General features: G+C 43.0%; 1 protein-coding gene and 6 non-coding genes across 12 annotated transcripts in view; 3 read left to right on the top strand and 4 right to left on the bottom strand.

Annotated features, from left to right (window-relative positions):
• The window catches only part of Dark (Death-associated APAF1-related killer), an 8,879-nt gene extending 6,619 nt beyond the window's left edge, over positions 1 to 2,260 (bottom strand). For 2 of the 6 annotated variants that reach the window (XM_066735437.1, XM_066735432.1), the window contains exons 1-5: positions 1,934 to 2,260; positions 1,114 to 1,346; positions 864 to 1,044; positions 472 to 609; positions 13 to 327 (exon numbers count right to left, since the gene is read on the bottom strand). In XM_066735437.1, coding sequence (XP_066591534.1) covers positions 13 to 327; positions 472 to 609; positions 864 to 1,044; positions 1,114 to 1,301 — 822 coding nt within the window. In that variant the 5' untranslated portion in view covers positions 1,302 to 1,346; positions 1,934 to 2,260. Of the gene's footprint in view, positions 1 to 12; positions 328 to 471; positions 610 to 712; positions 759 to 863; positions 1,045 to 1,113; positions 1,347 to 1,696; positions 1,850 to 1,933 lie in introns of those variants that run through there. The other 4 variants (XM_066735434.1, XM_066735435.1, XM_066735436.1 and 1 more) reach the window with 4 other exon arrangements.
• A 530-nt stretch (positions 2,261 to 2,790) lies between these two features.
• TRNAG-UCC (transfer RNA glycine (anticodon UCC)) lies at positions 2,791 to 2,862 on the bottom strand. Its single transcript has one exon. It is a non-coding gene; the product is annotated as a tRNA-Gly (tRNA).
• A 14,964-nt stretch (positions 2,863 to 17,826) lies between these two features.
• On the top strand, positions 17,827 to 17,898 carry TRNAA-UGC (transfer RNA alanine (anticodon UGC)). Its single transcript has one exon. It is a non-coding gene; the product is annotated as a tRNA-Ala (tRNA).
• A 4,689-nt stretch (positions 17,899 to 22,587) lies between these two features.
• On the top strand, positions 22,588 to 22,667 carry TRNAL-UAG (transfer RNA leucine (anticodon UAG)). The gene has a single exon. It is a non-coding gene; the product is annotated as a tRNA-Leu (tRNA).
• A 385-nt stretch (positions 22,668 to 23,052) lies between these two features.
• On the bottom strand, positions 23,053 to 23,124 carry TRNAQ-CUG (transfer RNA glutamine (anticodon CUG)). The gene has a single exon. It is a non-coding gene; the product is annotated as a tRNA-Gln (tRNA).
• A 422-nt stretch (positions 23,125 to 23,546) lies between these two features.
• Positions 23,547 to 23,618, top strand: TRNAA-UGC (transfer RNA alanine (anticodon UGC)). The gene has a single exon. It is a non-coding gene; the product is annotated as a tRNA-Ala (tRNA).
• A 3,473-nt stretch (positions 23,619 to 27,091) lies between these two features.
• On the bottom strand, positions 27,092 to 27,175 carry TRNAL-UAA (transfer RNA leucine (anticodon UAA)). Its single transcript has one exon. It is a non-coding gene; the product is annotated as a tRNA-Leu (tRNA).
• Between the last annotated feature and the right edge of the window lie 44,914 nt (positions 27,176 to 72,089).

Here is a 72,089-nt window from a genome sequence, read left to right on the forward strand (position 1 = left end):
TATTCAAGTTACCTCTATCACTGTACGATTCCGATCTCCTAATATAGAGATATCTGTTGTAATTACAAGGGTTTTACATTTAAAATCAAATATGTCAATGATTTCTTTTCTACAAACATCATCTAAGATTAATAATGCATTGCAATTCTCAACTTTACTAAAATGATGTTTTAAAGATAGTACAAGGGAATCCTGTAAGGGTTCAACTTTCAATGTTTCTGGTACAATTTCTAGATTCCTTATATGATGATATAATGCATTTAATTGTATTATAATCTCTTGTTCAATTGATCTGTCGTATCCAAATTTTATCCAATATACTTTATTCTAAAATATATACAAAAATAATAATTAATAAATTTCCTGTAAAATCAGTACAACTAAGCATTTTTGCAGAATAATCTTTTACACAGATTAAAATTGCTTAAATATAATCAAATAAAAGAGCATACATTAAATTAATCAGTTTACCTGAAATAAATTCTTTACAAGCTTTGTGTCTTTAAGTGTACTTGCTGTCAAAGAAGATTTTCCAAATCCTTTCATGCCTCTCAAAACAACATATTCTTTTGGTTTGAGGTTACACAGAGCGTCCCTTAACTGTTTCATCTAAAATAAATTACTACATGCTATATCAAAATGTATACAAGCTACTTTAAAATTAAATTGATTATAGTTAATCCTTCACTACAAAAATTGTTTTAACACTCACACATCAATATTTCCAGGTACATATATAAAGAAACAATGATAAACATTTTATTATTATTAACATAGTAATATATGAAATTTAAGTGTTTTTAACTTCAGAATTAGTAATGATTAACAAATACTATTTATTATATTTTGTTCACAAAAGTTACCTTTTGATCTCTTGTAACCGTCAAGGGGGAGACAGGTGGAAGATTAGGACATCCTCCATAGTCACTTGTTTCATTAGTAGTTGTAGAATTTGCTTCTATCATCTTATCAATGTCATCGCTAATCCATCCATAATGATGTCTAAGCGACTGATGAAAGGCTTCGAATGCAGTGGGGCCACAACTGTACCAGACAATATATATTAACTTCATAACGTAATAAATATTTCTATCAGACTATTTCAAATAATACCTTGGAAGCAAATCTAATAAAATTTTGGCTCTTTCACTCTTAGAAGCACCCTTTTGTATTTCAGCTATATCTTGATCTTTTAAAATGTATTCAGATACTAAAGGATGAATTATTCCATTATATACATCTACATCACTGATTATACTTTTCTCCAACTTATGGAGTATTTCTTTATGAGATGAATCCATCTTTAATATTTGTTAGATTATTGCTGGAGTTGAGGACTTTTTATGCTGAAACAACAATTTCTTTCTTAACGAGATCCCTCATACCCCGACATATTATACAGATCGAAAATGCTGATTTCGTAACGTCACAAATTTCTCTTTCTAGTAAAAATATCAAATCTTTGAAAAAAAAAAAGTTCTTGAAGTAACTGCTTTTGTGTATTATAAAAACAATAAATATATTGAAAAAACGAATGTCTCTAAGACAAAGTATAATTCCTAACGAATCCACATTAAATTTGAAAAGAATAAAACCCCATGAGAAATAACGCTGTGTCGTTGCCCCGCGTTTCCTAAATATTTACTTTTATTTATTTGAATAAACATATATATATATACAAAATAACATGCCGTACCGCTGATCAACATTTTCAATCCATTATGTCGATATGAGTTATCCCGTTCAATGCCATATGAAACTAAATTTTCATTTGTAAGTTAATTAGAGAAGCGTTTTAAGTAATGAACAATTATCCATTATTCCACAAGAATAAGATAATTTCTATGTACTGAAATAAAGAAAAAAAGAGGAATAGAAACAATTATAAATTTTATTAGTGTAGAGTATAGATAATTAAATTTTCAAAACTTACAAATAACATCGTTAATATGTGGAATCCGATGATCGTCAGTATTTCGCGTACCAACGTTTTATTTTACACATTCTTTGTTCTCAAGAAACTACACAGTATTCACAGTTCTTTCGCCCTTGTCACAGTACTCACTCACTTGCCAATGAAAGCAACCAACTAACATATACATACACAATACAATGCACTGGAAGAGTAACGATTCATTGTAATTGACACTAATCACACTGATGCACTGACAGATCTTACATGTACATACTATACCACAAGTACATAGCATAGACAGAAAGTTTATAGTCGTTTAGTTTCCCTCCGCTCCGAGCAGTTCCTTCTAGCATCCATGTCAATCCTGTCCAAGTGTTGCCATGGCTGCGTGCGCCATAATTGGCTAGGTGTGCTGGTGTCTGGGGTACTAAAAGTCAGTGATACCAACTCATACAATTGGCTTGTCACTATATTCAACAATTCACTAGCCAATAGGAAACCTCCATTATTTGTTTCGGTTGTGGCTGCCTGTGATTGACACCAATTTATATCATACTTTTTCGAAGGTTTTCTATTTACAATAGAAAGAATATTACTCTTTCTAAATTGTTTCTCAATTGTTAAATTTTGTTTACATGAAGTAATTTTTGTGTTTTCGCGTAACATTTAACGTTCAATATATAGCGTTCAACATTGTTATTGTACATGTATATTAGGTTTTAGGATTATAACCTTACTTATGCCAAGTACTATTATACACATTAAATCAACAATCTTTATAATGAGGAGAAACATATATTTTAATAAAAAAAAAGGCCTGAGATTAATTAAAAATTTGCGTTCAAATTTGATATTTTTCATAAAAAAAAAAAATGTGCGATGGCCGGGAATCGAACCCGGATCAACTGCTTGGAAGGCAACTATGCTGACCATTACACCACCATCGCACTTGGTGTCCTAAGAATTCGCGACGAGATATAAGGTCGCATTTAAATAAATATGAATTTATTTGTTCATAAATATGCACATTACAAATCTAACTATTGTTATTATGAGGAGAAAGCTCATAAAATCTTTATTGTTAAAAAATTATTAGTATCTAGAAAATGTTTTATGAAAAATAGTAAACCGTATAAGTATGTAAATTATTGAGAAATTTGTGCCTTAATGCTTGTGATTACTAGGGGAAATAAATTTGACAGATACTTTAGCATATCAATAATTTGATAGGTACAGTTCTAAACACTTCAAATAGTGCGAGACTGGTATGCATTCAGGAATGGCAATAACGTTGATAGGATAGTAATATGATTATCACCTGTGCAAGAGGGCTGATAGTGGCGCTACATGTATAATTAGAGATGGGATTGAAGGGGCGTGTAGGGGCCACAAGTATAATGCCATGCAAATATACCTCAGCGCTTGGTCCACCAGGAATAGAGTGCATTAATCCGCTAATGCACATGGGTCCCGTAAAATTAGATTCGGCCAGATTTAGGTGGAAATGTGATATTTCAGTGTCGGCCGAATTCCGTACGACTATAATGCCAGACGAAGCTCGTTTCTGCGAATGCGAATCGCGTGAAACGTTGTTATTCTCGGTCTAGTTTAATTCCTGATATATTTGCTCGTCGATAAACATGAATCCTGCATTCTGCGACAGTATGAAATTTACCAATTTCTAGTAAAATAGCTATACTACGCGTTTATCACACTGATATACACGGCAGTGTACGAGTAATTCTTACTAAAAGTAAGATCACACCGACACATGACGAAAAAGAATTAAATTCAATTTACTGTTTCTTAAGTGTATAATTTTGTTAGATGGGCGCATACATAATTGCATATTCCTATAAGTATGTATAGGATAGCTGTTTTAGGATGAACTATATTAATAGGGAAGATAGGAAGTTGTAATAGAATAGATATACAGTGTAATGCTTAATTTTACATGCCAGTGCAGTTTGATTCATGCATGAAATTTGCACGTGGACTAATGTAAGTATTAACGTGCGGTATGTAGATTCTCGTTGTTTCCTTTGTAGCTCGCGGTCGAGGTTTCGGCCGTTGTGGCTACGCCTCGCATAAGCGAGAGATCTACATGGAAAAGCGATCGAATCGTGTCTGCTCATTCAGTTTGAACAGATATGCCCCGCGGGATACGCGAGAACGACGGGGAGCGTGTACACTAACGCGCATATAGCAACGTTTCGTCGTTATCCACAATTCACCAATTAAATCCATTTTTCATACCATTTACCATTCTATTTATTAAGCATTCTGTTACAATTTGGAAATGTCATTATTTTGATTTATGTAAAATCACAACAATCGAGTATTGAAATAAAAAAGTCACTACCAACGCTGTATAATACTGATACACCGAAGCCTATATAAAGTAAGAAAAATAAAACTGTCTAGATCACAGCCGAATCTTACAATCAAAAATTGCAATATTTGTACACGTATAGTGTTCTATATATAGCACGAATTGAGATGGACGGTAAAAGAACTTATATTATATCGTACGCGTATATGTGTTTACTTTAGCGTACACGCATGGGTCTGCCGACACGAATATGCTAATGATCTTGTGGTACGTTAGTTATGCTAATTATTCTATGATTCACCGGAGGAACATATGCCACCCCGAGTTCACATCGCGGACCACCTGCTGAGCTTTAATTGTTAATGAATTATTAATTTATTAAATAAGTGACATATTTCGCGCAACGATTATGCATTACTTCGAAACGGAAAAACTAAAAGGATCAGCACAAAACACTCTGTGCTAAAAGTTGATACGCGCGTACAATGACACATAATACATGCGATATCCGCCCGCACGATTTTCTATTCTTCCAGAATGCGTTTTCTGCTTCCGCGAGAGTGCTAATTAACAATTGGAAGGTCGTCGTAAGGTTGGCGCGCGTCGAGATCGTAAAACGGTACGTTGGCACTAACTAACTAGGCGTGAAGGCGAAATTAGGCGATGACGTCACCGCTGAAACATTCGCAAGGGTAGTGAAAAGTGCTGGAGAAACTATCCTCAACGCAGCTCCAGCCAGGTTTTAGGCGTTTGGAAAAAGAAGGCGCGCATCCCTGCTGGCTCGTAAAGTGGAGCTATGGCACCCTCGTCTCCCATCCCTCTTTTTCTCCCTGTCTCACCCCTCATTCTTTCTGGAGGAATTGAATCGACCAAAAAGCGGACGGAGGTCGTCAATGTTGATGATCCGTGGATCACGGACACGGACGACGTGTTTTGCAACACGACTTCGTCCTGCCTATCTCTCTTCGTCCATTCTCCCCCCTGTTTTGCCCTTTTCTATTCTATGTCTATAAAGTTCATTGCTATTTCTTTTTGCCGACCGTTTGATTGCATACAGTCCAAGGGGCGTGTACTTTTTAATTTCTTTCGACTCGTTTGTATAAATAATAGTGCAGTATATAGTGCATGTTGTACTGCATTAACATAAACGAATGTGTGTACTCGATCAGGGCGTGGCCCGATTTTTGTACAACAAGTTAAGGTTATGGCAGAGATTCCTACTTCCTGTCATCTTTCCTCTAACCGTTCTTCGCTAAAGCGTGAATTCTATAGCCACCAAGGGGAGAGACTTAATCATCTGGGAGCGTAATAGAAATCCTCTCTAGATATACAGATATCACCCGAAGGGAGCACAAAAGTACATAAACTATAACGGTGGCATTGTCCGGAAATTGAGAGAGCAAGTGGAGATGATTGGAAAAGCTAGACTTATAATAAATACGATACACTTAATAAATTTGCTTGGTTAAGTGTCCTAAGCCATATGGAGTTGAACAATTTCCCTCGTCTCTTGCACTTTACGTTAAAACAATCAAAGGCGTATTCTTCTTTAAACCTTTTTTATTGATTAAAAAATAATGGAAGAACAGACGTGTGAGAATCTTTTTCGTACAGGTAATCGATCAAAACCCGAAGGCAAAAGTTTTTAACTATTTAACACATTTCGAATAGTGTAATAATGAGATCATAAATATATACACTTTGAAGTCTTTCTTAGCGGAAAGCACCGTGTTAAAGAAGAGGAGGAAGGAAGAGGTAGGGAAAGTCAGTAAGTTACTTTCGCGTCAAAGCAAAGTGAATTCTCGAGGGCGGTATGAGCGCGGTATATTGATGGACGATGACTTGACTCTTACTCCATCTAAGGTACTTTATCATCCTGGAACGAACGCATTATGACTCGATTAATCTTCGATACTTATATTACGCTTTCATTAAATAAAATATTCGTTTAAGATGGCAGCTTATATTAGCAGTGCTTGATTACTCTGCTCGTATAACTTATTTTTAGTTTGTCTTATAGTTGTATATATTTGCGAGGGACGAAAAGAGTATCTTGAAGAAAAGCATTTATAAAGATGAAATTGTTGTGCGCGGTAATAATGACTCGACGAAAAGTGAATTTTATCAGAATATGTATAGATTTAAAAATAGGTATACCTTTTCGCAAATTATTATCCAGCATTGAATACAGATAGGACACACCCTATTGATATGCAAACGAAGTTTGTGCTTTTAGATCGTAAAGTTCTCGTAATATACGAAAACTTTGCAGTTCACATTCACCCCTTTTGTAAGCGTGTCATTCAAAAGTACCTTCAACGCTATAGCTGACGATCGTTCAATGCGAATTTTCGCTCATTGCGTAGAAGGTTGCACAAATTTAAATTATTAACGCGCTTCATAACTTTGAAACAAGCTATATGCACGTCGAAGGCCGAAGAAAATTTCAATTGCTACACGATTACTATTCTTAAAGCGGTGAATATATACAAGCGACTTCGAAGATGGAATTGACCAGCGATGAAACTGTTAAATTGGGTCTAGATCGTAAATCGAATTACTATTGTATAGCTGGAATATGAATTTCTTTCTCGTCGTTATGAAAGATGGTGTTGGCTTAGGGACAAATATGAGACACGTAAGAGTGAAAAAGAGAAAGGAAGTGCATTTGTGTGTGAGAGAGAAAGTAGAACAACAAAAAATATTCTTGTACATATCGACGAATTTATGAGGCGGTCGAACCCGTTGCTGCAATTCAGAGGGTTAACTTCCCCCGAAACGATGCTTTATGATATCGACGAAATGTTCTTCGTTTCAGTCCCCCATCCTTTATGCCCACTCTTCCTTTTTTTTCCTAACCCTCTGCTGCATGTGTCTTCTGCTTCTTTATCTTAGAGCCCTTGCGAGCTCTCTCTCTCTCTCCGCACTACCCTTTATTCTTACCTTCTCCTTCTATCGAGAAGTTTATCGTCGGTTAGCTTTGCTCCATTGTAGCACAGGATGTTTACGATATTGACTCTTTCTTTTATGTTAATCTCATGTCCGAATGTTATTCTTTCCTATTTTTTTGTTCCCTTTTTTCTTTCCAAAGACTAACACCAAGTTGTACTTTTGCACGTCGAATGATTGTTCTATCTCTAATATATATATGTACAGAGGTAATAACCGTGGATGCGCAGAGACGCGATGGTCGGAAACATCGATGAATTTACGAGGAAACGGACGTTCTGCAAACCGACGCGACGAGGCTCCCTCGTTTCGACATTCAACCTGGCGTTATGCCGTCACTATGCTAATTGACACAATTAGCATAGGAAGCATCGAGAACGAGCACCGCTGCCGATTCGCGCACAACGACGAAGGGTTGAAAATCTCATTTGTTTCGAAATCGACCACAATTAACTACCCAAATAATCTTCCCATCAGGAATAATGCAATTCTTCACTTTTATTTCTTCTATGCACCCTTTTGGATCGTGTCATTCTCAGTTGGCTACTTTAATATTCACACTTTTTTTTGACTATGTAAAGATTAATTTACTCCCAGATGTGACAAACGTTTTTTTTTTGCTTAAAATCAACTCTCTCGCCTTGTAGGAATTATTATACGTAATACTATTTACATTTTCCTCTCGCGAATCTTTATTGCACAGATAAAACGTAAACTCGCGCAAGTGACGTTTTAGTTTAGTTTATAAATAAAATCAAAACTAATTCACCTTACAGATTATGATTAATGTTATTAAGCGACAAGGTCCCCAGCGTCGATTCACGTAATTGACGGAGATAATTAGTATGGTAAGTGGAGCTATAGCACATCACTTTCAGGTCTCCTCTCTCCTTCCTTGAATTCCCTCCCTCATCACTCACCCTCCGTGCACGGAGAATACTCTTGCGCAAAATCAGACATTCGTATGTAAACTTTTGGTAACTCTACTCCCCTTTTCTGCCTTTCCCTCCTCCGCCACCCTCGGACCTTTCTCTGTATGTGTGTGTGTGCGTATCCAATGTTCACATTATATTCCTAGGTCTCTTGTTTCCGAGCTTCTCAATTGCACGCTTACTCTACCTATATATTTAACGTAAATATACGAATATAGTCGAGTTACAAACGTATAAAGATATATACAAGGCTTGTAATTGCAGGAGATTTTACGGGAGTGAGAAAATGAGGAGAGGCTGGCGCGATTTGCCTTGAATTTTCAGGTAAAGCGAGGTAGTTGAGGCTAGCAATGTTTTTCTCATATTTTGCCAAGGGTTACGAGAGGGTTAAATGTATGAGAAACGCGTGTATGCAGAGATTGCACATATACGGTTACATCGCGGTCATTGGGGAACGCTTGAAATGGTTTATGGCGTATATAGAAACCGCGCGTGGCGCCGGTAGCGGAATATTGATGGGAAAATAACTCTGCGCGATACTCGAGACGATGTAACGAACGACGAGGGGCGGCGTGATTCGTTACGGGTCGTTTCTGGTCCGCGGCTACGTTTAGTTAAGTCATTCGCAGAGATTATGAATCCGCTACGGATCATCCTATACCAACGTACCGTGCGTCCGAAACAAAGGAGCTCATGGACACACGGTACGTATATATATATATATATATGTATTCGGTATCTGCAGCAGTGTCCCACGTGTTACACAAGTTACATCGACCATTGATAATGGGAGCCCGTACCAAATAATCGCCTTGTCACGTATATATATATATATATATATATATATATATAGCTACAATTCCATTAATGCGTCACTGGGAATCAACATAATAACGAGTGAGCTACGCGTCCTTCGACTAAAGCAAAAATCCGTATCAGTGTTAATTGCAGTGATAATCGAGTATTTGCTGATTTCAACTAGCAATCGCGTGTAACTATTTTATTCTCCTCGTTGCGTCATTCTGTAAATTCGTGGACATTGAGGGGGATGAAAATATATTTATGGTTAAAGTTATTACAGAGTTTTTTTTTTTTTTTTAGGAAAATCGAATAAACTGGTAAAAAAAATAACATTGGGTGGCTAGCGAGGGAAAGGGTAGGGGGTGGGGGTGTTGGATGGAAGGAATAGGTGGTTCGGTTAAAAGCCAGCTAGGTCATGGAGATATGGGTGGATAGCTGGTAGCGTAGGTGCAGTGGAGAACACTCAAGGGCGAAGTAGCAGAGTAGAATAGCGTTCGCAGTAGCGTATTTCATTGCAAGAGGGATGCACTGGTATGCGGCTAGTGCTGCATGCGCGTTACATTGACTGATTGAGTGGCATTGAATTGAATGGAGGGTGGACGGTGCGGAACGGGATGGGATAAAGCCAGGATGGGACAAGATAGGACAGAGAGAATGGCCAAGCGTCCTTTGGTGCAGTGCGTCGGACAAGGAAAGCTGACAAATGTCTGTCCGACTGTCCGCTGCAGTAACGTTACTTCGTTGTAAAAGTTGTAGCAATAGCCAGGCGCTCGCGTGAATATTCGCACCCCACTGTGTACGTACCTACTCCATACCGTAGCTTCCTTTTTTTAATGCACATTCGCTACCTCGAAACGCAATCACACCTGAGTAACAGCTCGACGGCTTTGAAAAAGGGTCCGGTCGCATCGTACACGTTACACAAATTTTCCTCGAAAAGCAAAAAAGCCTCTCCTGATGCACGGGCGGAATTATACTGATATTGAGTCGGATAATGATGGATCCATCACGCTGGCAATGTTTATAGGTGTTGTGTGATTATCTCCTATATATGTATGTTATACAGCAGTGTGATAAGGGAAAAGATTGATACGCGTCGGGGATGATGGGAAAGGGGTTGGTACGGGGTGGTTCTGTTGGTTGGTAACAATCGTTTGGCGCGTGGTTATGGTCGAGAAGGAGGATGAGGAAAGGGGTGAGGGCGTTTGAGGGAAGCTGGAACTGGAAACCAGTGGCGAGTTTCAATCCATCTGTAAACTGTCCACTTTGATGGGGCGACAATCGCACTCTGGCCCGTGCGTTTCGTAATGTTGTAACGAAGCTTCGTCCCGTTGACGCTGTGACGCTGCTATTGTCTCGTTTATCCAAAAATTGTTGCGCCTAGATTCGGCTTGAATTCATCGGGACCATCGGTCGAATGTTCGAAATAAGGATAGCTCGACTCCGATGGTATATACCATTGCCACAATGAAACTGAACGTCCCGTTGTGTATTCGCCTTTTTCATTCCATTTCACGAAGAATGTATGCAAACCAGGAATATATGGGACATTTTAATTGGATCTAAGAAAAAATTTCTCATTGCAAAATTGATGAATAATACAACGAATATATTCCATACAATATATAGATATACGATGCAATAACAATTAATAAATGCATAAACGTATATATACGCCCTGAATATCGCGATGCATGTATAACTGAAAATAACGAGGAGAATTCGATAAGCTTTAGAAAGAGCGGTAAATAAAAGTAGTGCACGAATCACGTTAATGTGAAATGCAAATGTTTCTCCATGATTTCACGCTCTGTATTGGATGCATCGGTCGAGTGCACTTGATTAGAGGTATAATTAATACGAGCGGCTGGTCGCTTTGGATTAACGGAAATAAATATGAGTTTTCGCTTATTGGCGTGTACGCGCGAGCGTCGCACCAGCGCGACGAGTTCCGATAAACATATCGAGTTTCTAACGAAGAAAAAATGCCATTTGCGCGAGCTACCTCGTGTTGTTCCCGTCCAATTCGTATAGGATCCACGCTTAAACGAAGTTCCCGACCGTATATAACTAGGTTTTCTTGTTTCGCTCGCGTATATCTATATAGGTATTATATGTGTGTACAATCCCTGTATAGTAGTATAGATATATGTATGTGTTACAGTTGTGCTATATACATGGATGCGCGTGTCAGCGCAAGCGTACACTACTACCCAGTTCTGTGTTTGGTCCTGCGGGGAAGGGCCAGGGGAAGGTACAGGAGTTGAATGATAACTCGACGCAACCAAAGGGAGCCAGACATGGCCTGATTAATCGAAATGATCGATATCCATACGCGCGAATCGTACGAGTGTTGTATTATTACGCACACGATGCGTAGATTCGCCCGCCAAATCCATGCACGTTTGCTGTATAACTGTCCCGCTTAATCGAGTCGCGTTCTCTGTACAGACCAACACATACATAGATGCGTCATATATATATATGCTTTTATAATGGATGGCCAGCCAATAAAACTATATATAACGTAAATATACGATCCTGTGGTATTAGGACGAAATGAGCGATTAACGTCGTTATTAATATACATATATAATTGCTTTGTCGTTGTTTACATGTAACCTTGTTATTTGTATAGTTTACCATGCTCATGAAGCACGTTCATTCAATTTTGTTGCACATAGAATCTTTCCAATTATTACATAATTATATTTGGAAGGGGCTAGTCTAGGATGTAACAACATTTCAATAATCTATATACCTATAGTTTAGCAAACGCAATTGATATTCCAAAGTTTCAAACGTTTTTAATTTTTCTGAACAAATATAACGAAGAATAATAATGTTGGAAGAAAATATTAAATGGACAAAGTCTGATGGCTGGACGAGCAACAAGTGTCGAGTTCGTCTTATTTTCGCGTTATTCATAATGGTATAGGCTCGCGCGCTCGCTTCCAGCGGACTGACAAAATTTACCGAGCACTAAAACTTTTGGCGTATACATATTTGGCCAAGTGGCAGCATCCATCTTGCAAATGGCCCGGACGGTGGCGCGGTGCTTCGCTAGAAAATGTAAATTGTCCAATATTTATATGCTATGGTCGCCGAGAATGATTTGCATCCTGCGCGTTCAATTGCCTCTATACTTTCTTTCATTCTTCCTTGCTCCTTCTTTTCTGCAGCGTATCTTATACTTTCCAGCCAACCCTTATCTCGCTCTTCCTAGTTGAAAAACCCAATCGAAGCGAGGAAACGTTCCCTCGCTCGAGATTCTATTTTATTAGCTCTCTCTCTCTCTCTCTCTCTCTCTTTCTCTCTGGGAGACTCGAGATAGAATGCGTAAAATATATATATGTGTGCGAGTGTGTCGTGCCCCCAAGCAAGCTAGAGTTATTGAATTTGTAAAAGAAGGAAAGCATCGCACAAAGAGAATTATAATCTCAAGTTTCTCCGGATACGTACGTATATATGCATGGATCGAGGGTAAAAGGGAAAATAAAAAAATAACAAGAGTTTTCTCCTGGTGCAATGGTACAGCTGTACCTGCACTAGCAATGAAACGCGTCACACGTGCCCTTTGACCTTTTTCCACCCATTTATCGTAAATAGAGTCAAGGAAACACTTCGATTTTCAACAAGAATATTAGCTCTTTCTCTCTACTGCGAATAGACAAAACAACTGGAACCTTGAAAAAGATTGGAGAATCTCGAAGGTCTCGTACTTGCAATAATATCGGAAGGACACGAAATAATGGTATATTGGTATCTCAAGGTCGTTGTATGAGCAAATTTTGAAGCTATTTTATTTTCCACGGTATATAGCATTGGCGTCGTAATATCGCGGAGAAGCACGCTTTATGCATAATGCAACGGGTGATATATGCGAGATATCGCACATTATACGAGTGACATATGTAGCAGTCTGTCGCGACTCGTCTCGCGTCAGGAGTTCATTACATGGATCTAGATTCGACCTTGACTCGCATGACTTTTTTCGTTGGAACACAAGCCGACCTTTTTGTCGTTTCAAATATGAGAGAGTTTAGAGGCTGGAAATAAATTGCGTCGCGTGATTCGTCGCTCGTAATTTCCTACAAATCTCTATCGATGCATTTGTGCCAAGCAAAGCTGCGTAAGCGTACGTGATCGTGCATATGGATTATCTATCTACCTGCCGCATAATAATATATACAATATACTATACGGTATACGATGTACGTTCCTCGCAGAGAGGGATACTGCTCCAAATACTCGCGTCAGCTTCATGGTGAAGCATATATTTCCTCCCAATGCTGAAATGTCTATGGACCCGATTACTATGATAAGTAAAGTATACACGAGTCTATAAAATATGGAAATTTCAAGTGGAATTGTCCAATAGTCTGTTCTTGCGAGTATTTTCAATCAGACTTTACAATTAACGCGATAGGATACACATGTATCTATGTGATATATATTTTGTATATACTATATATAATTTTCCTTTGTCTATTTAACTGCACTACGCCCACGCATGCGAGCACTGCTGTGTTAGCACTATATATGCATAACGATTATATGCCTATTAGAGGAGTGCAGAACTATGTATATACGTATGTACATATGCATATACGTACACAGCATATGTATATAATGTGTGTACATACGTATAAGATTCGAGTGGGTGGGATGGATCCTGGGGGACGGTACCATTACTGGTATTGATGAGCAGCTGACCAGAGGAATTGGTTCAGCATGTGTGATCGATCTGGCTAATCTCCCTTTGCGTCAGGCCAGATGCTAATCTGCGATCGATAGGCAGTGCAGTAACGGCCTTGCGACCTGACATTGCGTTGATATAACGCTATGAGAAAACTTGCTTTGACTAATCACTGTCTACTCTCTCTCTCTCTCTCTCTCTCTCTCTCTCTCTCTCTTGCTCAGCTTTCCTAATTAGCACCAGATTACCAGGTCTCATTGAAAATCAAATATATATATATATATATATATATACACATATTATACATAGATCTAGATATTTCTAGAAAATACAGAATATTATAGGAGCACTGTACGTTGAAAATGTAAATTATCGATCGTATGGAAGGATATAGATTCTAATGATAGAGCGAAATGATAATAATTTGCGTATGCATCTTTCAAGTTGTTTACGGTGCAAGAGGAAGGAAGAAGGGAAGGAAGGAAAGAAGATTGGCTTTGGTTACGGTGGTGAATTTGTTGTCACCTGGAGCCTTGAAAGCATAATTATGTGCGGCGCGTGCTCGTTTCGCACGACGAAGGTTGTATATGGGATAGAAGGGAACCCTCGTTGCATTTTTGCGCGTGCCGTAACGGATAATGTACTTTGCTAAATTAAAGTACGATACTCACGCAACACACGACTATTCGGTCACCTATCTCAGCACGCGATTTACTCCTCTCGCATCTTTACCAACTAAAAGATTTTTAGACTTGTCGTTACTTTCGTTCATCAATTTATAATTATACACGTCTCTTAGCTTAATTATTCGATATACACGTTTAAAATGATAAAATTTATTCCAGTGCATATCCTTTTTATTCCTCGACTATTTATGTTTATATCAATGCATTTGGTCGACAAAGCTGCCAATTAATATTGCGATATATACTACTTAGCCTGGTATCATCGACTAATATGTGATCCATGATTGAACCCCAAATGAATACACCAAAGGGGAACCAATGAAAGGCGAGATTTGCTTTATTGCGCGCAGGTGTCGCTATTCATGAGTTACTGTAATACCGCTGTACCGCTTTACTGGACGTTGAATGAGGAAAAAAAAAATATAATCCCCGATTATATTCTTTAATCATCTTACAATAAACGTATATATAATTTGCATCGTGCATCATGGCGTTGCTTGAAGCGCATTGCAATTAAATGCAGCTTTGAGTCTTTCATCAAAGGGGATAGAGAATTAAAGTGAATTCGATCAAAAATCATGATAATAAAACTGAAAAATTGAAATTGATTGCGAAAAATTTATGCTCGGATTGAAATAGTTCGGAATCGGGTGATTTATGCTGGTTTATAACGAGTGTCTGGAGTTAGTACTGATGGTAAATTGAGCGCAAAACCACCGTTGATTGGTTTAAAATCAGATCACTGCGAGCAACTCTGTCCAGCGTTGCATGGCGTGGAGTGCTGTAGTGGTCAGTTGTGGATGCATCTATATATATATATATATATATATATATAGTATCGTGTGCATCGGGCAAGGGCTAGCTAGGTCGCTAGGATTTAGGAATGAGCAATGTGAGAAAGGGAGAAGGGCAAACAGAGAGAATTGCTATGAAGGAGGAGAAAGGGAAGGAAAATGATGAAAAGGAAGGGGGGAAGGGGGGAAGGGGGTGGACAACGGGTCAAATTGGTGACGGCAAAATAGGGGATAGACAGGGTGGGGGGAAATCGCATAGGCTCCAATACAAATGCATCAACGGCACCCTAAAATGAATTACACGACTATGGATAGGTTGCCTGGCAACCTTTCTCTCTCTCTCTCTCTCTCTCTCTCTCTCTCTCTCTCTCTCCCTCTCCCTCTGTCTCGTTTTTAGAATAATGCACTTCTTGCACGCTCCATGATTTTAGTTTTCATGACGTTCCCATAAAACAGTAAGATTCTTCGTGTTACTGGCATCAAATAAATTCCAACAGATAAATCTGTAGTCAAGAAATATTTTTACTCTTTATATAAAAACGTTTCGAATTGTTTTATTCATTTCTTTTGTCAACATTTGGAAACTTGTACGATTCTTAATGAATATGATGTGGGAATTATGTAGGAATCTCTCGAAAGAAGATTTATTCATTTAGTTTGAACTATATGCAATCACCGTCGAGTTCCCATAACACACGACCTGCCACCCTCAGTTTCACGGTTCTAACTGCGATTTGCTCTTTTGCGAGCGGGTGATCTTTAAATTCTCAACCCTAAAAAGTGTTTTACGCTCGACGTCACCCATTGATCGAATTTAAAACTGATGCGACGTGTGCCCGGTTCGGATGACATCGACTTGACAACCGGATGTACTGATTTTACAAGCAGCCACGCGGCGGAAACGAAATTCGCGAATGAAATTTAAAGCTTAAAAGATATATATATATATTGTACATGTCGAATAGAAGGGTAAACTTGTAGCAAAAGCACTCACAATCTACTGTCCCGGCTGTAACTTAAATAACATCATTCATCAACAATTATCCAATTCACTGAATGCTTTGGCTTAGAAAGCAATAAAACTAAATATCCCCTCGAATCACCACAAATTTAGACGAAACTACTTTCTTACTTCTATAACCATCTCAGATTATTATTAGTTTCTTATCAAGTTTTTTGCTTATCTTATCTATATATACATACCAAAGGCCAGTGCGTCAAGATTTGAGGTACAATTTCACCGATCGATATATAAATTTCTATACATCTGTATTATATGTATAATTAAGAATGAAATATTCCATTATTAAATAAATAAAGAAATAAAAAAATGTTTACAAATTTCAACAACTTGTTTCTCTTTATTGCTCGTCTCTTCCTATTCAACTCATTAAAAGAACAACGTCCTCGCTAGAAAGTATTTATTTAGGCCCGAGAAAAAAGTTATACAAAAGATTTCCAACGGGCCATGGGGATTTATATTCTGTAAACATTAATCTCCAAGTGGACGCTCTTATCTTGGGATTATTTCTTTCATTCGTCGTTGACTTTAAACGTCCTAATGATGAAATATGCAGGTAGGTCTTTAGAGGCCCCAAATCGGCAGCAGCGTAGCCCGTTTTCTGGTAATTACGTCTCTTAATTGCAGCTCTCGCGACTCCCTTCATCCTATCCCCTTCGCTTTCGTTTTCGCTCTCTCCCCGCCCCTCTCCTGCCTCTATTGGAAAATCCTCACTTATTCCTTCCTTCTATCCTTCCATTCCCCTTTTCCATTCCCCCCTGCTATTCTCCTTCCTTTTAGCGTATATTATAATCTCGCGGGAAAACACCGAAAGAATGTTTATGAGGCTATGTTTTACGCTCAAGATTGGGATACATAGGCATGAGTCGCTCCATTTAGCCTCTGAAATTAAAATTGCTAATTGGTAGGATGCACGGATGAAGAGAACGCGTAGAAACTCGCCATCCAGCGGCTTGGAAAATTAAGGATTAGCGCTTTCGGTGAGAGAATCTCTAGGGGCTCGTTTACGTTTGCGAAACAATCCTATAACTTATATGCCATTAGCGTAGTCTGATACAATACATTTATACAGTTATTATTACGTCAGCGCGTATCTTCTGTTTAACATTCGTCATTCATATATTCCCAGTGAATTGAATCGTGTATATTACAGAAACTATAAATTAAAGCATGTAACATTTGGTAATTAAAAATATTGATGTAGTAAGAAATTATTCGGTAGTTGTAATATTTAAATTGAATGACAAAGGAATTTCCTATAGCAGTATTTATCGTTGTAATCTCTATATTATTTTTTCTTACTTTCTTCTATATACGAAGTGTCTTTGTGCAATTAAATACTGCGTTAATGTTTCTGTTATTTATGCTATTTTTTTCAATATAGAGTAAATTAATCCACTCCTAGAATTATTATTATAACCTGTCAAGCATATAGCTTGCTATGTAATCTGTAAATCTGCTTATTATGTAACTAATTTTAAAGGTCATTTGTGCATGGAGGATCTAAGACTAGACAATAGTTAGCAATGTACTCTGGGTTGAGAATAGTAAGATGCATGCACGAATTATGTAATTTATTCCAATTATATGAACCACGTTACATGGACAATTGTTATTATAATATATATAGAAAAATAAAGCATATGTGGAAGGAGTGAGCTTATGAAGGTTTCATAAGCAACGCTTATCATCGTAGCGGGGATGTAGCTCAGTGGTAGAGCGTTCGCTTTGCATGTGAAAGGCCCCGGGTTCGATCCCCGGCATCTCCAAAATTTTTTTTCATTTTTTTTCTTGCTAAAATTTAATTATATTGAGCAATTAATAGTAAATGTGAAATATTTTGTATAAAATGCCTTGATTATTAATTATAAACGAAATAAAATATTTATAATTATTTAAAATGGTTTGGTCAGTAATCGAGAGTTATATGTATTTCTGTGAAAATACCCCGACTATGATTATTTTTTCTTATTACACGAAAACATGGGAAAAGAAATCCGTAAAGTTCATTGCCATCTTTTGTACCGGAGGGTCGCTTTGTCCACTACACACGATTCACTCGTTCATTTTTTAGAAACCTTTTAACCGCTGTCCACATCAGTGAAAGTTTTATCTCGTAGAAGCCAGAAAATTGCGAAATTCGTGATAACTTGGCGGTGGTGGTGGTCCGTTTGTTTAATGTTTGCAATTCTAAGAATTCCTCAAATATTTCTCACTGACGTGTAAAGGACGAGAGAGGAAGGTGAAAAAATGTTTCTTTGACCTTTAAAACCTACGCCTACTGTAAATATAACATACTATATTGAGAAAAAGTGAGGATCGATAAAGCGAGAGAATATAAATGTGCATAATTCAGCAATTTTTTCAAAGGTTATGAAATTACGCGAATGAGATAACGCGGTCGTTTGAAAAGAGGAAAATGGAAAAGCAGGAAGGAGGGTGGATGGGAGGTGGGGAGGTGGTACTGGTGGTAGAGGCATAGGTAGCGGTGATCGATGTCGATGAGGCATACGCAAAACGCAATTGAGGCCCCGAAGGGGTTGGTTGGTGGCTGCTCCTTGCTCGCTCGCGCGTGTCAGAATGAATGTCGGCGAGGGACGAATTGAAAAAAGTTGTTCGTAACTGCAGAATTATGTTGACTGCAGCGGAATAACGTGGTTTTACAGATCTCATTCGCACTTTAATCGATTTAGCGCAAAACTGCATTTGATTGCAACGCGGTGCACTTACTTTTTTTTTGCCAAGCGGCCTGCAATATATAGTATACACGTATTGTACACGCAAATGGTAGTCTCATGCACAGGAATATGCAGCAACCACTGCAGCTCAACGCACAAAATGCGCTTAGCGTTAATTTCTACAAGGGAGGATATTGCACTCTTGTTTCTCGCTGTGGAAAATGACGTTTCGTCCAAAGCGCAAAATGCAAAGGGATATTCCAATACTCATACGCATGATTGACCAATTTCTAGTGATATTCAGTCAACCTGCGCAAATTTATTCCCTTCCGTGCATCACTCGCGTTGCCCGTAAATTATAGTTAATGTTTTTATCGCCGAGAGAAAACGCGAGCGTTGCCTGCAAATGTAACGGCTTGAGTTGATTAATTCTGACGGAAGGTGCATGGGGATGTGGAGAACACGGGAGAACATGATATTTTCTCTCTGGGATCTTCGGATGAGTCGGGTAAACGATGAGATTAGGCTTTCTGACAGGCGGGAGACGGAAGAGTGGAAGAGCCTTGGTATATATATATATATATATATATTATAGTATATGTATGTATGTATACAATATAGGTAGAGAGAAGCAACGAAACAAGCTGGCGCAAATAGGTAGAGTGGAGGGGAGGGGAGGGCCAGTAATTTAATTGGAATTCCCTGTTTGAAATTGTGAAAAAATCGAGTCATACGATCGGGTGGGGTTTCGGGAAAGAGAAAAACTAGTGGCTAGGAGAGCTGGGGAAGTTGCGAAAGGATGGATGGAGATGGGAATGGGGTGGATGTTACGCGAAAATAGAATTATAGGAGGAAACAAGATTTGTCCGATGATGCAGGTGAATGCCAGCTCGATGTACAGGGAGAGTGGATCTTCCTGGTGTCGATCGTGGGGACTAGACAGGACAAATTTTTCGGCTTTAAATTTCGGCGCAAATTGCCTTTGCTAAATTACCCTCAATTACTGTTTCATACTCGTGGACAACCTTCGCATCTATATATAGCATACATATTGGCCGGGGGCCGAAACACCACTGCAAAATATTCTATCTACAGGCCGATGCACTCAAGCGACTGTGTATTATATATATCAAACTGAAATTGTCGCAGCACGCATGCACGAATCGATGGATAATTTTCTCCAACAACGAAATCTTCGAGCCCCGTTTTCTCATTGGAGAGAAATATTATAGAATTACAATTTATTATATATTAACGTTATATCGAAGCGTATTATTAATATGTAGAAAGAGCTTTTTAACATCATTTTACGCCTCGTTTTTAAATGAAAATTGATTAAGAGCATAAATGAGAGAAATGCGTGGTGCATAGTATAACCAATGCGATTGGGGGAGGATCGAGGGGGTGGGATTCGCAGTTAATATTCATAGAGCGAGGAAAGTATCGGGTTTTCGTTATCGCTGCATCAGGAAGAGCAGTGCGCGCGCAAAGAAAAATATTGCAACGGTAGCAAACATACGATGTAATTCGATTCGGGGAGACGCAAATATTTGCGCGGCTGTAACGGTGCCGCTGTGTATGTTTCGGAACTGGCCCCAGGGCGCGCAGGTTGCACCGGAACCGTCTATAGACTCAGCACCGCGGCGCATCCGGTAGTTTCGCCGCAGGTCAGTTACGTGAAAATATTCGCCGTGCCTGTAACGTGGCTTCGGGCTTAATCCGGATTCCGAGCGAGAAAACAAGATATTTAAGCCATGCTTCGGATCTCCGATAGCTGGCATTGCCCTAGGCTCAGAAGCCAAGTCTCCGCAAACTGCGTCCATGCGTCCACCTCTTACGATCACCCTTATATACATGGCGTATGCATATACACCGTGAAATGTAAATTTCTTCAATTTCCAAAACTTGCTCTCTCCCTCGCCTGTAACGCAGCATTATTTTCAGGAGGGTCATGGAATTCAATGAAGCAATGCTCTCAGCAAGAACGCAAATTAATGTCAAAGTTTGGATTTGCTTGCCGCGCTTCCCATGAATTATCATTAAGCGACACGATTATTGCGTCTGCTGACGATAATAGCGGCGATGGACCATTATACTATAGGGGCATATCCAAATCGCCCGCGGTCCTCTAATGATCGATGCCCGCGATATGCTCATTGAGTATTTCTCGTTAATGACCGTCACACTGTCTCTCTTCTCCGTGTCGAGCTTCATGAAAATATAACGCCGTTCCGCTGCGATATTCCAATGCAATTCACGCTGTAAACGCACGAGTCTGTATCGTATATGTATACAATACGTAGAACCATATTTCTTTGTCCGAATAGTAGAGAAATTTCGAGGGGATTTGTTTTTGTTTACACAAACAGCTCCGGCTGACTCGCGCGTAGGTGACCTTCCGTGTATACATATCAACAGAATAATTTAATAGAAGCGATGAGAGCACTGTAATATCGCAGTATAAGGTCTGCGTGGGTCTTAACCTCCATGGCAGCTCTTTCAATGCTCATGATTTGCCGAAAATAATAGATTTATCATCCCCAATTGGCTTCTTACTTAACTCAGTTCATATATAAGCCGGCTCACTTGCCGCTGCTGCCGGGCGACCGGCGTACGCCCCTTTGTCGACGTTGAGCGATTTAGGCGGAGGGATTTTCTCGGTAATATGCAAGGCGCGGGCACGCGGGACGTAATTCAGTCATTGCAAGTCATCTGGCTGATCCACGCAAGCCTGCTGCAAGGCTGGTTCGTGCGATGCAATCCATCATTCGTGACGACGACGACGACGACAACTACGAGTATTGAAGTTAAGTGGTGGCGTGATTTTGCTAAATGCAACTATACGCGAGAGCAACGCGTTTCGCGTATGAACGATCCGCTCGATACGCGGAAGATATTGATATTGGCGAGTCTGTTTTGAACCTGAATTGTATGTATACGGCGCGTGGCCTGCTACTCCACGCGCCGTGTAAACCCGGCCTTATACGCACGTATGAGAATAATATTCGAGTTGGTGCGGGCATTATGTATTCGCATGTGTGTGTGTGTGTGTGTGTGTATACCTGACGGCGTGGCTGACGAGAGATAGATCAATACCAATGACGACCAAGTCAAATTTATCTGATATTTTCCACTTTCACCGTATCGGTGTTGTAACGAGGGGTCTCCGCACTTTCAGCACCGATTTCGGCTTATCTCGCTGCCTTATCTTCAGCACGAATATTCACGCAAATTTATCGATCAGCCGTTCCTCTCTCTACACAGCCTCTGCCCGACCCGGCGCGCCGGCGTTCAGCCTTGCCGAGTGGTCTTCGAGCCAGTTCGAGCGTCAGTTTTACGCACGTCCTCGGGGGACGTGATAAGGAAAAAATAAGAAGACTCTCCCAGATCCGCGCGTTATGAGCATGAATTTTTATATTGAGATTTTATCAAAGTCCAGTGCTTATGTACGGGGAGGGAAAAATAAAATGAGAACTTGGCGATTGTAGTATTGTATAGGCTTGTAAAGAAGATCGTTTCCTTTTCACAACCCTGAATATCATTTCTTTTCTTCGTTTAAGTAATTTCCTCCTGGTGTAATTTAGAATGCTTCCAATTTAATGTTACACTTTCTTGATTAAAAGCGCATTTGCAGCTGTCAAAGTTGAACTCTGTCATTTCCAAGTGTTGCATATTTATGCGACTTATATTAAGTAAACATTTCTTGATAACAAAAAAATACGTAGAGTACGCGCGAGCGTTGTTTCTATTTATGCCTTACTAGCGCAAATGCTCACCGGAGGCAGCGTGGCCGAGCGGTCTAAGGCGCTGGTTTTAGGCACCAGTCCGAAAGGGCGTGGGTTCGAATCCCACCGCTGTCAAGTTTTTTTTTTCATTCATTATCCTTTATATATTTGATTAATTTATCATTATTTTTTATTTAATATAGTTTGAATTTGAAATAGTAAAAAGTTTTAAAATATTTTAAAAATAAAGGATCGAGAGGAATGATGGATTGCTGCTATTAAAATTGTTTTATACACTGATTGACATATTTATTACTTCAATTTGTAATGTTTAATATACTTTTATAAACTGCACGTTCTAATAATAACTACAGAATGCTTAATATTAGAATACATGAGGTATACGATACAAAATTAATTATTATTTCGACCATTTGAAGATAAGCAATTTTAATTATTCGCTTTGTAAATGACAGATGGTTAATTAAAAAGTTGATGTTACAAAGTTTTTCCAAAAGAAAGGTCCCACCGAGATTTGAACTCGGATCGCTGGATTCAGAGTCCAGAGTGCTAACCATTACACCATGGGACCATTTCGTACCAAATTGCCAAATCTTTAATAGAATTGCGAAATCGCGCAGTAACCTTGAAAATTCAAGTCGACTTTAATTTGTTGATTGATCAGCAAATCATTGAAATCTACTTATTTAATACTAAATCACCATAGGAAAGCATAAAAAATAATTTATTTGTATTAAGAAAAGTTATTGTTTTTTATTCGTTTAATACTTCCAATAAAAACTGCAATAGTTAAACAAAATAATAATAGCAATATTTAATCAAGTTGTGTATTGAAAATGTATAAAATGTAACATAGCTCAAAAACTTAAAGATTTAATTTTTCAATTATTTCAATAATAATCTAGTCGATATAAAAAAGAAACTGATAATCAATAACCAAAGCAAAACTTATGTTATGTAGACACCTTAATTAAGGAGAAACAATTGACGAACGGGGATGTAGCTCAGTGGTAGAGCGTTCGCTTTGCATGTGAAAGGCCCCGGGTTCGATCCCCGGCATCTCCAAATTTTTTTTTTCACCGAATAACTAATTTTTAATAATTTATCAATGAATTTTGCTTCAAGTTCGCTGTTTTTTTATTACATAAATATATAAATAAATTAATTTACACGAAATATACACGCACGATTGTTATAATACGTATATACATATAACAATCAGTAGCAAAGATTGTACAGTACTGCATGAGCAACAAGCTATTTATAGCAGCAAAATATACCCGTAGAGAAGGAAAAGGAACGTTAATGCACGACTATTCAGCATTCCAACTATATATACGATAGCAGTGGCCGTATGTAAAATAAAACAGGGGAGATGATAGGATGCAAATGAAGTCGAGCAAGGAGATTGAATGGTAATAGTCTTCGATTCGTCATATGCAAAAGTTTCGTATATGTATATCCCAGGGAGCACCCCTTGTCAACAGAAGAAAAAGATGGTATCATTTGAATTGCCACAGTCATCATGCGGATAGATATACGGCAAAGCTATCTTTCTCATTGAACGCATACTGAAAATAATCGACCGATACGGTATCCCGTACAGCAAAATAACACGTATATATCTACAGAATGTTTTTCTTTTTCTCATTATCTGCTATATAAGACCTTCCCCCTATCGGTTTTTTTCTTATAATAAACCAACACAACACATAATTCCCACGGCAATATGCCCCGATGGAATTGCATATGAATCTTTTAAAAAATTTATGACATTTGATTTTTGATGTTCATATACAGTTGAGGAAAATTATTTGTTGCAATCTTTTATTGCTTTCATTTGTTCTCTTCTGACAAGTATACATAATCTACGTATACATACAAGAGTATACGTATATATAATATAGGAGGGACCTGTACAACTATATCGTAGGAAAGTTTGGAAAATCTAATGGGACACCATTAAGATTGTGGCATTTCAAGTATTTCTGTAATCCAAGGGACAGAGCCCCTGTCACTCGACCGTTATAATATTCTGTTCAGGAAGCTCGCATCTATTTTGTCTCAAAGGAGCGCATAACTATGTGAAAACAACATAAAAAATCTCGTCGAATGGATATCGAGCCGTGACCTTCGAGGGTCAGCATCGAAGCGTATGACCATTTTGTCGCCCTTGTGAAAATTTTATTTACGGATATCCTTTAGTGTCCGAGTTTTTCGGAGAGCGAATTGCACGGATTTGCCTCTGACTGCGACTAGGATACATCCGGAGAATATAAATTGTACATTAAAGAGAGAGAGAGAGAGAGAAGAGAGCAAAGGAACGAAATAGAACAAATGGTGCAGAGCACTATACTTGAGATTCATCTCGCATTATGCACATGGTATATTATAGATACATAGTGCAATGGTAAATTGGAAAGCAGTTGTGTCAGTCTCGGAGCTAGCGCAATGGAAGGAAACGTGCGAAAGACGAGAGACAGGGTATATATAGGCAGTATACGAAGAGAGGAGAAATCAGCGTGTTGTCCGAAGCTACAAATTACGAGGAGTGAGAGACTATATAGTATAAGAGGTGAAGAAAGGGTAGGGGGAGGACGAGAAATCCATCAGATGGAAGAGATCACGCCTGCCAGTGTATCCTGCGAACAATAATACGGGCCGCAGACAGTTTTTGTATTTTCTCCTTTTTTTTCTCTCCTGACGCTCCTCTTCTTCTCCTTCGGTGTATTCTATTCTCGAAGAAGGGGGCGGCTTTAAATATTTAGGCGGCTAATTTTCAGCAGGATTTTTAAGTCGACGAAGGAAAGTGAGAATTGAAAAGGAACGCGGTGACGCGAAGGGTGGTACTGGGCAAAATGTCCTCCAGACTGAAATAATAATGAGAGGCGCCAGCGCCTTTAATCACGATATTAAACATTTACGATTGCCACGGCCTCCTGCTCCTAAGACCCGATGATCCTCTCTCTCTCTCTCTCTTCGTCTCTTCAGTTTTCATTTTTTCTCCTCACATTTTAGCGAGATCCGATCTCTTCCTCCTCCCTCCTCCCTCTTCTTACCTCACAAAGCAACTTTTCAGCTTACCAGCTTCAAAACTCATTTCGCTCGACACTGTTTATGTTTACGCAGGTGCCGATAAGACTGCGCGATAACCGAATAAGATCTACCACTTATGAAAATTGTCCCGCTACATTTTTTTACGCTCCTTTTTATTCTTTGCTTCTTCCGACAAATCGCGAAAAGATTACTCGAGACGGATGGTGGGTGGTGGTAGTAGAGTATAGCTACTCTTTATCTATATATATACATATATATACAAAAGTGTACGGGTGAGGGTGGACGTTTTGCGCTAAAATAGGATAGTGTGGAAGAAAAGACTCGGACATTGGTAAAAGAGACCATTTTTCTTGGTGGACGTTGCTATTACGAGATTATGTCCCATGCAGCTATATTGATGACAGAGGCAAAGCCACTGAATCGACCAGAGAGCTCAATCCACGGTTTGTTTTGCTTTCGTGCAATTTGTCATCCATTGTCCGACCACACACCCCCGAACCATTCTGCGAATCGTTATTTATGATTTCGAGGCTGTTTGATTAATTTCGTGGGCTCGTCATACCTCCAAAATCACCAGAAATTCCCTGACACTTTTCCGATCACACCGGCGTTCGCTATAATAAAAATTAAAAAACTCTATATAAAAATTCTTCCCCCCCCCCCCCTCCCCTCCAATTATTATATTATCGTTAATCGATCATTATACTCTCATATAATATACCAGACCAAATATTAGCTTGACGTTGAAGCTATTAGCATAATGCGAAAAGTAAATCTCGCTAGGTGTGTGCGTGCGCGCGCGCGCGCGCATTTGTATAGCGTGTAAAAATGCCCATATTTTTCATCTTCCCCTTTCGAGTATTTTTTTTTTCTTGCCACGATATTAGTCGAGAACAGGCACCCCAGGGTTTTGGAAAGTGAACGGACGAATGGGAAGTTGCGCATCTTTCCATTGTGCATCTTTCGCGCAAGGGTTGCGTGAAATACATTCATCCGATTCTTTATCTGTCGTCATTCATAGGGTCCTTCATTCTTGTCCAACGACGGAGAAAGTCGAGATCGGTGTTGTAACGTGAGAACAGCCAACAGATGCGATGTAAAACGAAATTACAAGTGTTCAAACATCGTAACAACGTGTTGGCCTTTTTGGCAAAATTGTTTTGACAAGCGCTTTAACGCCTCACCTTTCCATCCAGCCCTACCCAAACTAAATAAGCGCGACGAACCTAGCACAGCACTGCCATTTTCCCACTCGCTCTCCATTGTACCTCCGCGTAATCTCCTATTCTATATCCAAGAACGCGAACCAATCCTAAAATCAATAACGAGACTCGCTACACTTTTAATAATATTTACACTTTTGCCATATAAGAGCAGAAAATTACGACTCTCTCCTTTTCTCTCTCGTTACATGCGTTTCGCGAAGCTTCCTCTGTTTACAACAGAGGTGTTATCATTTATGCGGAAGAAAAAAAAAACTTTGCTAGGTGTGGGGTTCGAACCCACGCTCCCATACGGGAACCAGAGCTTAAATCTGGCGCCTTAGACCGCTCGGCCAACCTAGCCATCCGAGGATAGATCATCCGGCGGTGAATATTCCCAATATGGAATATATTTATACGAGCTTCGGTCTCGATGATACTCCGCTGCCACGATCCGTCGAAAGATCCGGACAATTAAGCGTCATTTTGCCGGAGCAACGTCTCTCGCGATTTCTATCGGTTTTCCAAGTAGCTCTGCTATTGCGGTGGAGTGTAATTTTTAAATAATAGAAGGAGAATCGTGTATGCATATTGAGATTTCTAATCTAAAAGATGTTATGACTCGATTGCTAGCAGAAAATTACAGCTATAATCAGCGTAACACTGCATGCATTTGTAATGTAACCGCTGGTTTGGTTGAGTAGCGGGTAATGCACGTGTATTTCACGAATGCCTATTGATGTTTCAATGTGTGTGCAGTAGACAGAGAATGCGATAAGACGGTGTAATGGATTCACAATGGTTAAGGCGTTGCAAAAACAAGCGAAGTAAAAAAAAAATGATTTCGACGTCTGAGCGATGGTTAGGCTTGTAAAAAAAAGATTGAGGGGGGGGGGAGAGGGGGAGCTTGATAACAGAAGTCATATTGGCTGGGTTTTTATGGCGTAGCTTTGAGAAGTATCGTTGATGTCGTTGTTGATGCCAAAATCGCGTGCAGCGAAATACACTAGTACCAGTCTGCACCTATCCCGGACTCGAAGGCACCCCTCGCCCCTTAGGCTTCTGTGTGTCATTAGCGTAATCATTCTCCGTCACTTAGACGTCACCCGAGCCTAGGACCACTCAACTTTTGAATCGTCCAAAGTACAAACCTACTTTGAAAAACATTTCAACGTCGAGTGGTGCTCGTGAAGACACGACACCGCAGCTCGTTCCTATATCCTTCGTTACGATGCTTTTTATTATTCAATTCCGGACCGAGGGACTCTTCTCTTATTCATCCTCAATCTCTCGCCATGATTAATTTTCATTCTTTATCTTTGCTTATCAGAATTTACACTACACGCGGGATCCCAGAATCGACGCGTTTCGCAAATTCAAAAGATGTTTAACGTTTAATTTATGCCTTTTGAAGTTCTCTGCGAGATAAGCCCGAGGCGAGTCTCCGGCTCTGTACGCAATACCATAATATATAAATATATATATATATATATATATGATACGAGCGGAGGCATGTAGTTGTACAGGCTCTCCGACCCGACTAGCTGCAGATGCACATTTGAAAATATGACGAGTTTCGCTTTCCAGAAAATAACGGCGGTACGTTACAAGGACACAATCCTTTGACTTTATGAAGGAGCATGGAAAAAAATTAGCTTTTTGAAATAATCCACGTGTGTTATTGGCTACTAAGGGTCGTTTCATGTTCGCCGCTCATTGTTTCCGTCGTGCCGCGTGGGACTGGCTTTATGTCAATACTTCAAAGTTGCTTAGATCCGCATGGAGGGTACACCGTATGCCACAAAAGTTGCGCAGCCTCCGCTCGCTCTTTATACCGTTAAACAAAGTAGTGTGGAAAAACAAACATTAACCTTTTATATTAATTTGCTCAAAATTTCTCGCTCGCCACGTCACTTTCTCCAACAGATTTTACTCCAGCAATTATTATTTTCTTCTCCCAACGCAATTCACAAAAATCTCTTTAATTATTCGACTCTTAACGATATTATATATATATATAGCTACTAGCTATTACCATTATTATTATCAGTCGAAGATTTTTGTCGAGTCTCCGTGCTTTACTCGTGCACATTAAGTCGAACGTTAGGGTGCATGCATACGTCGCACGACAGTGATACTTCTCAGCAGCGAGCTGAAGTACTAATCAAGGACTCGTGGTCTTTTAAGGTTATTAAAATCGTCAAAGCCACAGGCTCTACAAAGGGGTAATTATTCCACGACTGGTAGTTCCTGGCTCATTCTCCTGGGAGCAGATGTGCATAAAGCAGGACGAGCACGTCGAGTCTCGGAAAGAGTTAGCTGCAGCAGAAAAAGGCTGATTGTATTTTTCATTGAAGAAGAAGAGAGCCTTGTACCATTAATACTATACGCCTGTGTATGCTCAAAGCAAAGTACCGATGATACAGATATACGCACCTATATATGTATATGAAATATCAATCGATATACTGCACATACTTGAAAAATGTTCGGGTAGTTAATAAGTTACGAGGTAAACGACGTTATAAGACTGTTTGAACGATTGGGCCACTGGAAATAAAGATACGGAGACGTGCAAAAGTCTGGGGAGACAGAGAGCGAGGTGGTTCGGGGGGGGGGGGGGAGGCGATAACTGACCACGCGCGCACTTATATGCAATCGTAGTATACTTACATTAGACAAAGTACCTGCTCGCAATCGCTTTAAGAGCAGGAGCATGCCAACTATGAAAGGTGTTAAAAGGCATCGTGAGCGTTCTAGCCGCGATAAAGAGCTCGTATAACTCCCCCCTCCCCCACCCCTCCTTTTTCTCCTCTCCTGACCAAGTATTAAGGTGAAAGAAAAAGGTCGACTGATGGCGTCACGCGGCGACATCGTCACTTTTAAAAGAGACTCTCTGCGCAGTTATGCTGCGAGATATAATCCGTGGCCTCTCGATGCATTAAGTATTTCCATGCACTTACGCGCATATATATATATATATATACTTACACGAGAGACACGTGGTGAAACGTGGACGCACCCATACGAAACGAATCCTCCTCGCGTCTATATCCGCGAGTCGCGAAAAAAGCCAAGATGTTAAATGTACGAGATTTATGCTACTAGCGAAGGGTTTTAGCCGCTTGGTAAAAGTGCTTCTCTCTTTCCCGGAACTTCATTTGCTGATTATTATGCATATTTCATAGCGAGGGAGAGAGAAGCGGGCGAGACGAGAAACTTGCAAAGCCGATCCAATGAGATTTTCTCGAAGAATTTGAGAACCTCCAGAAAGCTGAGGAGATATAAGTTTGTTTTCATGATTGGTACCTTCGGCGTCTATATAAATGAATCGTTAATCTTAAACCGTATATACAAGCTGCACGGAACATTTGTATGTTTCTAAGCTTAACGAAATAATTGGTTGACTTTATCGTCCTAACAGCGTGCTACTGGCCATTATATTGTCCACTTAAACGATGTCTCGGTAGATTTATTTTACGGATATATATATATATATATATATATATACCAAGTTTTATTATTCTCTACAGAGTCCTCGATCTCCCTCTCTCTTTCTTTTCTCGAAAATTGATCGACTCGCGCGAAGACTGGGATCTATAGGATGAAATAAGAGGGATGAATATAAACGAAGCAATTGTTTTGCAATTTGGGTGATATTCCAATGTACCGGATTAGAAGCAGTACACAGTGTACATAAGGTAAGGTGGTAGGAGTCGACGAGTCTCGTCCAAAATAATCGTAAAATTTGATAATTAAATTTAATCGTGCCCTTTTAACGACCCCCCGAGCGCTCTGGACGCGGCCATTGTGCGTCGCTGGTCCCGTTTCTATTTTAATGGACGATTACTCGAAGCTTTAAAACATATGCTTTATATACCCCGAGTCGAAACGATGATGCGCCATTATTATCCTGACACGTCATTAACTCTGTCAGTACGTACAGCCGGTGTACATCGGGCACGAATGAATCTCGTAACTCGAAACGGTTGCCCTCTCGCGATAAAACGGCCTGCAGCAATAGTAGTAATTCTTGGAACCCTTTACATTCCACTGGCAATTCGTTGCAGAGTCGTTCGGAATCGACGACGGTTAAAAGGACGGGGGGGCTCCGTTTGGATTTGTCCATTTCGCCACGCTGCTGCTCATCGAATATCAAATTGCTCGTATCTTCCATGCTGCCTCTGACGCTACTGCTGCTGCTGCTGCCCGATAATAACTTTTTACATTTTAACAAGAACTCAAAAGTAATCTCACCCTCTCCCCCATCTCTCTGCCCCCTTCTTTCCATCTACACTTTCGACAATTATCAGTTGAGATTTTACGCCGAGATTTATATACGCGAAAGACATTATATATATATTTTTATAATATAGTAATCATCATCAGCAAAGAGCAGTGATAATCTCGATGATTTTTTGTTCCATTGGATGAAAGCTTCACTCGACAATGTTGCGTTTTAAACGAAAAGCATTTAGAGGTGGCTCTTCCTCCCGTGGAGGAGGGAGGAGGATACGACGATTCTTTTTGATACTCGTTCTCCGCAAAAGTGAGAGGGCATTCTTCGCTTTATCCAAATGAGAGAAAGAGAGAGAGAGAGAGAGAGAGAGAGAGAGAGAGAAAGAGCTATATACTTATAGGGGGTTGCTTACTGGGCTCTGGCTGATCTGGTATAGGCCAGAGGAAGAGGGAGTGAGTGGGTGGTGAAACTGTACGGTACCGCGGGCGCGGTAGAGCTTTGACGATGAAATACGAGCGAAGCGCGGATCATTTTGTAAGAGTCGAAGAGCGACACAATGGGCCAGAAAACAGGCTGCAGGAGAAGGAGCCTACATCAAAGTCCCGGAAGTTATGGACGGGGGCAAGCTGGTGCATCCGGCGTAGACTGATAATCATCTGTATGAAATACTTTGTAATCGTTAATTACGACCGAACCTCTTGGACTCTTTTGGGGGGAGGGACTACGCGCCGCCGAGTACGAAGGGGACTCTCTGTTTTTTGCTCGCCTATCGCAAACTCGGAGCAAAGCTCTAAGCTCCGCTGCAACGGAATCAATAGCCCTCCGAGCGTTTCACTGAATTGCATGAGAATAAAGCAGGAGAAAATATCATTCCTCTCCTCTCGATAATATCCACTTGGGAAACTCGAAATCTTGCGCTGTTTATGTGGGAAGTACATACTACATATATACGCTGTAAGCGGAATCGTCAAGGTGGCGGTATATATATATAAGAGAGAGGTTTCACGCACGAGCACAGAGTTAAACTGTATGCTATTAGGGAAACGTCTTTGGTGGAAAGGCGGCGCGGCGCGGCGCGGCCGATAATCTTTGACAATTGAGCGGAAGCAATGATCTTGCGAAATAGGAGCCCCGGGTGGTATAGACGTGTGCGGGATAGAGAGGACTGAATTTATCAGTAATATTCAAATGATTCGAGTTGTCCGCTCGAAAGAGCCGCGGCAAACTGCTTGGCAGGCTCAAATGAGGCGTCCAAAGATTAAGCGCGAATTCCTTTCATCCTACGCGCGCCTATACGTACCAAGCTCAACTTTTTTCCCCTTTTATCTCTCCTTTTTTCACCAGCAGCAGGGCCACGAAGCGCTCTCCGGCTAAATGAAGCGATCATGGAAACAAATCGCTGGAGAGAAAAATGCTTACGCTCTGCCAAATACAGCAATTGCTCGAGAGCACATAAAACGCTAGAATATCCCTTGCACCGGCGTCCTAATAATTTCAATGTGCACGACTATACGAGGATTGATATAGTTGCGCGAGTCTCGACCCAAAGAATATACCGGGCTTTTTTCATTTCAATATCGAGCTCCGAAAGATGAGGCTGAAAACTTTTCAATTCCAACTGGAACCTCGTTCGCAAATTTATTACAAAGTGTGACCAATCTATCTATCTATATATATATATATATATATATACGTTATCGAATATAAACTTATAGAGATACAATAAAGTTTTGTATAATTATATACACATAATTTGTGCGTAATGATATACCGATGTGCAGAGTGCAAGGTATATACGTATATACAGCTTATGTTTCTTCGAGAAAAATGAGAGGCAAGAAGAGCGAGGTCGTTAAGTGAAAAAAGTTTTCCTCGGCAGCTTTTTATCGACGCATCTTCCCTGAATTTCCTTACCGTTATTATGCTCGCGTTGTTGATAATTATTGCGAAATCGCTGTAGGTTATAATATTATGAAAACGACGGAGAGCTGGCTCTCGTTGGGCTCGCTGGCAAGTTTTCCGCGAGTAATCGCGATTGCTTCTAGGAATATTTCGTCTCGGGGCCAGGGCGTGTCGTTTCTCGTTTCTTTGCTCGCTATTGCCCATTAACTGGCGGCTGAACTCGGCAGCGATCGCGCCAACTGCCAACTGCCAGCCAGGCTGAACCGAGCGAGCTCTCAGGAAATCAAGTCGACTTATCGTTACGTATCCGCGAATTACCGTTCACGCTATACGTATCTCTCGTTGTATATACTCTAATATGTATATGTGACGTACCCCAACCAGTATTATATATATATGTATAGCATGGCTGGCTCTACGTTACATGGCACTAAACTAATAAGAACAAGATTATATACTTGGAGTTAAAGTAACGTGTCATACGCGTACGATATACGAAGGTGAAACTCGCGTGGAAGGCTGCAAGTTCAGTGGCCTTGAGATTCTTAGCAATATATATATGTATGTACCTATATACCTTCTTTGTCGTCCCACATTTCACCTTGCAGGCACGCTGCCATCCATGTACAGTGCATACACGTGTTTATACTCTTACTCTTCCGGTGTAAGAGGTTTGTTGATACAGCGTATCGACGTCCCTGAATGAAAAGAAAATGAAAGGAAGGAAAGTTCACCACTGCCATCATTCTCCTAATCGATTCTATACACGATACGTAATAGGAGAGTTTTAGTCTCATCTTACATTATATACGCTGCTCTTTAATAATAATAATTTCAACGAGTTCCTATTGAATTTTCCTCTCCCCTCCCTCTTTTTTATTCATCCACCACTCGCACTTGAGATCTCCTCGCAAATTACACCGCGCTGCGCACTCGAAAGATTAAGCCATTGTAGTCCTGAGTGGTTTACCGATCGTTCGATCGAAGCTTGTTTGCCCGATAGCTGTCCGCAATCCTATTAAGCGCGTATCGATTAATCGATGGTAGCGCGATCTCTCTCTGAAATTATAGGTGCCCTAAAAGCCATCTAACGTTACGCCGAAGATTGACGTCTTAGGTATCTCTCGAGGCAAATTACTCGTACCGTTATGCGCATATAGATAACATAATAGGAGCACGCGCACAGCTTGATATTCCTCTATGCGCAAGAGGGTAGAAAATTATCGAATTAACGATTGATTAATATAGAGAGCAGGGATCTCTCCATATGACAACGAAGAAACGAGGTCTGAATGGATCGAATCGGTTGTGCGCTTTGCGGCTATTTAGAGCGGGGTGAGAGGTGAGAGGTTAGAGGTGAGAGAGGTCAATGCATCTTGTCGTTGGTGCAATTAGACACTGCGCAGCTGGTGGTAAACGGAAGCGAGTCGAATTCGGATAGCGGAGACTCTAAACGCGCCTCTAGGTCTAACGTTAAGGTGCAGTATCTCGGATAACAGAGAGTTGCTCCTATATATATATATATATATATAGACGTATGTGTGTGTGCGAGAGTGCCCATTGCAGTGTCGCGTGGAGGAGCGATCCGCCTATCGGAGAAGCGTATCAGGGGAATACACGGGAGCGACGGACGATCCGCTAGCTCTCGGCTCGTCTGCGAATTAGGGCTAGCCTCGCTTTGGGTTATTACGTCATAACAGCACTGCCACCTGGACGCAATTACCCGGTTCAACGCTATGAAACCCGCCGTCCTATTTATTGCTCGTCTGCGATCGTACACCGTGCCGCCACTATTACCGTACGAGGAATTACGCGCGATTCCTTTCCACGGAACGATCCCATAGACTACCCTGCTGCTTCCGGAAAATCGCGAGTGGAGAGTGCGGATGGACCGACCCCGGCAACCTGTCTGCACTTTCGTTATATTTACCGTCCAAGCGTCTCCCTCTCCGCGACACCCCTTCCCCTTTCACGCTCTCCAATCCGCTGGATCGAAGCTTGCAAAAAACTACGAAGTAGCAACGAGGAGTGATTCATTGAACGCACGGTCTAGCTGTCGTTGGTTTCTGTGTGTTTGCGTTCACCAGAGACTCCCCCCTCCCCCCCCCCCCCTCCCGCCACGTGTCTTTCTCGCAGAATTAATAACCAAACGCGCGCTGAATGCGCTCGGAGAATACACTCGTAAAGCGCGCGTCTCTCGAAAAAGGAGTCGTAAAATATGAAATGTATTAGATTGATAAGGCTAGCGGAGGAGCGGCGCGGGCAAGCAGCGAGGCAGCGATTGCGTCACTGCGCCAAGCAGAAAGATTCTGGTGAGAAAGGAGAAAGATAACGAAAATAACGGGAGAGGAGCCGAGGAGAGTAGGGCGGGCGGGCGGGCGACGCGAGCAGCTACGAGACTAAGGTCAATGCGAGAGAGAGAGAGAGAGGAGACACAGGGGGGAGCGAGAAAGATATAAACGTATTTACTCTGGCTCAGCATAATATCGCGAGCTTTTATAACCAATAAAAGTTACAGCTGACACGTCTCGTCTCTCTGCAGGCCGCGGCTATACTCGCGAGAGTTTCTTTTTCTCCCCCCCCCCCCCCCCCCCCCCCACCTCTTCTCACTCTCTTTCTCGAACGCTACTTATGCGCTCGCGCTACATCAAGAAGGAAAGCAATTTACGAGCGCGACGAGAAACACGCCAAACGGCTCTTCTACGATACCAGTCGATCGGAACAATCCACGCATTGTCTGCCTCGAAACCTTTTCTCGACTCGATGTGCGTGCCGGGCGACACTTTTCCCTATCTTACGAATCTCTATATAGTATACACATGTATATATATATATATATATCTTGTCGAACGTTTCAGATAACCTATCGTCGTTATTATACCCATAACCATATCCCACATACGCTTTGCCGAAGAATAATTCTAATTGTTTTCCAAGTGTTTTAACACAAGTTCCATTAGCTCTCTCAGTTGGAAATACAGAAAAAGTTACGGAAGCAAGACTATATACTGCCATTAAATTCTTATACGGTAATTAAAAGATATGCTAGGTTATTGGTCCCTCGCATCAGACCCTTCATCGAGTAGAGTTGTTTGTCTCGATGATACCGAGGCATGAATTTTATTGGTTATACGCCATACTCCTTTTCTTTAGCTACATAGGAATGGTACTTTTTCATTTTTTTTTGTTTCTCGTTCTTCTCTCTCTCTCTCTTTCATGTAACAATGGCGACGGGCTATTAAAGCTGGGATACTCGCAGTCTCCGACTGACCAGTCATCGTCCTCTGAAAGAACGACGACTATATTCTTGCTGCGTTTCAACATAATGACAAATAACCATCTTACTCTATTCCCTTTCCTAACATTGTATACCAGGGATTGGAGGAACATGGACACGCTGGTAAATGTTACTCTCGGTCTTGACGAGAGATCACTGGAATTGCACCCCGAAGGGCTAACCGGCTACTTCGGATCTCGTTCGTCGATCTTTTACGATATTTTTACAGTCCGGAATTAATCAAGCGAAATAAAATGAGTGGAATGACTCAGGGACAATGTCGCGAATAGGATTTATCGTTACACCGAATATATCCTGCTCTCACGAGTATACATATATGTGTATCCGTGCAGCTACTGGCCAGACTTTACTGCCACTATTAGGCACTTTGTACCGTTAGAGCCTATCGGCCTCTTCCTGCACGTCGAGACTCAATTCCAATAGATATTTAATCATATTATATATATAGAAAGTGTAAAAAATAGTCGCAGTGCCTCCTGATAAGAGAGAGAGAGAGAGAGAGAGAGTAGTGTCAAGGACAACCTACGACGAGGCCTCGACTCGCACGAAAATCTATCAAATCGTCACCGAGTAACATGATTTTAAAACGATCGTTCCCCTGAACACATTGTGACCGAGTTTTCGAGTGGTATGACGTCACGCAAGTGTCGTAGCGCAGAGTCGATCATCCGCAGAGCATCTCAAGAGGCCTCTGTTCGATTATTACACTGCCAGTTTGTTGCCACTACCAATAGCCTATTTTTAAACCACACAGCGCGTTGTGTATCGACGAGAGAGAAACCAGGGTTTTATTTTCTATAATACAAAAGCGTACGATAGGAAAGAGTATTTGTTACACCCTGTATATAGAAAACATATAGCAATATATCCATTGGTTGCATCTCGCGTGGTTTTATTGCATGTGCCACGCGTGCTCGACGTATCCGTAATAATTCATACCTCTATCTGCTGTGGAGAGATCGTGATTCGAGCAATAAAGCCAAGTAAGAAACGTGCTTTTACGAGAGACTCTCATATCGCGCGATATCGTCGATGCTATTCGTAGCTGCGCGAATTTTTCTCCTGATATTCGAAATCAACAAATAAGCCGATTTTTATAGTACATTCATAGTATGTGCCACGTATGTTACGTGTGCGGAATATTGCAAGGTTTTATCCATATTTTCCAGCGTTATATTTATCGCTTTGAAATAACTAATTAAGCGGTGCGGGAAACGGGAAGAGCAACCGAATGGATTCTGGCAGCCCGCGGGACTAGGAAAATAACGATAGGAAACGCTTGCTGAAGGGTTGATAAAGCCGCATCGCTTGTTAACGAGAAATGCTTTATATATCCTAGTCTCTGGAGAATCAACGAAGAAGATAGCGCTTGATGTACGATCCAGCAGCGTATAAATTAACTCCTGGTGACACTTAGATTAATTGTTGGAGTTCGCGGCTTCGTTCGGGGGTGAGTTTTCTCCTTGCAAGAGGGCCAATCATTATCTCAATCTACTTAACGTGGAATTTTCACCCCTCGTCTCTAGAAACGATACAGAGATGATTTAAAGGGTCGCGAGCAAAAATTTCATTCGACGCGAGTATCTATTTAAATATACATATATAGATGATTTTCAAGGGTGGAATATTTATCGTTGGATTAAGAGAAGACGTCACAGCAATACGATACGCTTTCGGTGATACAATATGGCTTTCGGAAAATTGGAGAGTCCAGCGAGAGAAGAAAGGCAGAAAAAGAAGTATACATATATACATATACACAGATGCTGTGACGAAGATGCTTTGGCCTCGTTAGAAGAAAAACTTCTCTTTGATCCGGTCACGAGCGCGCGTCTGTATATGGTAGAATCGTTTTTGGCGAATGGACGAAAAAATGTGTACAGGGTCAGGGGTAGGTTTCTCCATTTCTACCCCTCCTTTTTTCGTTGGCTCAATCGTGGTTATTATTAATATTCTTCGGTCTTAGGCACGAATGGTACTCCGCGGTAAGGTACCCGCATTGTGTCAACAGCCCTTCAGAGAAAAGCAGAAGCTGCGAATTATGATAGGGGTCGAGGCACACCCCGGTGTTGCTGTTGTCATTAGCGGCGGTCGAAGGGCCTCTAGACTAGGCGAATCCCAGTACTGGTCACGTTTTCAAACTTGCCTCACGATCTGCCCCCCTCTCTCTCTCTCTCGTTCCCGCGTCCCCCTCTATATATATATACCTAGGATATCTCTCCTAATGTGGGTTTATTATTGAATCCCTCCCCTCGAACAATCGTTCCGGCTTCACAATAAATGTATAATTGACGTTAATCGATCATCGACGCTCCGCTCTTCCGGTTTCACCCTTCGGAGAGCCTTTTCCAATCTCGCTACATCGATTATTTTGATAAAAGTGTAAAATTACCGAGTCTCGAGCAAGAGAAAGAGAAACCCTAAATTGCAATCTTATGGACAATCGTATATATTATAACACGAATGCTTATATATTTTACATATTTATGGTCTAATGTGTTTATCGATAAGCAACGATTTTCCGATGACTCGTTTTCAAATTTACGACGTTGCTCCGGAATATGGAGCAAATTTAGCGAGAAGCGCATAACGAACGGGTTACTGGGAAGTGGGGTGGGTTAGGGCGAGGGAGCGAGCTAGAGTAGGTAGAGTAAAAGGCCACGTGAACACGGCGGTGTGCCAGTTGAAAACTTTAACTACCTTGCACAGCCCATAACCTTGTTATGACCGGCCCTGCTTGCCCGAGATACAGGTATACTATATATATATATATATATATACACGCCACAAATTTACAACTTATTTACGTTAAAACGCAGATTCTCCCAGAGATACATTTTTCAGTCATCCACCAGGAGTCTCTGGACGAGTAAAATATAATAATGTCTGGACGAGTATAATAATAAGGAATGGTGCATGCTAAACATCCAAATATTCCTTCTCGCTTCGAATGGAATATAGTCGACAGGGATAATTGAGAGAGATCTGACTTTTTTTGTTGCTGCAGGAATGGCCGGATTTGCGGCTCTCGACGTTCAAACATCTAAGCTCCCCTCCGATAGGTTAAACCACAAAGGCAGGAGGGATCGTATGGAGCAAACGATGATCCGCCCGCTTGTTATATCTGTAGAGGATGAGCATCTTTGCCAGTAAAATATCACGTTGGCCAAACTCTCTATTTCGTCAGATGCTCGATAGAGGACGGAGTTCCTTGATTAGGCCATTAGAATATAAAAATCGTTCGATCCACACAACAGCAGAGATACATTGGTTTTATTGGTGAAGGGGTTGGAAAACTGCACGACTGTTAATCCGCTAAAAGCTCTTGTGCCGTGTATTCGAATTAAGTGTATTCCACGCGACAGCACCTCTTTTCCCGCTGCTGTGGCGACTATCCAAGCGAAAGAAAATCTTTTAAAGGATGATTCAGCCGGAGAAATCGGCAGACGCGCTGCACAAACGGGAAAATAGGAGGACGGGGCATGGGGAGAGAGTTGGGGAGAGTAACATCCCTTGGCGTCAGTCAAGGAAACGTCAAAAACGGTGCGACCACCCCTTGACAGCCACTTTAAAATTATACCGATAACGAAATCGGACGGCGACCCCTAATTCCTAAGCTAACCCCGGTGCTCCGAGCGAACCTGCGGCAGATGCGGGGACAATGGTGGACCGATCGTCGCTGCGAAATGAATTTAAATTTGGGATTTAAGGGCTTCGCGAACACGCAACGCTCTCGCCCTTCGCCAATCGCAATTATTACAAGCCGATCGCCCATACAAAACACTGTTAGCTTTTAAAAAAATCAATCCTCATCCCTTTGTCACTGACACAGTTTAAGCCCTCACCTCTATAGAATTTCTACGGAGACTTTTATCTTTTCCTTATTATACAATCCTTATCAAGTTTCGTTATTAAACGTGCTCGATATCAGCTGTATCTATATAGATGCAGCTTCTATAGTTTGTTTACTCGTGGGGAGGAAGAGCAGAGTTATTGCTGGTTGGTGTGTGGCATATATGCTACGGTAAACTAAACGCACGCGCAGTGATCGGAATATCCTTGTTCCGGCACAAGCTCTAACACTGATATATAATATATATATATATATACATATATGTACACAAGGGTGAAATAACATCCCCAGCCATTCACGTATTTTCGGAACTTGATTAACGCTACCGTACGACGACGATTATATAGCGTTATCAGACGGAGATTAGTTTCTGGCGCGTTGTATATAGTTTTAATAACAATAATATATAACGATCTAGCCGTTCATCGCTCGTTGGACAAACTCTTTTTCGACGGAGAATAATATCGCGTCGGTTTAGTGGAATTTCCTGCTGGAAATCCAAGCAAAGTTACTAAAAACGAACAAGAAAAAGAAAAAAAGGGAAGAAAGGGATATTTTATCGGGCTGGGAGATTTAACACGGCAAATTGACGTGAGAAGTTGAAGCGGGAGAAAAAGGAGAAGAGCGAGTGTCGCGACAACCCTTCTTGATACGTCGCGCGATCTTTGGCGCGAACATAAAATCTTTCATTTCCATTTGGAAATTCGACGCGCGTAGCTGTCGTGTGCAGGCCCGACTCGCTCGCGGCCGGTCGAGTTTTTAGTGTCGAGATGGGAGGGGGGAGGGCGCGAGGCGATAAAAATCGCAAAACATTATACAGATTTGTCGGTTGGACTGGTTTTACGATTTTTCTTCATGCCATCCGTGGAAAACGACAGCGAGAGAACGCTCACCCTTCCCACCCTGTCATTCTTTCCCTTTTTATCCCCATAATTTAATTATCTCGGCTTTACGGCTAGTGTTACTAGCTGCCCCCTGTACGCTACCTCTCTTCTCCAACTCTGTCTCTTGCAATGGGATACAGAGAGCGGTATATAAGAGCCAGAGTTGTGCCAGCAACGGCACAACGGTAAAACATGAATCCGTCCGAGATATCGTGCGCTCGCTCTCCTTCTCAACCACCGGATATTCACCATAAACGCTTGGAGATTCCTATCCGTGTATATACCGTTGAATCTGCAGCTTCGCCGACCCCCTCGCAGGATTGCATTTATCGATAGAGACTCTCCTGGCACGGGCTCACCACCCTTCCTAACCGATGCACGTCCCTATTTGTGCGTGCATTCTTAGCATTCCCGCAGCCCAATCGCTAAACGCGCAAACTTGCGTTTTGTTCTTCGCTGTAATTAAGAACCAAGAGTGTCTGCATATACATGTCATATAGCATATATATATATATATATATATATATATATATATTTGTGCTATAGCGTACGTGTATAAGCCGGTGGATAGCTGCAGGCGTTGCTTGGCCACCAGGGTGAGACACGCTTCATAAATTATGCATTGGGGTACATGCTTCGGTGATTCTCGCACCAGGTGCTTGCGCGACACACCGGAAGTCCGATCTCTTTTACTCGTAATGTGGAAATGAATGCTCTCCGTCACCCTCTTTCCTTCAACTTATTCTCTCATAATTAAGGAAGGGGAAAATCGAATACAATGAAACAGAGAGCGGGAGAGCGGGAGAGAGAGAGAGAGAGAGAGAGAGAGAGAGGGGACTGGACGAGGGAAGAAGCGTGCTTTATTTAATACACGTTTCACAATTCTATCCTAATTATATATATAATACATTTTGAATGTTTTCCATTCGACTATAAATATCTATAAAGAATTTTTTATAGCCATATAATAACGTTGGTAATTGGATTTTGGACTTTTCCCCAAATTCTTATTCAGATTTTTTTTTCACGATTGTTTCTCTCGTTAGAGGGGGCTTATTATTATTATTATCAGCGATATATGAATAGGCAATGTGGCTTGGCGCGCATTGGTCTCTGTCAGCGAATAGGATCGAGCGAGTCGTTCTTCTCCGTCGATAGGCCCGAACGAAGTAATTTGTTAATTCGAGCCGGACGAGCAGGCAGCAGCAGCGCGGTACAGCGATTGCACGGGGGAGGGGAACGAGTCGGTGTGCGCCGAGTGGCGCTCGACGACCAAAATTGCGTATTTATGCCGCACGCATAATCCGGCCATTTGGACAAATGGCGACGAATCCGTCAATGCCGTGCTATTACCGGTCTCATTTTCCCTGCTCGACGGTCACACCGAGCCTTTAAAAAATAGACTCTCGTCCGCTCCCTCCTCCGGACGTTCGAGATATCACTCTATTTTTTATCATCGCCGCATCTACAGTCCGACTTGATGGGGGAGCAGCCTGCCGGTATCTCTTTTTTTATCCACGTCCAGTTCCGAATCGATGGTGGGACGAGGCAGCAACGAAAACTGACCACTGCGAATGGAATGCAAACGAATCTCTGGGGACGAATTGAGAAAGTTCGGTCGATCGATCAATCTGAAGGGAAAGCCCGGTGAAATAACGCTCAATTGCATGCGTTTATTTAACAAATGATACCATCAATAGCTCGATTCGCCGTTCCCATTTGGCTTTATGTTTAATTAATGTCGATGTATCAATATCAGTCTACCGTAGCTGTATGTATAGCGAAGGAAATCCAACGAGATGGCAACCCTCTCCCGCGCCAAAAACAAATATTCTATTTGAGCAATGCTTCGATAGCACCCTGCCAAGCAATTCTCTCTCAAACCAGTCGAAACTTGGAGGAAAGAAAATTTACAGCTGTGTTCCCTCTCGTGCTGGAGTGTGCGTGTAGGTGCGCGTGGATCGCGAGGGATAAGAGTCACAGGTTCGAGGGCGTGATATACTATATAGGTGTATATGTATAGATAGATGTGTACGTCGGTGATTGGGAGGACGATCGAGAGAATCAGATCTCGTCACGCGTCGAATAATATCGGAGGGTGGTATAGGGCCCTCTGTTTCTTTTCGCAAGCAGCTGCGGGGTAGGAGCGATGCGATGCGTCGCTCGGAATTTGTATCAGGGCAGAGTGCACGACACACACCTCGATTTTACTCACCGTCGCATTCCTTCGCTTTCATTTTGACTCCCTAATAGCCCCATTTCTGTTGATGTTAAACCGAAGCACGGCTGAAATTTAATTTTCGCACGCAATTCCCGATTATTGCGCGTTTCGTCGTAAGAAAGTGGTAATTTGCATGAATTGGCAAAGGGGGTAGGTGTGGTAGTAGCTTCCGAGGAATTCTGACGGTTCGGGATTGCCCGAACAGTTGATCGGGTGAGAGTGAGATAGAGAGCTAGGAGGTGAGAGGTATATTGGAAAGGAGGGGGGGGGGGGGGGGCAGGGAGAGTGTACGATGCAATTAACGAGAAGATTAAGGTGGAGGCAATCGGAGCAGTTTCAGTGTTTTCATCGACTGTGCATAGCAGTGGCTCTCAAGCATCGTGGAAGAAATGATATGAGATGGATGCTTTCGCAGCGTTCTAAGAGAAAAAAGACACGCGGTTTCATTATAGCTAATGAGTTAATTGAATTAGCAATGGGAAATGGAAGGCTCGACCAGCGCGTTGGTCGCTTTCCTAGCCGCGTTCCCTCTTATTGCCCTTATCGGATCACGAGCCGTGTGCCACGCGCGTAATTGCGCTACTGTGCGAGATAATATGCTAACGATGCCGGCTGTCCTCTTGCTCGTCCGTCTGCCCGCCTTCCAACAACGCAACCGAACGCACCTTTCAGCAACATGTGCAATTCGTGCCATCCTGCGCACACGTCCTTATTTATACGTGTGAAACCCACCGTGGATGAGTTCTCGCGCCAACCATCCCACTCGATGATCCGTCGATCCTCTAGAATTCTTCTCTGTGTATGCTGCTGTGTGTATATATTATAAAATGCCTAACGCGGAAGAAAAAATCTCTGCTTGGTCTGGCCACCAAACAACGGACAGCCCCGTAAGCGAAAAGAACCTAATAAAAGTGTCTCCGTGATAATTAGCTTGGCCGGATAGCGCAGCGAGCTTCCTCTTTTAATTGTTATCGTTAAAACGAGACCGAGAGGAGCTTCCGTCGACGGAAAAAAGTGGCAGGGTTGAAATAATAGCGAGAGATAAAAGAAGGGCTGCTCTTACTTAAGGGACCTCCGTTTATGATCGCGGCCGTTCGTGCTTTAGTGGCTATTTAAAAACTCTGCTTTATTACAGCTGCCCGGTAGCATAGAAAATTTTCGTAATCATTATTTTTTCCTCCCCCTCACTGGACTCTCCTGCGTAACCCACGTGTATATAGAGATATCATCTCTCACCCCCCTCCCAATGGAACCAGACACAAACATGCTTCTCTTCCTTTCATTATCATTGCAGAAACGTGTGTCAGACTGGTCGCGCAGCATTTTTATATCAAACGCCTTTTACTCGATATACACCACAGAGATATACGTATAGGACCTACATTAAGCTTGCAATTGTTACGTTCGATCGATATTGAGACACGAGTTGGAGGAATGTTTTACATTCATAGTACAGAAAGTTTCTCACGGAAGTGCGTGGCGGCACTTGGATACTCGTGTTGGACGAAGCTCTTTGTCGCACGTATAGGTGAGTCAAGCTACACGCATAATCGTATCGCCTATATCTAGCTATTTCTCACAATGGATTGATTTAGTGCTGTTCCATAAGACTCGCGTCCTCGATTTACCATACTTGGTAAATGACTATATACTCCGTCGAGATCCTCGCATCAGTCACATCACGCAGCTTATTTCAAGAGTTACACACGCACATATACACAGTATACATTTTATTACCCAACCTTCTCCGGAAGAATTCTTGAATCAAGTTAGGAATTTTAAAGAACTACCATTCCTTTTCCCTTCTTTAATCTTGTTACCGCAAACAATTTTAACAGGATATCTGTGACATATATATGTATATATTTTATAGTATTATAGCGCGCAGAATGGGAGGGATTGTTTTTTGTAGAGCAGAGAATCGTGTCGATTGGTTTGTGCAAGTATTAAGCGCGAGAGCGTCTGCACGGAACAAGCAGAAGCATCTCTTTCGGAGATCGGATGAGCGATCCGTTAGTGTGACACTGAGTGCTATGAACATTCGGAAGATTATCGTACTATCGGATGCCCGGTCACGCACACGCGTGTGCGACGTGCTTCCCGCATGACTCCACCTGCAAATCTATCCACACGATGTTAGCTCGGGTTTCCACACGAGGCGCACACTGCATCCCCGAAACTTGCAGCCCCAAAACCTGCACCCCCATCAGCTTCCCTCGAATTCTCCTCCCACTAGCACACGCTGAACTAAACTACCATCCATTCCCAGGTACTCTTTGCCAATCGTTTCGCCAGTTTACGGCCTATATACTGTATATATAGTGCACCAAGCCATCTACCTACGGTATAACGACCAACTGTCGCTCACCTTAGATTTTACGATAGATTAATAGCTTTTCTAGAGAATTCATCGATCCCCCAACAAACCCATAATCGTCTTATCGAGGCCCCAGACATCGCCAAATACCAGCTCTGTTATATGGCTCGTAAAGTACATTCGGTTGTTCAATTAACGTAAACAAGTGCAACTAATTGATTTGATTCCTGCAGGCTTTGTGCTGGAAAAGGAGCATCCGTTTCGTTCGTGAAAGTCACAGTTTTCCAACGAGGGAGAATATTATCGAGATAGTACATATATATATATACACATATAGGGGGAGGTATACGTGGATTGGTATCAATTCTCGGGATTGGATAATAAAAAAGTGACCTCTGCCATGAAACTGGGTTTGTCGCGCTCGCCGTTTCATATGCGTTTTTTAGGATGTTACGGGCCACTCTCTCTCTCTCTCTCTCTCTCTCTCTCTCTGTGAAGTTTTTCTTTTTTCCAGCCAATCGACACCTGATAATACGCTGCAGGTATGGGAGAGAGCGATCGTGGAATTATTAATTAGCGCGAAACGTTGTTTTCTGTTTTTCGGTATCGGCCGAGGTTCGTTGCGCACGAATGCGTGATCTTTCTCTCTTTGCTTTCAGAGCCATTTGGGAATTTTCGCTGGGTTACCGTGCAATCGTCGCATTCCGCCTACTCGATTGACCGGTGAGCGAAAGCGTCATTTGCATGCTGACGCTGCAGCACACTGCCAGGGAAAATAGGACCAGGGCGCGCGGCGTGTCGGCTGATGTGCACCAACATCCTACAGATGAAAACATTTGAAAACTCTGCCTCCGATAAAAATACATGAACCTTCTGCCAAATTACAGCAATCGCCATCCTCTTTATTCTTCGAATCAGTCGCCCCTATATCACTTTATTTCATCTCCTCTGCATGTACATAGTACACATGTGCACAAGTATATTTTAAATTTTCAATCGCTCTTCGATTGTTGCAACTTTTTACACACCACACACACACACACACACACATATATATATATATATATAAAACACTTGTCTATCTGATATATACGTACGAAGGCTTGGAATGGTTTGAAATTGTACAATTGATCGACGCTGCGCGTGCACGGAGCGTAATGATTTTATGGAGGGTTTGAAATAAACGACCAGAGAGTCAAACGTAATCGTCGAATCCTTGGCCGTCCAGCTGTGCGAGTTAAGCCACATTTTAAAGTATCTTTAGAGGTTCATTGATTTTTCAAGCGATGCAGCAGAAGCCTATTTAAAAGCGACGCATCCGTTTCGACGAGGCAAGTAAGCGTGGAGCGGATTACAGTGGATCAGGCAATAGCGAGTAGGCTAACCTACGATCAGATTTCACGAGTGACTTCACCGGAGCTTCGATCGACAGCTGTCCAAAATTCTCTGCACTTTGCAACGGTGGGTATTACCTATATATAACCAATGATAATTGATTTCTCCATTTTAAAAGGCAGATATATACAGGAAATCCTTTTCAACGAGTCAAACTTCATTATTCTATATTATATATATATATATATATATATATATATATATATATATATAGAAACGCCTATGCTTTTATCACGTACGGAAGCGTTTTACTTCTGCCAGATTAACACTTAACACTTTACATTACACCATATTCATGGCTTTTACATTAAGTACTATTATGTACCGCTTGGGATAGAACGTTGAGGGAACAAAGATTCGCTAGGTATATAATTGTGTCTTGCGAGATCTTTCAGCACCGAAGCAAGGAACGCGTATATATATATATATATATATATATATATATATATGTATGTATGTATAAGATCATTTATCAACAAGGAGGACAAGACTTGTCACATATTTTCATTCTCCCGGTGAAAAATGATGTTGATATTCTTGAAAGGAGTATCAAGGGTCGTTTCAATCAAAGATCTTTTCTATCGAATGATAAGTCGAGTGTAAGTAAAAACACACACGCGTGCACACATGGATATTGAAAACAATTGGTCGTATAACGACGTACACACGAGGACCGTCGATAAAGGAGAGCCTTAAATTATTCCAGCGTGTAGAATTGCAATTGTTTTACGAGTGACGCAAAGTGGTAGGAGGTGTTGAGAGAAAGCGGTGGAAAAATGTATCGAACGACGAAAAGGTTCGTGATTAGAGGGGAAAAATATGTAGCTGGTCGGCATTATGCACAAGTGTGCACATGCCGCCGGCTAGCATCCTGCACGCGCGCGTTTGGTGTGAAGCATAAACCGAAGCATAAACCGAGCAAGCGAGCGTAAAACATAAAATGCAAAATGCAACGTAATGCCCGGTGACAGATGCCGTTTATGAACATCGTACAGAGAGCGTCTGTGCGAGTGATCGCGTCTACGCATACCACTCTCGTAGAATTTCTCTTTCGAGTTGTAATATATTTTCGCCGAGAGGCTGTAGCGAAATTTGCCGGAGCATTATAAACTCGCTCGATCTCTCTTTATTATTTTTCCTTCGGCCCTCCCGTGTACAATGATAATAGCGTTAAACTGGCCCGTTATATCTCTCGGTCAGATGCGCTGACAAATTTTCAAAATTTTCCAGAGGTCCTGTACATAAATCTTTGAGGGAAGACTGCTCGTTGGAAGGTAGGTAAATGGATAAAGCGACAATGGAGTTTGGCCTCGGATAGCGGAGCAGATTTCACGGGGGATTCTGTACTTTCGAGCTGTGTGACAGTGTGTGTGTGTGTGCATAGGTGTAGGATAGTATTTCGCGTAGTTGATGGCGAAAGTACGTATAGTATATAGAGGTCCACCCTCGACTTGGAGGGACACGCTGGCTAAATGCATTTTACACTCTAGTTCTTCCTTCGGTTCGAACCCGCGCGCAGGGAAGATGTGTGCAGGTTCCGGATGAAGCCACACAGGGCTGCGGAATGGGGTGCCGAGAGCAAGGAGATTGCTGACGAGGTAATTGACGATCCTCTAATGTCCAGTGACTCGACAGAGTGCAAAAATGACCAACACATTTATCTTATAGCACTGCTGCTCGCATCTTCTCTTCCTTTTTGTCGCGATCCACCAAGTGTCCACCGTAGCGAGATAAATTTCCGGACCGAAGAGTCGTCCATCAGTTTCGTCCAAAAGTCTCTTTACACCGGGTCCTTTGCATGTTTTTCCATAAGCCAATGGACCAGAGTCGAATAAATCATTCCTTCTCTATAATTATACTGGGTATACTTTATTATACAAATTTTTCTATAAATTTTCTCAGAGTGCTCTGCAGCTTGTTTCACTCTCGTAGTATCAACGTCGATATCGTATAATATATTCAAAGAGGGTATAGCTTGCGTTAAAAAGGTCACGGTTGATCGGTGCTAGCAAGAAACTAACGAGGACGAGCGATTGAATGTTAAAATATAATAAAGGAGAAGGTGTATAGTGTACGCGAAGGGTGCGAGTAGGATTTAAGAAGGGATCGGAGCAGGACCACGTCGAGAGAGAGCAGCGTGTACAATGACTATAAGAATGATCCTTGTGCCAGAGGCGATATTTATCGAGTAGGTCAGCAGCTTTGGCGACACGGTCGCGCGGTGTGGTGCAAGGCGAGTGTCAATAAAGGCTGGCTCGAGCGTTAAAATTTACAGCAGCGAAAGGTAAAAGGCGAAAGCAGAAGCAAAAGCAGCGAGAGTGCACACGGTGCGAAAGCAATAAGCTTGGCTAGTTTATCGCGACGCTTCCATGAAAGCTCGACGCTGGGGTTACCGCACGGGGTGACCGCAACCGCGTGCAAAACGCATGGCAATGCGTGGCCGATAGGTGAGAAGCAAAAGGGAGCTGCGTGCAAACCATCCAAGCCGTGTAACCCGTGTCACCCGACTGCATATATCATCCAATCCAGCCTCCCCACTCCCCACCACCTCTCGCAATACCAAAAATTCCTCTCCCTCTCACCCCACCCACCCCCCCCCCTCTCCTTCCCGCCTGCGCTTCAAAGCATTCCGAAAGATTCCACGCGGGACAGTGCGTGCACGAGAAAAGAAGATCACCGCGCGACGCTTCAATATGCATTCCCTGATGTGCCGACGGACTTTTTACGAGGTTAAAACCCCTTCGGTTCAGCTTTTCAAAAGAATTTTTACTCCGCCGCGCGAGAGAACGCCAATCATAAATTTTCCTTTTCAATTTACCGGAGAGATCCATTAACCCCGTAAAGTTGTTTAAGGTTTTTATATAGCCTCGAAAGAACTCGCTAAACAATAAAAAGCGATAAAGACGTAGCGGGGGGAGGGGGTGGTTCGCGTTGCACGTCGCGCGGCTGTATAACTGAAAATATCAGAGTTTTCGCGGCAATTTGTAGCTGGCGACGTATTAGGAAAATTGCACGAGAATTTATGATGGCCCGAGAGCCGAAGGCTTTCCGCTCTCGATGCTTTTCTCGCTTTTAGAGAGAGAGAGAGAGAGAGAAACTATATACAGTGACTGCGCACACATAGACCAAGTTAGAGCTTCGTTCGTTCGGCTAACACATAAGACAGAGCCATTTCGCCAAACGAAATGCATTCTTTCGCCACTGCGCGCCTATCGTCGATGAGTTACCGTATATATACAGGGTATACTACACTTGTACACGAGTATAAGGAACTGGTCGGATTTTCCTAGCACACACAAGCGAGACTTTTCTTCTTCTCTCGAAAGTTGAACGACTCATCTCGAAGAAGCTCGGTAGAAACGTTGAAATGGAGATTTATGCGTTGTTTCGTAAGGCGCGGTTGATGCAAGCGAGCATTAAAAGCGAACACGGGCGTCTGCAATAGGCGTGTAATATGCGAATTGCATATTCCGGAATGGTTGTTGCTGCAGGTAGCTTTAACGTTCATCTTCTGCGGTATGAGAGAGTGTCAGGTGGGGAGAGGGACGCGTCGAGTAATTAAACGCTGCTGGGACCGATATAGGGAGGTTACCCACCACCCGGTCCGGGGGTGGGGTGAGAGTTCATCGTGGACAAAACGTTTTCCGCCCACCCCTCCGAACCTGCGCTACGCACAATGTATTATATATATATATATATATACTATGTATATATGGTGACTCGGTCCAACAGTATACCGCATACGGTAGTCAGCACCGAGACGAGAAGATTGTGAGCTGCTGACCGCAAATTAATCCCCGAGAAAAATTCCTGCTGCAATATTCCCTTTCGGCACACACTGCAGTGGTGCACCGTGTGCCACGCCAGGGGCCAGGAGGCCGAGAGAGGCGAGAGCAAAGTGTGCGAGCCGCGCGCGCGGAAGCTCCACGGCAGACAGAAATGACGATTCGCAGAAAGACGCCGACGTACTCGGCTTAATCGATGTCTCGACCTTTAAGGTTGCGAACGCGAACCCCTCGTGTCTCTCGTGACATTATTTATTTATTTACGCCACATTCAATTACCGGTGCGAAACCACAAAACTGATTGCGCCGAGTGTCGAGTGCCGAGCTTCGAGAGCGCGAATTCGCGACGCTATTTCGATGCAAATTCCTCCTCGGCCAACTCGATTGCGCAGACCAAAGACGCGACGTAACGCTACGTCCGTGGCCAATCGCGAGAAAGCAACCGAAAGAGAGGCGATTAAACGCGTACCGATCCTCTTAATTACTATACTAGACAAAAATTATCAGAATTTTTAAATCACACCTACGCTATCGCTCGCTCGAGATTTGGACAATAATAATACGCGTGTATATCGAAGCGAGATATATAATATAACGATAGATTTTTCCAGGAGACGCGTCTTTATCAATACACTGTACGTGCTTTTTTCGTTTACTCCCGTCTCTCTGGCCAAAGCGTGTATTGGGTTTCTGAAAGGGAGGAAAGTCGATGGAAAGATACAAGGTTTGTGTAGTGGTGTATATAGGGAGATTGACGGCGGACCGGATAAGACCCGGGGCGTAAGATGTCGCTGACAATAATCTCGCTGTAAACATTTCGTAACAACATAATTGCTTGTTCCGTTGCGCGATCTCCCGTGGACCCGTGCAATCGGAGAAAGAAGCGTAACCGAGTACCCCGTCGCACCGCACCACGCCGGGGGTCCTTTTAAATTGGCGACTTTTCGGTCAACAATCGACCCTTCCGGTAGCAACGCGCAGTCGCCTCTCTCTCGCTCCGCCAACCCCGTACAGCCCTCCGGCTATGCTATAATGGTCACGATCCAAACTTGAAAAGAACCTATCTCCTTCCTCCTACACTTTTACCCTCTAACTCGCTCATTGTATCTCTCTCGCACACACCTACAAATCCATACTTATTCCATTCTCACCGTACACTACTTCACTCTCTTGTCGACACTGCGCATCGTTTGTAAGCTCCTGTGCGAAAAGGAATTTAACTCGAAATCTTCAAAGGAAGTATCGGTGGTTTCAGTCGAGATATTTCCTATTTTCACCCCTCCTCTTCATCTTCTCTCTCGACGACACCGTACATAGCATCCACGAAAGAAGTTCTCCAAAGTACTTTGGACTCTCCTTATTTCTGCCAGAAGAAACCCTTTCGCTCTCGTATATTTGTCGCGCGCACGGTACTATGATGCTCCGGAGACTCATTTGCCATAGCTACACTGTTGTAACAGAGTCCTATCGATTGCACGGTTTACCGAATTTTCTCCAGTGGATGAAATAGACGCTCATCCAAATATATACCCTCGGGATGTGGTACCAAGAATCACTCTCCTGCAATCCGTCGGATCTTGGGACAGTGTGGTCAGAGTTGTCGGAGAGAGAGAGAGAGAGAGAGAGAGAGAAAGCTCGTGTCCACTCGTCTTCAGGACAAATAGCAGCGGCTCCATCTTTCATCAAGGAACCTCAAGTTGTTATCGCCCACCGACCACGCGGATAAGACGAGACTTCCGTTAATCTTGATGCGGTCCCTGGAGCTTTTCCGGTCCTTTATAACGCAGCTCTATATACATACACGCTTATACTTGGTATCTGCATATTATCTGCTCGTATATATATATACAAGAGTGTACGGTGAATCTCGCAATATATATTGAAAGGGGCTATGGCGCCACGTACATATATACACATAACTAGCCAAAGTCACGTATTCGGAAATTTAAATCTTCCGAGTTGGCGTAGGGAAAGAAGCGGCTGTGATCGCGATAGGCTTGCTCGATTGCCGGAGAGAAGGAGAGAAAGAGGGCATACGCGTTACTTTTAAACTTCCGACGATATATCATTTGGTTGGTAGAGGAGAGAGAGAGAGAGAGAGAGAGAGAGAGAGAGAGGCAACGGGCAGTGGTCAGTTTTGCGTGGATACGAGCGTAGAGAGCGGTTGCGTGGTGAGCACGAGACTCCCTATAAAATACGTCCGAGCCATTAATCCCGAATAGAAGGAAAATATTCAGTCGGACGGCCAACGACGACCTTAATATGAATACAAAAGCGATATAATTCCTCGTCTATTATTTATCGCGTGTCGTTTGCGGACGCAAAAACGCTCGGACGGAAGGGTGTGCTTCTCGCTCTTGCTCCGCTTCGCTCACTTTCACTCTCGCTCGCCGTGCGCGCGTTACCGCTGCATTTCCAATGCGTCAAATGGTCGTTTGCGTTTCCACGCTTTGCAATCGTTGACGCTCCCAACACGCAGGGATTATCACCTTTCCCGCCTAACCGTCAATCCTGCGGCCCTTTACTTTCACACTCGATACTATACTCTATTATAACCTCGCTTTTACAAATGCAGCCCTGTAAGCAAAGTTAATGTATATATCATTATCACACATTTTCCATGCTGGTTACTCTTTAAATTAAAATTAACCCTTATTACGAATTACCGCAAAGATACTTTATATATTTTTCTGTTTAAGAGCAAAGAAGTAAAAGTTTGTGTGCATGCGGCTGAAAAAGCACGCTTGATACCAGCGAGAATAGTTTGGCTACTCCGCAATTATCGAGATTTGCGAGGTTTTTTCTCCGATGAGGAGAGCGACCTTTGGTCCCTTATCGCCGGCAGCCGAGAGATTCGTGGGGGCCATAACCATCCAGCGGCGATACTCGCACATTAGCGAGTTTCATCGACGAACTATCCACGCCATTTCTTGCCACGATTACTGCTCGAAGGGAAAGCGGAAAGCTGCGGGATGTAAGCGGAAAGTAGCGGCAGGCTCTCTCCGGGTGATTCCGATCCCCCGACCGAAGAGAAGAGTCGCGCGCGCAGCAATGTTGCAGCACACACACCTATCGTTGACGGCCCGAAGATAACTAATCCCTGTTAGCGCCGGCATTACGTTTTACGTTGATCGCGCTCAAACCCTTCCCCGTTGTCCCCGGACGGACCACTTATCTTTGCTACGAGGGCGAAAACGGATAGCCACCCCCCCCCCCCCTCCCCAAGCCCCATCTCCACATGGCACAGCCATTTCTCGTTAACAACATTGTTAATTCGCGCCAAGGCTTTAACGGCCTCCGCGCGCTTTAACAGCGCTCCTCTATACTGCCAATCCTATATACGATCCCGATTTATTTTACTAGTCATTATTCGCTTTCATTGCTATATCGTTGTCTGGACCTCGAATTATTGCATAAAAACCATATAGCTGTACATACGTGTACCGATAATACCTGTATAGTTTGGAACGTTCGACTCGCGCGTGTTCATTTTCGCTGTGACTGCGTGTGTGTGTGTGTGTGACTCGCACCGTGCCCGAGATGTCCGCAAAGCTATATAATTCTCCGTGTCTACTGCACGAGGACGTTTTAAAGCCTGGTTGTAACCTATATATTATAGACGCTATAGCTGCTATGTACAATGAGCCGTCGTCTTTCTTAAGCGTGTGGCTTAAGTTTCGCGCCAAGTCTCATAAATATTTGCCGGCGGCGTGCAAAAGGTGACACGATGCCACAGTGCGAGACGGGTTTGTTTCGGTTACCTCGGGGCATCCTCAACGACGTTCGCAAGTGTGTGTGTACGTGCGTTCGTCAACGTCGTCGTTCTCGCGCGCAACGGCCGAGCCAAGGCAGTGGCAGGCAGTAGCGTCGGAGGCATCGCTGGCAAATGGCGAATCGACGCGGATTCGCCCGCAGGGGCTGCCTGTTCCTGTCACCAGTGTCCAGACTAATTGCCGTTTCCATGCTCGAATAAATTAATAAAGTCCGGAGAGTAGCCTGTCGCCGACACACGAATCCCTCGATCGTGCGCGGAACGCGATCGCTCGAGCGGATCTAGAAAAATCGCCGCCGGATATATGTATACAATCACGTGGCAAGTTTAACGTGGCTTGTTTAATCTACTACACCGTAGTCCTACTTATCTATCCGATCTACCCTATTTTCGACCAGCTCCTCAAATAAACCTAGCGCTCCCCCCTGTATTTGAATTAACCACCATTTCCCCAATTGGACCCTTCTATATGTATACGTACTCCTGGTCGATGCACCTTCGACTTTTTTTATCCATCGACCAGTCTTTGTGTTTTATCGTTGCACTCGATACGAATAATTCCTATGAGATAATTTGCAGTCTTCTCTTCTCCAAAAGGTAGAGTTCTCTCATTTACTTATATATTTTTACCAACGACGAATTTTGGGTCAAGTTCGTCAGTTTTGCAATCTTTATTCCCTCGAGTATTTCGACCACTCGACTCATCTCGACAATTCTGCCCTTGCCTATAACTACTCGTTTAATGTGGGTCAATGATCCTTCAAACTCTTCAATTAACAATGGGCAAAGCACGTATATTCTAGGACCCTTAAAAAATCGCTCAAACCAAATCGCATTGTTTCGTGTAATTCTAAGCTTTCAATTATTATGATATTCTTGCGGTTTATTTAAAAGCTAATTTAATGGATCACGACTTTGTAACTTGGGTAGTCAAAATGTGAAGTATGGAAATGGTATAAATTTGTTGTTTTATTCAGTATTAAATGTTTAACAATGGCACTGTATATTTTTTAACAAAATAGTTACTCCAAGTATTTAAATACCTAAAGGAACAGTCAAAGTCGATATTTGATTACACGGCGTGACCGAAAGGGTTAAAATAATTGAGTTTTCTAGAGCTTCAGAATGGTATTTGCTGAACCTAACTGTATTTCGATAAACGATTTTTCTCAAGTACAAGCGAAAGCTTTCAAAGTACAGTTTCTAGTTTGGACTGACTGTATAATGAGATTAAACGAACTGTGTGGGATGGAAAATGAGCAAGGTGTAAAGTGTGGAAGAGGGAAGGAATAATTTTCCTCCTGATTAGGATAAAGCCAAGGGTGAATGATATATCAAATCTATTACAAATCTGCTCATAAAGTCAAATATTAATAAAACCATGGCAATTACTTTTGTTACATAATGATAAAGCCACAAGTGCCCAATTAACTGAAAGGTTTGAAAGATTACTTTCCTACGCATTTGCATTTGTCTACGAAATACTCGTTCGGAGAAAAGGTACTCTATATCTTACAAAGGACTTTTTTTTTTATCAGAGAATTCGGATAATCTCCACCCTATGGAACATGCTAAATGTCTTTCGTGCTGAATGTTTGGTCGCTAATGCCGGGTGACTAAGGCTGAAGGCTATCGATTAATGTCGGCTCGTGGAAAACGTCGTATTCCCTCCCGAGACGTACAGAGCGTCATTAATTGGATGGCAATTAATGCGAGAGAAAAGAGCGCACGCGGAACCGTAAGGTTACAAATGACGCATCGTATACGGCTCGAGCACGATCCATTAGGCTTTTTCTCCTAAGCGGCTTCATTAGTCTCGGCGCCCAGTTTTATCGGAAATTTTCTCTTTCTATGCGTGTCGTATTAATGCGTTTCCTTAATTCCGAGCCGTGCTAATTCTTCCATTTACCACGCGCAATCTTTTCAAAGCGAATTCACTTCATTTTTCTCAATTTCACCCTCTCACCCCTGGACTTTCTCCAGCCCTTTTCTTTTCTCTTTGCCCTTTACGTTTCCTTCTCCTTTTCACTCATTCCTTTTCCAAAAGTTCACTGGTGCGACCCTTCCACTACCTTTCAAGCCCATTCCACCGGGTTGATTTTAGCCCATAATTAAAATTTTACGCGCTTCTTCGGTCTCTGCTCGTATACTCTATGCCTCTACGAGAGAGAGAGAGAGAGAGAGAGAGAGAGAGAGAGAGAGAGAGGGACAATAAGCTTTTCCGAACGAATATTGTGAGCGTTAAGAATGTATATATATATATATATAACATTAAATTACTATATACGAGGAAGATTAACATTGATCACACGCTTTGACCCCTAAAAATTTAGCTTAGGGTTATTAAAACAGGCTGCACGTATATATAAAATAGCTCTAGCGAATAGTCTTTGTAGGATTTTCGGGTATTTTCCTGTGATTCGGTTTGCGCCGAATCCGATTCGTAATCGGCTCTTGGCGGAATTCTATTACCGGCGCATAGCTTGTTTCGTTCATCCAATTTACCTGAAATTTCGCACATGCAGCATTCTATTGAAATTTTTATCTAATTCGGTGTACACGGAGAGATCGACATAATGCATTAATTATAGATATCCATTTAGTTTTATATACCTCACGGTGGATTTCAGCGGGAAATCCTGTCGCGCTGGATTTACCCACGGATGAAATGGTCGTTAGATTTTCCCAGGCGACTACCCTGCTCTCTTTATCTCTCTCTCTCTCTCTCTCTCTCTCTTGCTTTTTCCGCGATCCTCTTCTTTTTCCCGTCCACCTCCTGATTTAGTTAGCATTAGTCCTCGGTCATTGGATTTACCGAGTTTTTCCGAGAGTCCGGTAAATCCTATATATCCACGTACATAACGATGATTCGATATACCGTCCAACGGTCTACTGGAGCAGATTCTCCAATCGCGTTATCATAATATTTTTGCGATTATCCTGGTCCTTCGTTTACTAGTTTTCACACGTGCAGGGACCTATTATTCACCGACGAGTGACCACGAGGGCCCAACTATATATAATAGATACATAAGGGCACGTTCGGGTAAACCAAACACTCTACTTTTTCCAGCTGCGTGTATATATTATATATATATATATATATGGAAAAACAAATGCTGGAAAATTGATTAAAGATTTTTTCGACGCAGCGTCACTAGCTAGGGATAACGAAGTTGGGAGTCTCCCCCTCCCCTCCTCCCCTCCTCCCCGTCTTCTATCCATCATCGATTATACAGAAATAAAAGGAAGAAATAGGAGCGTCGCGTTGCGTCGGCGGACGCGAAACGTCGAAACATCGCAGAGTACCGACGCCACTGCGAGAGCAATCTAAAATCTGTCAAGTGGTTTGATCGATGAGCGGACCGCTATTTTAATGCCTATCAACCGACAACGAGACTCGGGTGAAATACGAGTTAACCCAAACCTCCCCTGGTCCAGTTGGACTCCTTCCGCTTTCTCACCCTATTGCTCAAAAACCACCTACCTACCCCTGGGAGCGTCGGGGAGCAGCGAGAAACCACAAACCATCATCGTTATTTAAAAGAATGAAAATCTAGCTGTTTCGCTGCTTAAGAATTTGGTAGGAAAAATGAGGATGTACTTTGCGCGAGAGTGGATGATTTTCGGGAGCTATACGTATATATATAGGCATATTGGTATTTGGTTCTTCCGGTTGAGTGCGGACGCTGTATAAAGGAGGATGGATGGCATTCTATCGCCATGCGTGACTATTGTCGTGCGGAGTTGGCTCGGTGGTAGAGCGATAGTCCTTTGAGCAGGACCGATATGAGCATATTTGAACTCGCGTGCGGATGAAACTCGACGTAGGCTCGCGCGTCCATCGGAACGGCGCGCTCCTGGTATTCGGCCTACGAGGTGTTTGAATTTAATCAACCCGTTCATGCGTTCCAGCTCCTCCTCGACCACCGGAGACTCCTACTCAAAGCCCGATTAACGTCAAATACCTACACCCACCGCTATTCTGCCAACCACCGAGCCAGCCCACCGAAACTATTCCGCTCTGTAAATATATAATATATGTGTCTCTGCGTGTGTGTATAATTTATAACAAATACTCTGCAAATATCAATATAACGGGAGCAGAGGCACATTCTCCGTGGTAATTTATTATCGCCTCTTGTTCTCTCCCGATGTATTTATATATTTATAGGATAAACTGGTTTCGTTGCTGTGGCTATATGGGCAGGGGGGGGGGGGGGAGGGAGGGAGTAGGCGGCCACCAAGTCAGAGCTAATTAATGTGAACTCATCTTCTCACGGGTCGATACGGTGGGGCTAATTTTTCATTGGCAAGAGGTCGGTGGTCGTCGCGCGAATCAAAAGTCTCTTCTCCCCTAAGGAAGCGTGGCAACGGTGACAGATAAGCTTTTTCTATCTTTCCTCCATTGTTGGGAGCTGCAGCGGAAACATTGACTGATCGGTAAGACACCCTTGGAATATATAATTACCAGCCCCCTCGTCTATATACGCAATACTCCTGTTCCTCCACATCCCCTCCCCCCTCCCTCTCCTTTCGATGGTCCGGCAAACGCAGAGCCATAGTCTCCATCTACCAACGCAGTGCCCTGCTAATAGGGGATGACTGCTAGAACCTCTGACGTCACCGAGACCAACAGCAATTCATATCCGAAGCTCCTTTGATCGATCGTTTCATTCAAATCCCCTTCTTCGCTCTTTCGGAGAGAATATTTGCTGGCAAGTTTTTCATACACAGGCGCGATTGCAAAACCGATTCTTAACGACTCTCGTTCGATCCGTCTTACCGATTGTCACGCGTTAAGATAAATAAATTAGCCCTTGTGTGCCGTGGAACGTGGCAGCTTTAATGGAGCACCCTCCGGGAGGAACATACGTCATTTTCACTACTCGCCAGGAACAAAGTTCTCTCGATAGTTGGCGAAAGTAGCGCAAATTCAATTAGAAGTATATATGTACATCTAGAGAGAGAGAGAGAGAGAGAGAGAGAGAGAGCTGGTTCCTCCCTTGATAAATGTCCGTTACTCCGGAAGATGTATGACTCGTCGTTACAACGTTGTCAATTAGATCCTCCTACGGAGAGAGACACATCAGGTTATACTTTAAAGAAAGCTTTTATCCGTGATTATATCGCATCGCGCACGGGATTGGTGGACTAATGAATCTAGTGCACGCGTGTGAGAAGAGAGTGGACACATTAGTCCGACGATCTGGCAGAGTGGAGTCCGGTGCGCGGTGCTATACAGTGGTGCAGCTAGCTTAATCGAGCTTGCCCATTCAATCGTAATGCCGCCGATATCTATCTAATCTATCTAATCTTTCACGCGATCGCCGGCCCGGAAAACTTTTTTTTTCTCCCGCTTCCGGACGCGTCGTAAACGGCGCGAACAAGTTTTTCCAGGAAATTGGGTCGTTCGCGGGGTGGACACGGAGTCACGGCTGTATATCCCGGGCTATACGCTGGGGGAGAATCATAATCGAGCAGGACTTTTTTCGACCTCCCCGTTTCCCCGAAAGCGACAAAAAAACCGGCTAGCTCGCATTAAGCGATTGGCGCGATCGTCCGCGAACTATGAGCGTGCAAGAGTGCGTGAATGATGGAGAACTCTATATGTATACATATATATATATATATATATATATATATATATACACGAAGCGAATCGCGCGTACGTATGGCACTCGTGAAATTTGTTTAGAGACGCGTGCGCGCTAGTGGCAAAAATATCTACCTCGCTTTGCGTTTTTATCCTATATCATTTGCTTCGCTTTCGTTTTGCCAGGCGAAACGTTATTTACTCGGGTAATCTCGTATGACGGATTGGCCTCCCACCCTCGGCACAAAGTCGATACGAATTTACTTAGAGGGTAGTTTTCTGTCCTGGCCGGTCCGGTCATTTGTCCGCTCCGGACCTTATCTGACCCCAGGGACCGGACCGTTCTAGGATATTTTATTCCATCCTCGATCGACCTGGCCTCTCTCAGGATCAACGTACCACCTTTCCAATTGATATCGAACGTCCTTCCGGACTTTTGCTCGCAAACCACATCCTATTGCTGAATCGAAAATCTCATCTATACCCGTTACTTCGCACAACGAATAAACGTACAGTACGAGAACTCGTAAGGCGTTCAGCTCGATTGTGCTAATCGCGTATGGTTCCGTTTAAAGCGAATAGACTAAATATATACATAGACAGTTGGATACATAGACAAAGATTACGATGATTGGTCTCGTGTTGTTTCTGGCAGTGGGAAGTTTGGAGGTGCCATCAGCAGAGTGGGATTTGCTTGAAGCATCGCGGTAAATAGGTGTTAATGCTAGCAATCTTCTAGCTGGTCGGGGGTAGAGACTCTCAGGGTCGATCTGCGTATCCTGCAAGGACGAGGTTGTAAAGGACGACCATCAGGGCGGACAATGTATTAAGTACCAGAGGGACACCATTCACGAGGGATTACCTTAAACGCGCAAGCAGCTCCCATTGTCTAAACTGATGGTCCAATCTAGCCACCGAGCACTAACTGAATTCAGTGCTACCCCACCAGCACCACCAGTTATCTTGACCGATTGGATATCAGCCTTTGTATTTTCTCTCCTACCGCTACGACCCGTTTCTCTAGCTCCTCGGTTTTCTTCGATCATCCTCGTGTGCACTCAGACTCTCGCGCGACCATTTAATTGTTGCATATTGTGCGAAACGGTTATATGCAAAGCAAACTCTCTCTCTCTCTCTCTCTCTCTCTCTCTGTAGAATTTTTAATATTGAATAAAATATAAGGCAAAATCATGGGGAATTTTCAATTATCGATGCACGAGGGTTTAAATGGTCGAAAGCAATTTGAGGAAAATTGAGCGTCGATTCGTAAGCGGTTTGGCTGTAAAGCGTACAAACTAGTCGTTAAATAATCACGCACGGTCTATTGGACGGCCATTGAAGACGCTTCGGGCAAAGAGGGACCCTTCGTGTTTCTAGAGTGCCATGCACCCACCGAAGAATCTAATCAAACATTTATGCTAAATCACGAAACAATCGGCATGGAATCAGCAAATAAAAGGGCCGGCAGCCCCATTTCGGCGCGCCCTTAAAGCCCTCGCTTGGTCATTTGACTCTCCTATTTATTCCACGTTGGCTGGACAAAAAGTTGATGGACATTCCGCGCTGGACAAAAGCTCTTTTCGGGGGGATCGAGGGAATAGCAGAGAGAGAGAGAGAGAGAGAGAGAGAGGGGACAAGTGTACGTACGATCGAGGAAGAGGGAGAGGGGAGGGAAAGCGGTGGTAATATGTAAATTGTCAGGGTAGCTAGCGCGAAGTTGGCTTTGGGAGGCATTTGCATGGGTCGCGCATTTGCGGCGACAGCGGTATCAAGCCTCGACGGCGAGGCAAACCTCGCTCTCGGTCCAAATAACTAACTGTAGGTGCGGAAGAACAGCGAGCACCTACCACCGGGATATAGTCCGTACTTCCAAAGCTCTCCTGATTGCTCTCCTTTATCGAGATTAACTTTTCTCCGAGTAATCTCTACGAGCGCTCTAATATCAACGGCTAACACCGCATTGTCTTCCACACCGTATATACCAACTCTACCCGAATACACCTTGGGGATAGTATGGGAGGAAAACCGATGCTTCTCCAGTATTTATCCCTCGAAAAAGAATTCCGAGTGAAAATCAATGAACGATTCTCCAACTCCTGCACAAATATATCGAATACACTTTGCTCCGGAGTGGCTCGAAACGAGGATCAAATAAAAATTATACCGAGGGTGTGATTCTAAATTTCAGTGTATCCTATGCTGGAGGGAGAATATAAAAAAAATAATACTTAATAATACGAGGAAGTGGGACGAGACCAGTTCGAAGTACATACGTAATAGGTAAGGAGAAAAGATGAAAATAAGATTATAGAGAATGTCGAGGAGGCCGGTTGGATGGGAGAATTATCGTGAATAAAATCAGTTACGAGAATGATGTTTGATGCCTTATGAGCACTCGTAAGCAATAATCGCGAGAGTTACACGGCCCTATAAAGTGTAACGCGTAACGCGTAACGGGTTAGAGGAATAAAAAGCGTGCGCGAGGCTGCGGCATAGTGGCGGTGGTGGCAGAGCTTTGGAGCGAGAGAGAGAGAGAGAGAGAGAGAGAGAGGAAAACGAGGACTAGGCAGGCATTAACTGCTCTGTAAATGTAAAGCTCGCGGAGCTTGGCTGTGCATGGCGCGCAATGGCTATACTTTTGACGAGCGCTCGCCTCGCGCAGCCTCTCGAGATTTCTTGCGTCATTAACGGGTAATAAGAAAATTGAGTGTGGCTGGCACGACCGGAGCCTTCGAGCCGAACTATAATCATCGCTGACCTCACAGCCTCGCGCGCGCGCGCGCGCAAAGATCTTCATATAAAGCAAAGTATCGCGCGCTCGTAACAGTTTCGCTGGCTGCAGGCTGGTTGCATGGGGCTAGCCGGGTCCGGGGAATTATCAGTAAAACGAATGGATGGCTGCACGCGTATACGTGTACCAGGTGAGAGAAAAGAGAAGCGACAGCTGCCACAGTTTTGAAACAGGCTTTTAGGCACGGATCGATCGGTTTTTCCACGGGTTAATTTCCTCTCTCGTACGAAACGAGCCTCTATCGGCTCTGCATACATATATGTATACATATACGGCCGTGCATACGTGTATGGGAAACGAGCGTTGTATATCCGAATGCGTTTTAGCGTTGGCGCGCGCGGATCAAATGCATTACGCGGAGAGACCGCAGGCATACACGAAACGAAGCTTATGGGCTGCATGCGGAAAGGATTAGCCAGCCGTTGAGAAACTATTGACCAAGAGCCTGCCGTAAAATCTAAACGATGCCAGACAGAGTCTCCACGGCTGCCCGCCAATGGTTTAAACTGTCATTACCTGTCGATCAAAGAAAGGAAGCCGATCGATGATCGTACTCGTGTGTCAGATTTGCGAGAAACAATAGGGGCGCCTACCGACGTCGGATCAGGACTTAATAACGGCTCACGCAGGATTTCGACTCTGCGGGAATTTTCGAAATAACCATGCGCGCGCGGTGCCTTTGATTGAGCGATCGCGGAAAACAATGCCGTCCCATTGTTTCGCCTTGGAACGCGTTCAGCTCCAATTTTCCTTTCGGCCACCGCTTCGTGTTCTCGCTTTCTCTCGGATCACTCGACTTTCCACTTTCTTATCCATCTTTCCTATATATTCATTCCTACGGCACATCTCATGCGTTATTTGTCCATTTAATTATCCAATTGCGCAACAGTATCGAATATATGGTCTTTTTTTCCTGTGTTTTCTTTCATCCACGAGAAGATTCGAGCCGAGGATGACGATGCGTCATAAAAGGTATGTATATAGAGTTTTCAGTGACCGGGAACGGTGTTAAACTCTGCAGAGTTTAAACGCTGACCGCAGCATAAAAACAGGCTATAAGTATCAAGAATTTGTAGCGTGTACTCGATCCCTCGGTCCTACTCCCGCCACTAGACAGCATACATAAATCACTGCCAGCTTCGTATTTATATTCATAGGAGCGTTGAAGAAGATCGAAGAGGCCGCGTAGGCCCCATCGGGACTACCGGCTTGCTTGTAAAATACTTTTCGCTTCTTTTCTCTTTGCTACAATATTCACGAAACCCATCCTCGCCTCTATAGTATATATATGTATGTATGTACACGTAACACGCGCACGCGTATACCCTTCCTCGAACATTAAAGAAATTGCAGAGTGCTAAAAGAGCCCTCGTGAAAATTCCTCCTCGGCTATCGGCGTTATTTGGACAATGGCGAAGATTCGTCAGGCCTTGAGTTGATATTGAAAGTGGCTGTCGTGCAATAACGATGCTTGAAATATGATCCAGTGCTCGAATGCAGCTCTCCAAAGTAATGCACTCAAAACCGCAGACTCGTAACTCTCGCGCTGCCTTTGGCACTACGAGCTTACGACGCGTGAAATCCAATGAACGATATATGACATTTGCGGCTTCTTATTAATCGAGCGTTCCTAATAGAACTTTCAACGGAGTATCGCGCTGTCCGCGCGGAGGAATCCAGTGAAACGTTCTCAAACTCCTGATGTGAATATACATATATACATGGAATTCATATTGTACTTTGCATGCGTGTATATAATAACCCCGACGATAGAGTTGGCAACAGTTTAAGAAGATTTTGCATATGGAAATTTTGGAACGTCGCCACACTATCCACGCGTGCAAACTATACACGCGCAGCCCTTATTAATACTCGTATTTTGCGATAACGCATTGTCTCGATAGGTAGATTATCCAGTGTGCATTATAACGAGAGGCTTTCGGGCGTTAGCCGCATGTATCTCCTGTTACAACATTAGGTGTTGCTGCCCACGTATATTAGACATATGGGCTGGCACGTGTAAACAGAATACGTGGTGGATGTCAATCCATTAACCCCGATCTCCTTGCTTCCCGCTTTAACAGTTACGCCGATAACTCAAATTTATTCCCCATTAGAAACTGCATGCCTTGGCGGCAGTATATCGACGCTTCGTTTTCCCCATTATCGAGATGCTGAAAATTTCCACGTGCCCCCATCTCGCACCACCGACAGAGCACAGGATCTCGCGCGGAGGAAAACAAAGATGTTGTCGAAGCTCGGCCCGAAGAGTCCTTCGCGAGCTGGCTGATTCCGCACGAGCCGAGGTAGTCCACATGGAAATTGCTCGGGGCTGAAATAACACCGGGAGAATGTTTGCTTACAATTAGCTTTCGCTTATGCGATCGCGATGCATTACCAGCGATCGATGAGCGTGCATCTATGTAACGCTTGCCGTTATATATTTTCAATGGAAGCATCGGCAGCATTGTTCTCGCATGCTGGATGAGGGAATTAACGTGACATGGCGTTTTGTCGGAGACGCGAGTAGGCGCTATAATCTTGATATATCGTGTGTCTTTGAGGCCGTAAGAGGGATGAGATGCGGGGGTGGCCATGGACACGTGCGTTTGTATAAGTGTCGATAGGGTGGTTCCCCCATGGTATATATATGTATAGCTGCTCCACTCTCCACTCCGGAGTCCTCGCGACGACGCTCCTGCGGCGACGGTGGCATCCTGCACCACCGTCCACTGTGGAGACGACGCCGACGCCGACGCCGACGCCGACGCCAGTGGCTGACGATCAGCGTCGATACCGTGGCCGATGCTCACTGCCAAGTACGGGGGGGATGAGCTGACAGTGACGAATGAGCTCGACTCGGCTCTGCTCCAAATCCACCGAGCCTCCCACTGACACTGGACTATCCGGTCAGTCCATAACGGGCCCTCTTCAACGACGATCCAACGTCCCATGATCAACCTGAAGTGACTCTCACCATGGTCGATCGATGCAATGCAATTATATAGATATGAAAAAAAAATTAATTTCCACTTGCAAATTCAATAATCAGAGTCGCCTGTCTATATACGACTTGAAAGTTTAATCCTATATAAAGATATATATATATATATATATATATATATATATATATAACAATTTATATAGCAGAAGAAACTGCAACTTTTTTTCTCTTTTCTTCCTGTCGACCTGGACCGAGCCGACACTCTCGGATAATGAACGACTTTTCTCCGAAAGCGTGCAAGGATGTACTGCGATACGTGGTGTGGCATTTACACTATATAAGTGGATAGGATTAGTCTGCGGGAGAATCTGGCCGACCGTTGCTTTTCCATCGGTGGAAGTTAATCAATCAAATGTGAAAGGACGCAAAAGTTTCGGAGGATATCAGTGCGCGCTTGGATCCATAAGTTGATCCACCGAGCGAAAACTGGATCCCCCTTGGCTCGCGCTGGAGGAGTCGAGCGCATTCCACATGGCACTCGATCGGTCCTTGACTAATTACCAGGGGATGACTGGCATCTTCTCTCGCTTATCTCCGTAGCTCGGCCCCTTTCAATCGAATTACTTTTTCTAGCTATTCGGAGCGAGCGGTCGGCCAATTTTTTGGCTAATTGAGTCGAGCCTTCTCTTCCCTGAGTGGGCCAGCAACAAATGCCTTCGGGATTCGTCGCCATTATGGGATAGGAGTACATTTATCTTGTCACCTTGGGCAGATTGAATTCGTATGTGTGATCGAGGCTTCTGTGACTTTGTAGAATGTCCTTGCTAATTTCCTTCATCCCCCCCCCCTCTTTCCCTCTTTATCTAGCTCTCTCTCTCTCTCTCTCTCTCTCTCTCTCTCTCTCTCACTCACTCGACAGCATCATAACGATGGTCTCGTTCCAATTTAGATAATCCAAGGTAAACGCGCGAGACGTGGAATAGCGGGCCATATAATTTAGCTAGTTTGGCCACAGAGATGGAATATATAGAAGGAAGTAAGGAAGGAGGGTACGAGGGAGAAGGAAATCATGCTCGTTTCGGCATAAACGCTTTCACGGTATGAAAATTGCCGTGAAGAATATGGCTCTCGTTTGGCATCGGGCTTTCCCAGCCGGTAACGCCCTTCTTATCCTCGCCGAAAGACTTTCAATTTAGCATTTTACGATTGTTGATAATAAGGGGGGAGAGAGAGAGAGAGGTCGCAGGTGGTGAATTTCGCATCGTCGACCTCTTTACGTATATATATATATATATATATATATATATACAGAGTATAAAGGATGGCGCGGGGAATCCGAAGAGGATGGAAGAATGTTCGGAGGACTCGCGCGGTATCGAAGGGCCTTTTGTAAACAACCCTAATGCCTGGTTACGACTTCAATGTCCCGTCTCGCGGCATCCTCGAGCCGCGAGCCCGCGCGCTTCTTTATGATATTGCTGGATTAGACTGAAATATTTCACACTTGGAGATATCTTCCGTGCATTACGTTTTACGACAAAGCCCGCCAACCAGCCGGCTTTAATACTCGTAAACCTACTAACTAGATGCGCTCTCGTTTCGCGAGCTTCTTCCCCTCCCAATGGCCCGCATTCCGGCTAATCTCCATTCCGCAATTACATCTTCGCTTGCCCCGGACTCACCCGGAAAACCATAAAATCTCATAAATTCACTATCTCAGGTATTCCGACCAGAGACTCCAAACTCTCTTCTCGCGTTTCTCTCGCTTTTTCATTAGCTTTTATTTCAACGCTAATATTCTCCAACTTGAATCATCTTCTCTCTAGCCATAATTAAATTACCCTTTTTAACATCTCGCTCGCCAGCAGTATACGCCAAGCATTGCTTTATGTCGAAACTTTTAAATTACCATGGAGTGTTTCAATATAAGAGGCTTCAATCTTTTTCTCCGGAACAACAATGTACTCTCTCTCTTTCCGTTATACGGAAGGAAGGCTAATTTTTGCGCATAAATTATATAACATCCGTCTCTCTTATATTATACACTCGTGCGGTTTTTTCGCTCAGGGCTAATTCCGAGTCTTCTTTAGGGGATCCAATCTAAGAATTTTTTCCCTTACGCCTTTCAAAGCTTTGAAATACCCTTCGATAAATGTAATTTTCATGAAACGAATGAATATTTTTCTACATATATTAAGCCGTTTCCGAGATATATACAGGGGGTCGAATTAGATTTCAAAGGCAGACAGCGGGTTGAATTATGTACTTTGGAAATCAGTAAGAGGAAGAAAAATGATGGCGTTTATTCGCGATAATAAGTACGAGTAGCAATGGGTTGGGATTCCCGATGGAAATGAACGGTGTGATAGGGCAATATGAATAACTGTGACGACAAAAGAGATAAATAATGCATCGGATGACAGTATCTGTCGTTGATGAGTTACATCTGCGCGTGCGCCTGGTATACGCTTCTTCTTGGCCCCGGGCGGCTTCGCTCTTACAAGGGTAGATGTTAATCTGCCAGTCGTAACTCCGAGCCAACAAACTTTAAATCCTGAGAAAATTATCCCTTAAAACTTTCAACTATATGTTATATATACGTTCTCGTCGAACAAGAAGTGATTTAAACCTACCAAGGTAGCTTTTCCTTTAAGATACAACGGTGCAGATGACGGAATATGTGCCAAGGAACAATAACTATCGAGCGTGTAAGGAAGATGCGATAAATTTTCTTCGGTTCTCTTGCTTTATATATATACTACCTATATACATAGGTGATGATGAAGAAACGAAGAGAGAGAGAGAGAAGATTCGTACGCTTGCACGGTTTTAACAAGGATAATTTGAAAAATGTCCAATTCAATTTTACCGATGACGTTGAGAAGGAGGAGGAAGGGGACGAGGATTTCTCGGGCTACCAATCTTCCCGCGTATTTTCGTCCGATGAAGCATTTTCGTTTGCTACGAGAGAGATACACCCCTTCCCCATCGAAGCCCTTTGCAGCGAACCGTTAGAGACAAATAGGTCGTGAGATAAATCATTTTGGTGACTTACGAGGAGAAGATTCTCCGCTCCTCATTCGTGGCCGAGCTAAAATTAGGGAATTCACGAAATCCTGTAAATTAAAGCAAGTTTTCGAGACTTCCGGCTCTGCCAGGAGCTATAATTCTATAGCGACGATGAAGAGAATCGTAATAGCGAGACAGGGCGAGCCAAGCCAAGGCGGATTATGTTCCTTCGGTGCAGGGTTAATGCTACGGAAATCGAAGAACGAGAGTGAGAAGGTTTCTGTGTATATTGCGAGGGAGGGGGAGAGGGAGAGAAAGATCATGGGGAAAGGAAATAGGTGATAGGGCACAGTTAGAAGTAAGAGGGTGGCAAATGCCGTCTCTATGCTTAGAACGATCTCGTTTCGCTGGCGAATTGCGCAAGATATATCGCAGGCCATCCTGCCCGCAGGAATAATCCTTGCGGCCTTCTCCTTGGGCGCAGGAATTGCGTAACATTAAACTCCGTCCACGAACTTGGCTTCGCCAGACAAACAATGAGCTGACAAATAACTTGCTTCGCTGCAGAACTTACCCCACAGCTCTCCATATATATATTCTATATACATTATACCGTCTATTTCATTAGTCTCCAAAGATTGCCCTGTGGCTCTCTCTCTCTCTCTCTCTCTCTCTCACTATCCATGCTGTCCATCGAGGACGCGGCTGGCACTCCAAAAGTCCTCTATACACACACACACACACACACACATATATATATAGAGAGATTACGTATTTTATTTTGCGCTACGCGAAAGCGATGCAAATATTTTCCACGATACTTTGCGCAAGTCCGCAGCTGCGAATCAAGAATTTTATGATATTTGTATAGGATGTGTGGATTGAAGAATACTGGCCAAAGTACGAAACTGAATTGGCTGATCCAGCTGGATTTTGGAGATAGGCCGTAGTCGGTAACGCCTGCGGGAAGCGCGTAAATTACGCGATAGAAAACTGTAGCAGCGAGGAAAGAGGCGCTAGAACAAGAATGGCGAGAGCAAGGAAGGAGTCTGCAAAGTATCGATGGGACCTGCTAGTATTCATAAATAGCAATATCTGTCAGTTATCAAAGAGAAACACGATCCCTTAACGAGCCATCAGCCTCCAAGGCCACATGGGGTCCGATAATCCTAGAAGGGTTACCCCGATCCTTTTTTCTCCCTTCCAAAATCATTCGTAAAAATTTAAATCCTTGCTCTCCCTCGTGCTTTATCCATTTCGGGCGACTCGATTGAAAATTATCCTCGTTCGTTTACATGTACAGCAGTTGTCGAAAACAACTCGTGTCTTGGGTTACGTCGCTGAGGAAGAAGGAGGGAATTGGAGGCTCCGTTTAAGACGGGAAGCGAGGGCTGGATATCTGGACAGAGAAATGCCAGTGGAAAGACGTAAGCCGTAAAAGCGACAGGATGTTAATTAGAACGTCGTGGTGCCTCGTAGACGTGGCAGCAGCCCTAACAGGAGAGGCTTAGTGACTCGACTTGATTCTGAGGTTTTAGACCAGGTTTGAATTAGGGGTGGCTCGCCGAAGCTCCACTCTAGCTGCTGAGCCGAACCAAATCCCGCAGGAAGTTAGCAAGGATTACCAAGCGCATCCATCACTCGTTTCTTTCCGAATGGCAGAAGCGGCAGAAACAACAAGAACCGAGGGCCGTCATCGGAGAGTCTTGGGCAATATCATTATCGCGACAGTCTTTTTGCCAAACCCTTTCTTTCTTTCGCTATAACTATATATATCTTAAATTAATCATCGTTCATTCAACTATAGCCAAGCAGTCCTGTAATATAGTTTTCAAGCACTGGGTTGAGCACTGTGTACCAGCTATATAGCATGGTACTCGGTCCGAATTGAAATAACAATGGAAGAACCTCGAGTGGCGATAAAATGAATATTACATCGGAGCGTTTGAAAAGTTTGGACATTTGCAGAATCGAAATTAGAATTTCTGCAGCGACGTCCGGATGTTGGCGGTGTGAAATAACGCGAGAGCAAAACCGGAATAGCGTTCGGGGGATGGGTGGTAGATAAGTGTTGGAAGGAGGGAAGGGGGTGGGGGTGGTTTAACACCGTTCGTCTGGCGGCAGCGAGGCTCCATTGAAAAGGGCGAGCAAACGTTAAAGCTTTTGCTTCGAATGTACGAAAGCGGCGGTTGGGCTCTCCGTGCTGGTCGTCGATGCAGGGCTAATTGTTTCGTTGTGAAATTGCGACAGCATTGAAAAGCCCCGTATACCCTATCGAATGGTGGAACGAGAGCTTTGGGGATTGGAATTCGGCAAAGGTCGTACGGAGCAGCTTTTAAAAAGGCATTAAACTCGATCGTAGGGGCTCGCGATCTCGGAATAATATCGTCTAATTAAAGCGAAGCCTGTGGCGGACGAGCATCAGTCAGACTTAACGCTGCGATCTGTCATGCAACGCCTCGAAAAATCCTGCCACGGAAAATCTCAACCCTTTTACCCACGGTCACGTGACTAGACAGCTACTCTACAGGCATAGACTTGGACTTGGACGACATTGCCACGTGACCCAGCCCACCATGTTTTAGATACGCGTGTCAAATCCCTCGGCGAATTTTACATCACCCTAGCTACATCACCTCCCATTACCCCCTTTTTCTCTCTCGTCTCCCTTTATCCAACTTATTCCACCATGCACCAGTCGCTATCATCGTCAAACTCGACTCTGCAGTACTTTATCCTCTTTCTCCTTCTCGTTTCTTCGACTTTTCGTCGCTTTGTTTTTTAATCGCGCCAATTCACCCTCTCTGTCTCTCTCTCTCACTCCCTGCCAATGACAGATTCCGTGGCTTCGACCAAAAAAGGTAGGAAATGCGAGGGAAAGTCGTACGCTCTAGGTTTGTTAATAAAGCCTGCTAATTTGCCTCAGTCTCCATTCCACCTTTTTCGCTCCTGTTGACATTCGTTTTGACGCATTTCTCAAAGAGTTTATAATAGTATTAATTATAGCTGGATAAAAACACACAGATTAATGGCAGTCTGAATTAGTCGTGGTAATTAATAAGAAAAATATATATATATATATATATATATATAGAGAGAGAGGGAGATTGATATATTTTGGACCAATCATTCGGAGAAAAATTGATGAAGGTGGGTGGGCTGTAATGGTGGTGGTCGGTGACTCCTGGCAAAAGTTGGAGTCGTGAACAATGCTATCGGAGGGTTTACGAGATACGAAGAAAGAAAGCCGAGTGAGCAGAAGGAATGGAT

This window comes from Prorops nasuta, unplaced genomic scaffold, assembly GCF_024137725.1.
Source record: "Prorops nasuta isolate Cenicafe-Biocafe unplaced genomic scaffold, Cenicafe_Pnas_1.2 PNAS00014, whole genome shotgun sequence".
Classification (NCBI taxonomy): domain Eukaryota; kingdom Metazoa; phylum Arthropoda; class Insecta; order Hymenoptera; family Bethylidae; genus Prorops; species Prorops nasuta.